Below are 72,089 nucleotides of genomic sequence, written 5' to 3'. Positions count from 1 at the left end.
GTACCATTGTACAACCTTGGACTGCCCTTGAGATCTTTGAGGCAATGACTTGCCAGTTGATTCCCCAACAATGGAGCCACTTTATAGACTCCTTAGCTAATTATGACTTTGTTCAAGATGTCTTTTTTAACTATGCTCCTAAGGAGTTTTTACAATTGCCTCTTAATGTTAATACAAGGCTACTATGGAGACTACTTGCTAACATGTCCTGTTTTGGTGGTTGATGGTTAGTATGGGTTATGAGCGAGGTAGTGATTGACCATCTTCCTATTCTTTCCTGGACACATTGGATCATTAAATAGATTATTAGTCAAAATCCCCTTGCTATTTATACAAGAGGGTTAGTTAATAATTTGATGCATTTAGTGTAGGGCCTGAGCAGCCCATCCCCTTGGTCTAGTTTTGTGCTTTAGTAGGGTTTATGTGGGGACCAAGGGTTTGTTTTTAGTAGTAGGATGCTGAGTGGTGTGCTTTAATGGTTTATTTTGTTAGACCAAGAGGGCTCTTTGTTCTTGTAGAGAGTTGTTTGATTTTGTTAGCTAAGAGGTTGTTTATTTTACAGTGAAATGGTTTATCTCGTTAGACCAAGAGGGCCATTTGTTTATTTGATGCGAGTGCAGTTAATGGTTTCTATTTTAGTATTGTACTAAACAGATTTGCGAGATGAAGCACCTGGAGAGAGCTGCTTGCTGTGCAAAAGCTTCTTGTGGCCAAGTCCAAGTGATGTCCTTCTTTTACAAGTCCTTTTTCCTGATGATTTATGTGTGTGTGTGTGTGTGTGTGTGTGTGTGTGTGTGTGTGTGTGTGTGTGTGTATGATTTTTTTTTCTTTTGTTAGGGATCAATATTCAAGGCATGAAGTCTCATGGTCTAGTTAGGTGTGCCTGGGGAGGTTGGAGTAGTTGTCTACCTCTTGTGAAGACATTGTTAGGGACTCTAAGACTCGGGGGGTTCACTATATATATATTCTCTATATAACGTGCGTTCATGGCCTATTTATAAATATCCTAAGCTGTGAATTTTTCTTGAATAAAACATAACCCTTTTCTATTCAATCTGTAAGTAATCCCTTTACATGACACCCTTCTGTATGTAAAAAAAAAGTATAAAAATGGTGTTTTAAAAACCCCTTATGTATGTGGACCTGCCCTTCCTTGCAAGAGGCCTCTAGCTTGTCATACTATGATTGCAAACTGAAAGAAATAAAGAGGATTAAACTTACAAATACAATAGATAACAGGAACCAAGTAGCAAGTACCAAAAATTTCAACCGTTATACCATTACTATAACATCCCCCCCCGTGTGCCCTGTGAGAAATGCGGGATCTAGAGCATGGCAAAACCGAAATCTATGGAGGATGGAAAAAGAAGTGTAGACTCATGATGGAAAGGACACTGTTTGTTACACAAGTGAATTAGGTTCCAAGATTGAGACTTGGACTCATAAACACAATCTTGTGTATGTGGACAATGACATTGACACTTTACTGAAATGAATAGAGTACTATCATTGCATTAAGAAAGGAAGCAAGTACAATGCTTTATAGGAAAGTAGGAAACTGCAGTAAGCACCATTGTGCATATGGGATAAGTTAGCCTGCATGTCCTTGACCCTGAGACTCCATACAAAGAGGCTGTTTGAGTGTGATTGCTGATTCTCAACACCCCTCCTCAATCACAACTAGGAAAGGCACAGAGTGTGTAGAGGCTGTAATGAGAACCACCTGCAAAGTGTGGGCATACCACAGACATGGCAAAACACCAGAGGCTGTTGCAGAAAAAGCTAAGTGTGGGTACCATAAACATGGTGGACATCCAGAGGCTGTAACAGGGGCCTCACAAAGTGTACAGGGACTATAATGCCAAGTTACATAAGGAGTTTACAAAGCTTATGGCAGGAAACATTAGGGCAAGGAAAATACAAGGCTATTAAAATAGTCTATCAGAATTATGAGAGTACAAGGACTGATGAGTCTTGTCCTTCCGATCCTGGTGGTCTTCATCTTCATCTTCTTCCTTTGCTCCATTTTCTTCTTCTTCTTTGACTGCGACTAGATAGGCCTTTTGGGATCTCTTTCTTGCGTGGCAGAACTTCTCGGTGTGTCCGGTCCTTTTGCAGAAGTCACAAAAGAGCTGATCCTTCTTGCCTTTGTACCTGTTGCCAACATATAATGCATGCTCATCTCTAGAGGTACTTGGTTCTTCTTTGGTTTTTAGCTTCTTTTCTTCTTCTAACAGTGATGCCTGGATATCAACAAGTTCAGGATTTGGCATGTTGATTAAAGTTGTTGATACATTATTATATTCAGGAGGCAAGCTCTTAAGTAGAACACCGATGCAAACATCTTCATCCATTTTAATGTTTATTCCTGCAAGTTGGGTTAGGAGTCCTTCCATGTAATTGAGATGTGTGGCAAGTGATGTGCTGGACTTCATTTCAAGCCTGAAGAACTCAATCAGGAGACCATACTTTGATGATTTAGATTGTGCACCGAACAGGGTGTCAAGTCTTTTCCATGTATCCTGTGAGGTCTCACAGTTATCCACATGATGGATATAACTGTCGTCTAGCTCCAGTTTGATAATGGCCTGAGCTCTGTCATCATTCTTTTGCCAAGTAGTTGCAAGGTCCGCGTCCCGAGGTTTCTTCTCTTTGCCATTTGTGATGGCCCAGAGACCCTTCTTCATCAGGATGAGCTTGATGCGGGTTTGCCAAGTGTGGAATTCGACTCCTTTGAATCGAGCATTTGGAGAGTCTTTGCCCATGTTAGATTTACGGGAACAGTAGCAAATCAACTTCAGACTTATTAGATTTGAGCAACAGAAGAATTGATTGAGAGACACAAGTGCTAAAAAGCACTAACTGAGTGTCAATGAATACCAAATCTGCAAAAGTCTTTTACTCCAAGTGATCTTCCCCTTCTTGATTTGATGCTGATGCCTTCAAATCTGAGTGACAGTACTTTAATGTACTTCAGAGAGTATTGCTCAGTGATTAAAATCACTGTTGATAACTTCAGTGAGAGAAACAGTGAAAAATGTCAAGATTTTGAAGCTTTGGCTATGGTGGAATTTAGGGTTTCTGAGACAGGGGCCTGGTTTTTTGTTGATTGTAGGAGCTACAGTGGATCATTTTCAAAAAATTTTATATGCCTAGGAAGCTGATTTCATGGGCTACCAAAGCCCTATCATAATCATCAAAATCGTGGACAGTATGCAGCACGCAAGCACGTCGAACAGCAGCAGGCGCATTTCTGATAGGATTCCGCAATTTTCGCAATGCTGAAGCCAGGGCGCAGTAATGTCATCGATTATCGTGCCAGGATGAAGCGCCTTGAGCAGAGGAACAACTCCCTAGAAGAAATCGTGGGCTGAAATGGCCTGGTTGAAGAGTTATGGAAGCTCCAAGCAAGGTAGGTCCTGTCTGGCTATGGCAGACACAGAGCAGAGATTGGGGATTTTCACAATGCTGAGCTCCAGATGGTCCAATGTCCTAGATTGATGTGATATAGGGAAGCTTTGTGAGTTGGAGAATACTTTTCCAGAAGGAAGCTCCAAGAGATTTGACCTGTGGAGTGAGATATAAGCAGCTCAATCTGACAGGGTGCTGCTGGCTATGGCTGCCATGGAAGCTTCAGTGAGAGTAGAGTTGGGAGATGAAGTCATGAGCTGACATTGAGCTAGACTGAGGTTGAAAGGAATCAAGAGAGGCTAGACAAGCAATGCCATGCCCAACTGGGCTCTGATACCATGTGAGAAATGCGGGATCTAGAGCATGGCAAAACCGGAAGCTATGGAGGATGGAAAAAGAAGTGTAGACTCATGATGGAAAGGACATTGTTTGTTACACAAGTGAATTAGGTTCCAAGATTGAGACTTGGACTCATAAACACAATCTTGTGTATGTGGACAATGACATTGACACTTTACTGAAATGAATAGAGTACTATCATTGCATTAAGAAAGGAAGCAAGTACAATGCTTTATAGGAAAGTAGGAAACTGCAGTAAGCACCATTGTGCATATGGGATAAGTTAGCCTGCATGTCCTTGACCCTGAGACTCCATACAAAGAGGCTGTTTGACTGTGATTGCTGATTCTCAACATGCCCCCGTGCCTTCCCCATGCGAACCACCCCCTATAAATTTTTTAAATTTTTTTGAAATTTTTTTATCCCTTTCTCTCTCGCCGCCGACAGCACGTCGGGGAGAGAGAGAGAGGGAGTGAAGTGTGTGATGGGGGGCATGCAACCCCCTAGATGGCAGGAGACGCCATCCTCCCCCACCATACCTCCCTCCCTCCTTATAAAAGGGACATCGCAGCCTTCCCCTGAGCTCGGCAGGCAACAAGCCTTCCCCCCTCCGTCTGGACACCACGCTGTTAGAAATCAAGCTCACCGTCAGTGTGTCTTCATCTATGACCGACATCTATGACAGCTAGTGTGTACAGCTGTCTACATGTGACTACATTAAATAAGTCGGGTTAGTAGTCAGTCAGTGACCTGACTAGAGTTAGTCAGTCTAGTCTACATTTACACTAGGTCACTTTATCTTGTAGTGGGTGTGTGCTTTTCAGTAAAGTGTGTGGAAATGAAGGAATGAGCTTGAGAGCCTGAAGGCTCATGGATATGGAGTCTTTTCCTTTCTTTCTCTCTCTTTACTCTTTGAACATGGTATCAGAGCTTCATCCATGAGGCTGTGGGAGAATGGGCATGACAACTTGCAATGCAAAGGAGATGGAAGTAAGGAATGAGGAAGAAGTTGGACTGCCTCCTGAAAATCAGCGTGGACTGCTGATCTGAATGGACAGCAACCTGTATCTGAAAATCTACACCTGCTGATCTGAATGGACAGCAACCTGTATCTGAAAATCTACGCCTGCTGATCTGAATGGACAGCAACCTGTATCTGAAAATCTGCGCCCTGTTGATCTGAGTGGACAGCAACCTGTGCCTAAAAATCTGCGCCCCCTGGTCTGAAAATCTGCGCCTACTAATCTGAGTGGACAGCAACCTGTCAATCTTCAGTGGGGCACCTGGACAAGGTTCATAGAGCATGTATGCTCACTATTGAAGGTATTTGAAGTGTGCAAGGAGTAAATGCTTGTGTGGGAGCTTTGTTATGAGCTGGAGTGATAGACACAGACCTATAATCATTTCTGAACTGCTGTAAACATGAATGGACAGCATGCATTCAGTCATTGCTGACACACAGGAGCCTTGTACGACACTCAGAAGGCATCTTTGGAGCACAAGAATGTGTCAAAGCATGTATACATTGGATCAAATGACTTGGAGCTGAGATCTCTTACTCAGAATACTCAGATCTCAAAACTAATGACAGGCTGAAAACTGTCATACACAGTCAATGACAGAATACTCAGATCTGAAAATCAATGACAGGCTGAAAACTGTCATACACAGTCAATGACAGAATACTCAGATCTGAAAATCAATGACAGGCTGAAAACTGTCATACACAGTCAATGACAGAATACTCAGATCCGAAAATCAATGATGGCTGAAAACTGTCATACACAGTCAATGACAAGTACTGTGCATTACTGAAGCAATACAGGTCATCTTGGGGGTTCCATCATCTATATGAACTGGCCTATACATGCTGAATGCATGGAGAATTGAAGCAAGCAATGAGCATCATTGAAAACTGAATTTTGAAGCTGAAGTAAATGCAGTTACACTGTCCTGGTTAATTACAAACAACTCATGAGGTTTATGCCATTGGTCAATGAAGACAGGTTGTCTATGCCTACTCAGATGCTCATGTATTGAACTTGCCACTACAAAGTAAATATATGACATGGTCAAAAGACATTTTGGAGCTGCTTGGAGCAAGGTATGCTGAATTCTGGTTGACTGCAACCTGAAACTGAATTTGTTGACACACTCAGTTTTGGACTTGAAATTGCTGCTGGTTACTCACAGTTTACAGTTTTCAGACTGCATGTATGTACCCTGGCAGTGAGGTTACATAAGCTTAAGCTGAAGCAAACACATAGCTTATGTATTGATAGTTATATCTACAGTTGAGACCACTTGTTTGTGGGTTGTTTTGGGGTGTCAGTGGGCTGAAATACCTTGGTTTTTTTCTGCAATTTAGTGCAGAAAACTGTCATAAACTGTTATGGACTCAGTCATACTTATTGGACTGTAGGGAGTCAGGCACTTGATAGACAGTCTATTGCATCATGGCTAATGCACATGGGACTGACAATATCACTCAGATGGTTGGAGAGAAGTTGGATAATAAGAACTTTACATTATGGAAATTCAGAATGAAAAACTTTCTGGTTGGCAGAGGTTATTGGGATTTATGTACAGGAGATGAAGTTGCTCCTGAGTTGCCTGCACACAATTCAACAAATGAACAGAAAAGAGCCTACATGATATGGAATGAAAGAGCATGCAAGGTGCTGCATTGGTTTTCCTTATGTATATCTGATGCTATGGTAATTCAAATCACTGGATATGAGACTCTGAAGGATGCTTGGGACATACTGATGAAAAATTATGGAACCATGACACATGCAAGAAAGATCCAGTTGAAACAGCAGTTCAACAACATGTCTAGGAATGGCAAGAGCATCCAGACGTATACTACGAAGATTAAGACCATAGCTGATCAACTTGCTACTATTAGCTCAAGTGTATCAGAAGATGATATGATTGCTGTTGCTTTGAATGGCTTAGGCAAAGAGTACAAAGCTTTTGACACTTCCATTTCTGTCAGAGAAGAGCCCCCTAGCTGGGAAGAGCTAGTTGCTTTGTTGCTGCATGAGGAAGTCAAACTTGGTTTGAATATAGGTTCTAGTGCATCTCAGAGTAGAGACACTGTGTTGTACTCTAGCCAGCGTGGCAAAGGATCTAGAGGTCGTGGTTCATTTCAAGGTCGTGGTGACACTCGTAATACTTATGGATAGCAGTAGCAACAGAGTAATTGGCATGGTGCAAATACACAAGGCCAGCATGGATCTGGTGGGTTTAGAGGCAGGGGGAGATCACCCCGAGGTAGAGGTGGTGGTTCTGGTTCATGGCAGTCGTCTGATCAGTCCAACAGGGACAAGGACTGCCATTATTGTGGCCGGTATGGGCATATTGCAAAGAATTGTTACAAGAAGCAAGGAGATATGAAGGCAAAGGGCAAAGAGCATGGGCACTATGCATCTTCTAGTGGTGCTCATGATGAGTCAGTTGATAGACTCTTTGCCATGCAGCATGTATCTAAAAATGCATCGAGACATGATAGAGATGACAGATGGTACATTGACTTTGGAGCGTCAAACCACATGACCCTGCATGGAGAGTGGTTTGATGAGATGGTTGCAGGTACACATGGTCATGTATGTACTGGGGATGATACCCAACATGACATAAAGCATAAAGGGATTGTTCCATTGATGATGCCTGATGGCAAGAAGAAAGGCCTGCATGATGTCTTACATGTACCGACCATAACAAATAATTTGTTGTCTGTGGGTCAAATGGCAAAACAGAATCTCCAACTGAGGTTTAACAAGGATGGATATTTCATTGAGGAGTATGGAAATGGCTGCAAGCCAATTGCCAAGGGCAGAAGGGATGGCAGGATGTTTACTTTGGAAGCGACCATTCCTGAACTTAAAGCAGCCATGTTTGCTCATGATGAGAGTGCCATCAGAGATGTAGAGATCTGGCACAAGAGAATCGGACATGTCAATGTACAAAAGCTGAACTCTATGCAGCAGAAAGAAGTAGTACTTGGATTACCTAAATTCAAGTATAATGATTTTGGTCATGTATGCCCTGCATGTCAGTTTGGGAAGCAAGCACGGTTTCCTTTCATGAGACATGTAAAAAACAGCACTAGGCCTTTACAGTTGGTGCACTCTGATGTCTGGGGTCCTTCACATAATGCTTCTTTTGGCGGTGCATGATATTATGTCTCATTTATTGATGATTTCAGCAGGTACACTTGGCTTTATATCTTGAAACATAAGGATGATGTGTTTGATGCATTCAAAGACTTCAAGAAACATGCTGAAAATGAATTGGGCTGTTACATATCATGTTTGAGATCAGATGGAGGAGGTGAATATGTCTCAAACTACTTTGACAGGTATCTTGCTAAACATGGGATCAGAAGATAGCTCACATGCAGTTATACACCGCAGCAAAACGGTGTTGCAGAGAGGAAAAATAGGGTTTTGATGGAGTCAGCTAGAGCTATGCTGAATGAAAAATGTCTACCAAATGGTTATTGGGCTGAAGCAGTGGTGACTGCTGTATATGTGCTGAATCGAACCCCTACAGCAGGGATTCATGATGTCACTCTGTATGAATGGCTGTATGGTCATAAACCTGATATTTCACACTTGAAGGTATTTGGCAGCATTGCATATGTGCATATATCGGATGAGAAGATGAAGAAACTGGATCCTAAGACAGTGAAAAGTGTGTTTATTGGATATGCACAGGAACGGAAAGCTTATAAGTGTTATGTACCTTCTACGCATGAGACACTCATAAGTAGAGATGTGGTATTTGATGAGTTAGCATCTTGGTATGGGAATCCTATTGCAGTGCCTACTGATGGCTCACCCAGGATGAGTCATGCTGAAAATACTCTTGCAGAGAGTACTTCCATGACTGGTCAGACAGGTGATGTATCATCTACAGTGAGTCCTTGGACAGGACGATTACGGAGTCGCACTACTGTATCCACTGACACGGATATGTCAGTGAGGGGGAGAACAGATAAGGGAAAAGAAAAGGTTTTCGAAGATGTAACAGGTCCACTCACTACAGGTTATGATTCATCTAGTAGTGACAGCTTAGATAGTGAATTGGGGATTCCGTCTATTATGACGCCAGGTGCTAGACAGAGCCGTTATGTGCCGCCTCATGAGAGGCAGGCTCACAGTGAGCCACAGCTCAGGAGATCAGAGAGGGTCAGACGACCTATTGACAGGTATACTTACACTGGATATTCAGCCTGTCATTATACTTATATGACGAAAGTAACAGGTTTTAGAGAACCAAGTAAGTTTGATGAGGCAGTTTCAGATGAGAATTGGCGTGCTGCTATGGATGAGGAATATTCAGCTTTGGCTGAAAATTGTACATGGGATTTGGTACAGTTGCCTGAGGGAAAAACACCTATTGGATGCAAGTGGGTGTATAAGGTAAAATGTAAATCAGATGGATCATTGGAAAGATATAAGGCCAGGATGGTTGCAAAAGGGTATGCACAGCAGTATGGTCTTGATTATGAGGAGACTTTCAGCCCTGTAGCAAAGATGGCTACAGTTAGAATTGTGATTGCTTTGGCAGCAGCTAGAGGCTGGAAACTATGGCAGATGGATGTAAAGAATGCATTTCTCAATGGAGAATTATAGGAAGAGGTTTACATGGAACAGCCTGAAGGCTATGTACATCTAGAATTTCCAGCACATGTATGTCGGCTGAAAAATGCATTATATGGGTTGAAACAGGCACCCAGAGCATGGAACGCTCACATCAGCAGTTATTTACAGAAACATGGTTTCCGATTGGGAGATGTTGATCATAGTCTGTTTGCGAAGAAGACAGATAGTGGCTATGTTTTTCTAGTTGTCTATGTTGATGACTTAATCATTACAGGAGATGATGAAAATGGGATTGCAGAAATAAAGACATGTTTACAGGCTGAGTTTAAGGTCAAGGACCTTGGAGAGTTGAAATAAATTTTGGGGATTGAGGTTGTCTCTACACCTCAAGGCATATGGCTGCTACAGAAGTAGTATGCTCATGACATGCTATAGAAATATGGTATGGCTGATTGCAAGCCTATGGATACGCCTTTGGAGCAGAATGTCAAGCTGCAGATTGATGTTGGGACAGAGATTGAGAATGTTACTATGTACAGACAGATGGTAGGCAGCTTGATCTATCTCACGATCACTAGACCTGACTTGAGTTATGCTGTGGGGCTGATCAGTCAGTTCATGCAGAAGCCTCGCAAACCACACTTGGATGCAGTTAGAAGAATTCTAAGATATGTAAAGAGTACCACAGATCATGGGCTGTTTTATGCATATGGAAAAACCCTTGACTTGATGGGGTACACTGATGCTGACTGGGCTGGTTGCACATATGACAGGAGGCCAACCAGTGGCTATGCATTTGGATTGGGTAGTAGTATGATCAGTTGGCAAAGTAAGAAACAGCCTACAGTTGCATTGTCCAGTACGGAAGCAGAGTATCGTGGTGCGGCCTTAGCGGCCTGTGAAGCTAAGTGGTTACAGAAGTTACTGAATGACTTGGGAGTACACTTGGACAGCAAAGTCAAGCTGTACTGTGACAATTTGAGCAGTGTTATGTTAGCAAGCAACCCTGTTTATCATGCAAGATCAAAACACATTGAGGTTCACTACCATTTCATCAGGGAAATGGTTTTAGCAGATCACATTGACTTGGAGCATGTGAAGACTGAAGATCAGGTAGCAGACATCTTTACCAAATCACTTGGTAAAGATAAGTTCATTCGCTTCAGACAGCTACTTGGAGTGATGCAGATGATTTGAGTTTTGTTTTTGAGCTTGAGGGGGAGTGTTAGAAATCAAGCTCACCGTCGGTGTGTCTTCATCTATGACCGACATCTATGACAGCTAGTGTGTACAACTGTCTACATGTGACTACATTAAATAAGTCGGGTTAGTAGTCAGTCAGTGACCTGACTAGAGTAAGTCAGTCTAGTCTACATTTACACTAGGCCACTTTATCTTGTAGTGGGTGTGTACTTTTCAGTAAAGTGTGTGGAAATGAAGGAATGAGCTTGAGAGCCTGAAGGCTCATGGATATGGAGTCTTTTCCTTTCTTTCTCTCTCTCTCTACTCTTTGAACACACGCCCCTTCTCTGATTGCAGCGCGCCCCCCTGCCCGTGATTACAATGCCCCCAAGCGTCCTCCTACGCCAAGTAATTTCCACGGAGAGACCTCTTGCAGCCGGTTCGGTCCACATTCGCGGCACGGATTCATAACCACCTTGGTTAGGGTTTGGCAGTTCACGGGGGGTAGCTATCCTTCCTTAATTATCCCTTTAGGAAACTTGGGTGCCAGGGGGAGCTCTGGCCATAAATCCCTTGCCTACGAGTCCTACACAAGAGGCCGACGTGACTCGGGATTGGATCTCGAGGGGGCTCACATACTAGTCTACGGGCGGAAACTTGGATTAGTAATCCCTGAGGATCGCTAGAATAGCCTTCGGGCAGATTATGGATTAGCCTTCGGACTGGATTATGTATTGCCTTCAAGCGCATTATGGATTAGCCTTTGGGCGGATTATGGAATAGCCTTCGGGCTAGATTATAGATGTATTCCAAATATAAATATGATCAATTGTTGAAAAGGAACTTGTTTGACATTGTTTTTCTATGTCAGTGCTAAGATTACGTGAAGGAATCAGTGATTAAATTGGCTAATTAAGGAAGCTGTTTTTGTGTGTTAAACTAAATCTGGTAGGTAATTAGACAACTAAAGCAACCATGAGGAAAGTGCGTGGATGTGGCCATGGGTCCGTCCTACGAATGGGTGGTCTCGGTTGGCCAGGAACTTTTCTCAAAGAAAATTGACAGCAAGGAACAATGACTTAGAATCTAGATACTAGAGTCTCGATTTATGTTATTTTAGGGGAACGGAATGGGACTATGCCTTACGGGTAGAGAGGTCGAGCTTTGCATCCCTCTCGTTTCCTATTCTCCTTGAACCAAGTGCAGCATGAATCCGTTTCGACCTTGACGCTTCTGCGTAAAGTAGTTCGCCTGGGATTCGATGCTAGCTACCATTCTAGGAATTTGACCACTAGGGAAACCCTGATTCAGGTCGGTACTAAGTGGGAACAGTTGGAATGCTTTTGCTTCGTGGCAGACTTGGGAAGACCTAGATCGCAAACCGTGTGACATTCCGTGGGAGTGCCGGGTGTCGCTTTTCGGGGACTCTCTTCCCGATGGGCTGCTAAGACGTTTCCTACAAGTGAACAGGTGGACACGTTACAGTTGGTATCAGAGAGAACCAATGAGGAACTAATATTTACAAGAAAACTTAATGAGAAGAAGTAGAGCAAGTGTTGTTGTTAAGAACATTTCCTTACTTACTTATCGATGCTGAGTTGTGAAGCATGGAACAAATTCTTGGTGTTCCAGGTTATGTTTATGATCGTGATGCGTGCTTCAAATTACCGACAGAGGCTAGGAATGATGAATATCCTAGACTGCATCTACAATCCTTCACCCCTGTACATGGAACGAAGATGGATGGGTGATTCAGGAATCTGTTACATAGCTGCCCACCAATTTGTGTACCTTTGAACCAACTTAAAGAGAATCAAGTGGTTGGAGGACTTAAAGATTGTGAAGTTGTTCATCTTTGTTGAGGCTCACGCAAATGCAACCCTACATGTTGGCGGTCGAAAGGTCAAACAGAACACATATGTGTATGAGGAAGTGACTCGAATAATTCTTGTTGATAGAATCAAGGTGTTGGGACGTTACAAGAAGAACGGGTATCAAAGGAAAAGATACCCTAATCTTCCAATGACCTATTGATTCCTGAAAATCCATGACCCCAATCCATACTATTACTCAGTTCCTGTAGCAATGTGTAACACAATCTTATTCTCCCCGAATTAATGTATCAGCTTGTTCCATTTTCCCAAGAATAATTGTACTCGAAAGGGCTATGCCCACATGAATGAAATAGACTTTTTTTAATCAATGATTGTCTTGGCTGTAAGTGTTGATAAAGGAGTAAGTGATTAGGTCACTTGGCTAAAAGCTAAATTGGGCATGTAATGTAATGTAAGAAACACTTAGCAAGTTTTTTAACGAAAAAAACTCATCCCATGCGCAACTGCAAGTGCAGACTCCTAGTTCGACCCCTATATCAAGTACAGCTGTAATTCAAGAGAAGAAGTTTCTTCTCAAGCAAATCAAGCCACTAGAATTTGATGGTAAGGGAAGGACCGTCCAAACTGATGCTGAGATCTAGATCAAATCCATGGAGGATTATTTCGAAGCAACAGGTACTACACCCGCCAACCAAGCAATGCTCGCCACCAAGCTAAAGCTTACCGACAAAGCAAGGCTTTGGTGGAAGCAATGGTGCAAAGACTAAGGGATCTCGGAAGGGTTAGTTACTTGGGAGAAGCTTAAAAGAGCTGAGCGAGGGAGATACCTACCACCTGCCTATCGCACACAGAAGATGAACGAGTTTTATGAGATGAAACAGCTTGGACTGTCTCTTGATGCATACTACTCAAAGTTAGTCTCTCTTTTGAAGTACACGCCACAAATGGATATGACACAACAGGTGTCAAAGTTTTTTGTCTGATTGAACTCACCTATAAACACCCACCTCGAATCAATGCGCCCAACAAACCTCCAAGATGGGCTCATTCGAGCTGCATCCATAATATAGGAGGTGCAGACCAGACCAAGAAATAACAAGACTTGGTCTTACAAGGATCAGAACAAAGGAGTGTATAGGTCCCAGGCCAAGAGAACACAGGGACAAAGTCAGGGACAAAGGAAGAAAGCTAGAACCAACACTGTAAATAATTTTGTTCCTACTCAAGGTAATGGCCACAATCTTCATTGCTTCCATTGCAATGAGCCTGGTCATTTCAAAAGGCAATGTCCCAAGCTTGGAGGAGGACAACGTCAAGGACCATCCCAAGGAACCGTCCGTGGCCAAGGAGCCGCCACTCGGGCCAGAGGGAGAACCGCCAGTGTTGCCGACAAGGAGTTCGGTGATGAAGAAGACCCGACCATGGAAGTTGACTTTGAGAGGGCAAAAATTCATGCTGCTCTTCACAAGAAAGGACCGAATTGCCAATTTTTGATGATTCAGACTCCATCGAATTATCAAGGTAAAGGCTTCAAAAACCTTGATTGATTGTGGCAGTCCACATTCCTTTATTTCTCCAATTTGTGCAAGAAGATTAGGAATAGCCACAAAAGATGCACCCACCTTGCTTGTGGAATTAGCAAATGGTCGTGAGGTCACTTGTACCAAGCAAACTGCTAAGGTGGAATTCCTGCTGGAAGGAGAGTCGACTTCGATCAGATTCAGGGTTATGAACCTAGGTATCCACGAGTGTTTGCTCAGAATGGATTGGCTTAAACCTAATGATACCCACATTCACTGTGGAAAGGGCCAAGTTTCCTTTCAAAATTTTGAAGGGGAATTGGTTACAACTCAAGGAGAGGCTGGGAAGCCAAAAATCCAACTAGCCAAAGCATCTTGGATAATAAAAGGTGTTAGAAAGGGGCTATCTGTCTATTTGATTAAGCTAAATAAGCTAGATCAGAATCGGGAGTCTAGGGAAGAACCTTCATGGTTAAAGGAATACGCAAGCGTATTTCTTGAGGAGCTAACAGAACTTCTGCCTCAAAGGGAAGTTGATCATGAAATCAAGCTAGTGCCAAGAGCTGCACCAATTGCAAAGAGACCATATAGAATGTCCATCCTGGAAGTAATTGAGCTAAAGGAGCAACTCAAGCATCTGCTAGACCAAGGCTACATTCATCCTAGCAGTTCACCATGGGGAGCTCTAGTGCTATTCCAAAAGAAGAAGGATGGAACGCTTTGGCTATGTATTGATTACAGAGGGTTGAATCAATCAACCATTAAGAACAAATATCCCATTCCAAGGATAGATGAACTTCTTGACCGTCTTCAAGGTGCGAAGATCTTCTCTAAGATCAATCTCAAGTCTGGATATTATCAGATAAGGATCAAGGAAGAAGATGTCCCAAAGACGGCATTCAGTATAATGTATGGGCACTTTGAGTTCCTAGTCATGTCATTCGGGCTGACAAATGCTCCTGCCACCTTCAACAAGATAATGCAAGATATCTTGAGGCCCTATCTTGATGACTTCGTACTCGTCTTCTTTGACGATACCTTAGTCTACTCCAAATAGGAAGAAGATCATGAACCCCAGTTTTGCATTGTTCTTGAAACAATGAGGGCACACAAGCTTTATACCAAGAAGAAGAAGTGTGCATTTTTCAAGCGTCAGATTGAATATCTAGGATTCATTGTATCAGCGGATGGAATTTCAGTAGATCCGGCGAAGGTTAGAGATGTTCTGGAGTGGCCAACACCAACAACTGTCAAAGAAATACACAATTTTCTTGGATTGGCAGGATGGTACAAGGTCTTTATAAAAAACTATGCCTTGATTGTAGCGCCTCTGATGAATCTACTGAAGAAGCAAACATCAATTGTATGGTCAACCGCTGAACAATCTAGCTTTGACAAACTAAAGCAAAGTTTGGTGTTAGCACCTATCCTGAAACTTCTGGACCTTGGTAAGGAGTTTGAAGTGATAACTGATGCTAGCACACTTGCCTTAGGATGTGTGCTTATGCAAGAAGGTCATCCTGTAGCATACTCTTTGAGGAAACTAAAGAGCCATGAAAGAAATTATGCTACCCACGATCTGGAGCTGTTAGTTGTCATCCATGGTCTCAAGCTTTGGAGGCACTACTTGCTGGGTAACAAGTTTACCCTAGTGACAGATCATAAAAGTCTCAAGTGGATCTTTATCCAAAATGAGCTCAACATGAGGCAACGTCGATGGATGGAAGTGCTGGAGGAATATGATTTTGAAATCAAATACTAGTCGGGAAATGAGAATGTAGTTGCCAATGCACTTAGTCGCAAGGCATTTCTGAATTCTCTGATTTTGCAAGATCCATCAACAGCTAGATCTGTAGCCACAAAGGTATCCATGCCAAACAACCCAATACTTGAGCTAGCTAGAGAAGAGGCATGCCATGATCCAACCTATCAGAAGTTGCTATGGGAGATCCCTATCAAGGATCAAGACCCGAAGCTACAGGCAAAATATCAAGAATTCTCTATCAATAGTGGACTTGTCTACTATAGAACGAGATTATGTATACCAGCAAGCTAGTCACTCAAGCAAAAGATACTTTGGGAAGCTCATGACTCCCCTTTTTCAGGACATCCTGGCTATGTCAAGACCCTCAATGCAGTAAAAAAGAGCTATTATTGGGAGAGGTTTAAAGGTGACGTTCTCAAATATGTCACTGAATGTTTGTCTTGTCAACGCATTAAGGCCGAACATGTCAAAATGCTAGGGAAGTTGCAACCACTTGACATTCCCCAAATGAAATGGGAATTCATTAGTATGGACTTTGTTGTTGGCCTGCCCCAAGTTCAGGGAGGATACAACTCCATTATGGTTGTGGTTGATATGCTCACTAAGGTTGCACATCTTATTCCTGTTAAGACAAACTATAAAGCCTCAGACATCGCAAGGTTATTTATCAAGGAGATATTCAAACTACATGGGTTACCCAGAAGAATCATTAGTGATCATGACTCTCTCTTCACATCACATTTCTGGAGGGCTATCTTCGAAGCCATTGGGACTCAACTCTGTTTCAGTACAACTTACCATCCCCAAACCGATGGTCAAACGGAGCGAGTCAACCAAGTCATTGAGGATATGCTAAGGGCACATTGTTGCCGCAAATCCAAAAAGTGGATTCAATATTTGCCACTGGTTGAGTTTGCCTACAATGCTTCTTATCAACAAAGTATTCAGATGACCCCTTTTCAAGCATTGTATGGACACGACTGTCGTAGTCCTTTAAACTTTTCGGATCCAACCTTGCGGATTGAAGCCTCAAAGCAGATGTTGGAAGATATGGATGACCAAATCAAGTCAATAAGACAGGACATCCAAGCTGCCAAGGACAGACAGGATCTTAGATGTTAGGGAGAGACATTTGAGATCTAGAACCTTGAGAGAATACCTCGTCTAGTGGAAAGATTATCCCGAAGAGGATGCCACTTGGATGGATGAAAGTACTCTCAACCAACAATACCCCCAGCTCTTCTCGAGATGAGGACATCTCGATTCCTCTAAGGGGGAGAGAATGTAATATTTCCACATGAAATATTAATGAATTTTGACCACTACACGCCTCGCGCAAGAGCAACTTAAAACAATCTCCCCGCGACTAGAAGAACCCTGGGTTAAATGCTCCACCCTCACGCATTAATAAACTCTACCCGTATGGTGCATAAGAGGCCGCGGCTTGAAGACCGCAAGGCCGCACGAGAACACCCTTTACGAGAAAGGTAAAAGGATAATGGTTAAAAATTTTGCAATTTTTATTATTCTTAACCCCTCCCCTCAGCCGATGCATGGCAGGGGGAGAGGGAGTGTGAGAGGAGTGGTGTAAGTGGTGGAGTGCATGAGGGAGGAGGAGGCATGTGAAGCCACGTGGGTGGCTATCTCCCCCCTTATCCTATAAGACCTCCCCCCTCTCAAGCATGAGCAAGGGAGGAGAGAGAGAAGGTCGTGGATCCTCTGTAGCTATCGCCCGTGGTGTGTTGGCTGCCATCGCCAAGAACGCCACCTGCTGTCGCTCTGCGCCTTCTGTACCACCCAACGGCCACCATCATCATCATACTCCTCCTCGTTGTCATCGCCCTGCCATCATCCTCTTTCCAATCATCCCCCCCTCCATGTCATTCTGTTAAGAAACAGAAGCTTCTTGGAAGCTTCTTAAAAAACAAGGCTTCCAGCCTTGTACACACGGTTTCTCCCGGGATTTTATAACCACGCCTTGTAAAGATAATTTCTGCGCAAGGGAGGGAGTAGGCATATTTTGAGACTAATTTGCCAAAGGCTGGAGGAAGTTCGTAGATTGGATAAAGGCAAGGACGAGTTTGCAGAGTCAAGAATCTATGTCATCGATAGCCCCCAAACAAAAGACGTGAGGTGCACACGCGGGAGCCTGCAACCCAAGTTTACGCGTGGGCATCGCTGCGAGTCCTCAAGCCCAGGTTCCAATTCTATTTCTTGCATAAAAGGGATGTGTTAAGCATGATGGTTTTTAGAAGAATTTAAATGCATTCATCCATTCGATTTACGATGTTTACTGCATGTCGATTAGTTGAAATTGCTTGCACTCCTGTCAACAAGGGTAGTTGCAATCCCCTTGAATGTATAATGCATAAATTAGAAGAGGGATCATGCTAAGAAGGATAGAGCTTGTCGCATGTTGCACTTATGATTTAAATCCATGGACGTGATCCGTATAAAGGTTAATCTTAGACGCCATTGAATATTGTCCAAAGAATTGCATTGCATGAAAAGGAAACCATGAACTTACCTATTGCATGTGAGGATGCTTGCATTTTTAAGTCGGATTAAGTGCTGTAGAATGGATTAAGTCAACATTAGTATTATGACATTCGTCATGCATGAACTTCTTTTATCAAAGTTGTTTTAGAAAAAGATGCATTTCATGTTAAAGCCTGAATTCAATTGCATTAAATGAAAGGTTTATAGGCATAGTTCTTAATGTAAATCTATGTAGGTTTTATGCGAGTTATCCCCCAAATTGTCAATCATTATGATTTTAGCAAGGAAAAGAAATGGTCATTGCAAACCCTATAGTTGCATAGAAGGAAAAGTCTATGATTCGCATACTTACACGGAATGTTGTACCTTGAATTTATTTATTTGCATCTCTTAGGAAAAGTATTTGCATCTCTTCTAAGCAAAGATCATTCTTGTCGCAAGATAATTAGATCGTTTTAGGTAAATCGCTTGTAATGGCATAACCCTCTAGGGATTCGTAAAAGCATAACTAGTTGGTACGATGAACACTTCAAAGTGCTAGGTAGGGTTTAGTACGTTAAAAATTCTGCCTAGTATCACACTTGGGATGCCAAGTCAAGACTTCCAATCCCAAAGATCCTACTCACATTCATAGAATGCTAGGGTTAGCTGAACGCCTATGCAAGAACGATCTAGGGTTTTTACCATAAGGATCAATTAGCCAAAGACTAGACCTCCGTATGGATTTAGAAACCCTAGGGAAAATTGGCCTATTACTAGACTTCTGATTGAGTTTAACAACCCTAGGGCCAAACGTTGTCGGCCTAATATGGTTAGGGTTGGGTTGGGTCAAGAGGACTCCCAAACCCTACATCTTGACTAAACATATTTCTTGACCAAGGAACACCATTTGATGGGAGAAATGATCCCACAAGTTAGGTGTGACACTTGTCTCGTGCAACAGGTCGCAACATCGCATGGCTTTGTGTTTAAATCACAAGATAGATTTGCCACTCCTTGGAACAAGGTTGGCAGGTTCTAAGTACAAGACTAATACAAGACTAATTTGCAAGAGGATGAGTAGACATCCTACTACATCACCCTTCTTTGGACCAATTTGCCAAGTTAGGAAAGTTATGTATTGCCTAGCAAGCAATGGACCAATCAAGTTGGGGCGACAAGGTTGCCCAAGAATTGTTGTCCCTAATGTAAGAAACCTAAGGTATTTGTTGATTGGGTTAACAGGGTATAAACCCTAACCCAAGGATAAAAGGATAAACAAGCAACAAAACCCTTGGGGATCTTGCCAAGTCGCAATCAACCCTGGATCGAATGCTGGATGCATTCAAAGAAAAGGAATATACCTTCACAGTTGGCCAAGTAAATGACCACTGGATTGATTGTGTTTGTATAAGTTAGGAAAACTGTTTGTACTTCTTTGCTCAAGGAACTAAAGATGGAAAGATAATTAATGCTTCAGGTTTAAGGCATGGAGGGAGAGGCAGCATCAGCTACCCCTGACTGTCGGCTTGACCCTATCCAAGGGGGTTGTTAGCCGCGCCCGTTATGTGGACCAAACCCACCACGAGAGGTCTCTCCATGGGCGCTACTTGGAGAAAAAGGATACTTGGGTGCTAGGGGGGCTCTTGTTGTAAATCCCTTGCCTCCGGGTCCTGCACAAGAGGCTGATGTGACTCGAGATTGGATCTCGAGGCCTGCATGCTAGTCTACGGGCAGAAACTTGGATTAGTAATCCCTGCGGATTGCTAGAATAGCCTTTGGGCGGATGATGGATTAGCCTTCGGTCTGGATTATGGATTGCCTTCGGGTGGTTTATGGATTAGCCTTCGAGCTGGATTATGGATTGCCTTTGGGCGAATTATGAATTAGCCTTCGGGTGAATTATGGAATAGCCTTCGGGCTGGATTATACGATGTATTCCAAAGATAAATATGATCAATTGTTGAAAAGGAACTTGCTTGACATTGCTTTTCTATGTCAATGCTAAGATTACGTGAAGGAATCAGTGATTAAATTGGCTAATTAAGGAAGCTATTTTTGCGTGTCAAACTAAATGTGGTAGGTAATTAGACAACTAAAGCAACCTTGAGGAAAGTGCGGTGGATGTGGCCATGGGTCCGTCCTACGGATGGGTAGTCCCAGTTGGCTGGGAACTTTTCTCAAAGGAAATTGACAGCAAGGAACAATGACTTAGAATCTAGAGTACTAGAGTCCCGATTTATGATGTTTTAGGGGAACGGAATGGGACTATGCCTTACAGGCAGAGAGATTGAGCTTTGCATCCCTCTCGGTTCCCATTCTCCTTGAACCAAGTGTAGCATGAATCCACTTCGACCCTGATGTTTTTGCGTAAAGTAGTTCGCCTGGGATTCGACACTAGCTACCATTCTAGGAATTTGACCACTAGGGAAACCCTGATTTAGGTCGGTCCCAAGTGGAAACGGCCGGAATGCTTTCGCTTTGTGGCAGACTCGGGAAGACCTAGATCGCAAACCTCGTGACATTCCGTAGCAGTGCCAGGCAGCGCTTTCTGGACTCTCTTCTCGATGGGCTGATAAGACGTGTCCTACAAGTGAACAGGTGGACACAATATAGGTGACTAATCCATAGCTAAGGATGTGATTAGAAGATTGGATTGAAAACGAATGTGAATTAGAAACAAGAAAGAAAACAAAGAAGAAACTAGTAAGGATGGAAAAGAAAGAAGAGAGTGAGAATGGAGGGAAGTAATCAAATGTAAAAAAAAATCAAATTGAATATTAGTTTTCACTTTAATGAGGATGAGTAAGATCTTCATTATGATCATCTTTGTCACCTTTATGGCGGCCTAGATTTCTAGGTCCGATGTGACCACGAGAATATCACGACAATGACTTATTAACAATTTTTGATATATTTACTTATCAAAATATAAAAAATTTTAAAAATAAAAAATGATTTTATTTCCTAAAATGTTTTCTCTCTTTAGGATCGCTTACAGGGCATTTTCGAGACCTCAAAGCTCCCCTAATGTACATAATATCCTTGTCTCTTTAAACTTGATTTTATGCCAATTTGTTTATGAAACCATTGAAATACCTCCAACAAGTTTTTTGCTTATTCTACCTTCATGTCTTATATGTCTAAAATAAATTTTTTTGCATGAAAATATGATTTTTTCATGCATTGAATCGACCAAATAGAGAGAGTTCTTTATTTCTTAACAAATATCATGCATGCTTGTATAAATTATGCTACACAATAAACCAAAAATTAGAGTTAAATGAAGATCTTGCATGAAATAGCCAACACATACACATAATAATATAAGTTTTTTGCCATAGAGGGAATGGAGTATTGACTATCTTGGGGCTTCTATCATTGCCTTTTCGAAAGGTTCTAATTGGACTTTAACGTCATTGATATCACTATCTTGCCATATTGTTTTGTCATAGAAAGAGAAAAAAAAGGTATAATGTTTTCCTGACTTTAGCTTTTTATTTTGAGCTTGTCCCATGTAATGTCCTATAGTATCAAACCATAATAATTTTTTCTATAGCTTGAATACAACTTTAAATGGCTAGAATGATCCGATCAACATCATCATTGTTAGCTATATTGATGTTATCATCATGAATGCCATTATCTCACACTACATCATTACACTTTCAGGATCATTGATGCTCATCTCTGCTTTGTACTCACAAAAAAAAAGAATCAATAAAGTTAGATTATGCAAATTAAAGGGGACATTAATTCTAATTAGCTTGATGAAAAAGCATGATATGAACTGAAAACATGGATGTGGAGGTAGAAAAGGGCATTGAAAGGGATATTGTTGATTGAATAGAGCCAAAGGATTTATAAGCCTTTAGCTATTAAGCTTAAGGCTCTCTCTTGTTTTGAACATTGCACTGCTAGCCACACACACACACACACACACACACACACACACACACACACACACACACACACACACACACACACACACACACACACACACACACACACACACACACACACACACACACACACACACACACACACACACACACACACACACACACACACACACACACACACACACACACACACACACACACACACACACACACACACACACGCACGCACCGAGGTGAGGTTGTAGAAGAGAGATAGAAAGCAAGGTTTAGAGTAGAGAGAGAGAGACTATTCTTGTTCGAGAAGCTCTATCACATTCTCCTTTGACAAAACCCCCTTTATCACAACTTGTTTCAACCACTCTAGAATCATATCCCATACCCATCATATTTCCTTCCTACCTTGCTAGTAATCCTACTCTCATAAGCCAAAATTTCTCTCTTCTCAACCCAATTATTATCCTCCTAACCAAAATCTATTATATTTACTTTCATCTACCAAATCGTTACCCCTTAGGACTTCTTTATCTAGCCCAATCCACATACCCTTCAAGATTACTAATCCATTTTGATGAGCCTTGGTATCCAACAAAGACTAACAAAGAAGGAAGTGAGAAATGTATCAACAAGGATGGCCCCAAAGTGAAGAAACATTGGATTTTTGTGAGGTGCCTCCTCCAATAGACCCAGAGGAGTCCCCTTACTAGTCAACTGAAATTCATATCCATGTACATCACCATTCGGTCTCCCCATGGAAAACATTGGACTCACTTGAACATGGGATTTTCAGTTCTACTTCACATGGAAATCATGGACAAGTCACCCCCAATAGCAATCTAATGCCCACCTAAGAAAGACCACTTTGAAATTAATCAAAGGTAGGAGTGAGGTTGATACCGCACTTGGTGTAACATGTTCGCTTGTTCGCATGTGGGACACGTCTTAGCAGCCCATCGAGAAAAGAGTCTAGAAAGCGCCGCCTGGCACTTGCAAGGAATGCCACAGGGTTTGCAATCTAGGTCTTCCTGAGTCTACCCCGAGCGGAAGTATCTGGCCATCCCCACTTAGGACCAACCTGAAGTCAGGGTTTCTTTCCTATCAGAAAAGTCTTTAGGAAGTAGCTAGCGTCGAGCTCCAGATGAACCACTTTGCGTAGGAACAACAAAGTCAAAGTGGATTTATGCTACACTTGGTTCATGGAGAATGGGAAATGAGAGGGATATGAAGCTCAATCTCCCTGCCCATAAGGCATAGTCCCATTCCGTTCCCCTAAAATAGCATAAATCGGGATTCTAACTCTACTGACGCTAGGTCTTCACAGTCTCGTTATCACATCTTTTGAGAAAAGTTCCCAGCTAACCGGGACCACCCTTCTGTAGGACGGACCCAAGTCACATCCACTGCACTTTCCTCGGTTTGGTTAGTTATCTACTTAGCTACCACATTATGTTTGACATGCAAAAGTAGCTTCCTTAATTAATCAATTTTAACACAGGTTCCTTCACGTAACTTAGGCACTGACACCAAGACAATGTCAAGCAATTTCCTTTTTCAAATATCTGATATTTATTTATCATAGTCCCGAAATACATCAAGTATCATGCCCGAAGGATATCCCAGCAATCAACAGGATTGCTGCTCCAAGTTCCGCTCGTAGACTAGTACACAGGCCTCAAGATCCCATCTCGAGTCACGTTGGACTCTTGTGTGGGATCCGGAGGCAAGGAATTTACAACCAGAGCCTCCCATGGCACCCAAGCGTCCTCCTGCTCCAAGCAGCACCCATGAGGAGACCTCTTACGGTAGGTTCGGTCCATATACTCGGCGTGGCTAACAACCCCCTTAGATAGGGCCAGGCAGGTAGTCGAAGGTAACTGAACCTGCCTCTCCCTCGAGGCTTTTAACTTGAAGCATTAAGTGTTTTTGCCTTGAATTAGTTCCTTGAGCAAAGAAGTTCAAATAGTGTACCTAAGTGTACAATCACGATCATTACGGTGGTCGTTCGTACGACCAACTGCTAAGGTGTGATTCCTTCTTCCTGAATGCTCCTAGCATTTGATCCTGGATCGTTCGCAACTTGGCGAGATTCCAAGGGCTTGGCAAGCTAAGTTGCTTGTTTCCACTTTTCCTTTGGGTTAGGGTTTGTACCCTACCGACCCTAATTGTCCTTACCTTAGGTCTCCTTGTAAAGTAGATCATGGACAACCTTGTTGTCCTTGGTTGGTCAACTTACTAGTTATCTCCTAGATCCCTTGAAGTACCTATGTACCTTTATCTTTGATCTTAATTGATCAAGATTGTCTATCCCTTTGACCATGGTTGGTCAAGATGGTTCTGTTTAGCACAGTTCCTACTCTATCTTAAGTATAATATTCTTAAGCCCTCTTAATAATGCTCATAGGCGCTTAAGCTTTTACCTATCCCTCTTGAAGTCACCAAGGACTTTGACATGGGATTCATGGATCTCAGTTCCATTTGGTAAATTACAAACAACGTTGAATTTTCCCAACAACTTTAATGCATGCGACGTAATGCCATGGCTTCATTTCAATGCTTACAATTTTGATATAATCCATACGTTATTTTAAGCCACACATGCGAAGGTACTTTCTAGGCATGCAATCTTAACATTATCCTCTATGTAATTATTTACACGATCTATAACCTTCTTGAATGATCTAACTTTATGTAATCATTGTATGAGTCTAGCTGCACTTTAATCTTTTCTGCAGATTATTACATGTATCTTAGAATCCATCTTGCGATATGGAGATACACTTTGTTTCTTTTAATGTCCTTTGAAGTGCATTTTAAGCAAGAACTTGTGCAAGGAACAATGCACTTTATGCAGGAATTCTTGCAAGACATTTTTGGTAATTTACGATACAACTATCTAATCAAATTCACCTATTATGATGTCATCTTACAACTGAAATTATCTTGCTCATTACATACATCACAACCATGTTCATACCTAGGAAATTATCAAACAAGCAATTAATGTGATGCATGTGAATATGATTTTTTCATCGTGATGATTATAACCTACAATTTAATAATAGAGCAACCTGGGTTTGGAGTGATGCCATGATTCCCGTGGTATTGATGCCTGATGAACCGTTCGCAGTTGCGGTGCCACCTTGATTTGAACCTCCATCCACACTTGCAAGGTTTCTGGCCATCTTTGTGGAACTACGCTTCGGGGCCATACTCGAAGACACGTGTACAAGTGAGAGATTTCTCACACTCTCCTATGCAAAGTTCTCGCCGCCTCTCCTTGAGTGGAGAAAAGATAATGAAGGGGAGTGTATTTTTCAGAAATTCTTCTTCTTCTTCTTCTTCTTCTCCTCTCTCCCTCTCTTCTTCTTCTTCTTCTTCTTCTTCTTCTTCTTCTTCTTCTTCTTCTTCTTCTTCTTCTTCTTCTTCTCTCTCTCCCTCTTCTTCTCCTTCTTCTTCTTCTTCTTCTTCTCTCTTCTTCTTCCTCTTCTTCTTCTTCTCTTCTTCTCCTCTCTCTCTCTCTTCTTCTTCTTCTTCTTCTTCTTCTTCTTCTTCTACTTCTTCTTCTTCTTCTTCTTCTTCTTCTTCTTCTTCTTCTCTCTCTCCCTCTTCTTCTTCTTCTTCTTCTTCTTCTTCTTCTTCTTCTTCTTCTTCTTCTTCTTCTTCTTCTTCTTCTTCTTCTTCTTCTTCTTGTCTCTCTCTCCCTCTTCTTCTTCTTCTTCTTCTTCTTCCCTTCTTCTCCTTCACTCTCTCTCCCTCTTCTTCTTCTTCTTCTCTCTCTCTCTCTCTCTCATCATGGGGGGGTTCACTGCAGACGATGAGGGGGGGCTGCTATCCGTTGATGAGGGAGAGGGGGCGCTGTTCACGAGGGAGGGGAGGGCTGCGTGCTAACTACAGAGGAGGGGGGGTGATGCTACCTTATATGGTGGAGAGGAGGCTTCATGAGGGGAGGGGAGACGACCGTTAACGGTCGCCACCCTCCACCTGGGGAGCTGCATACCCCCCCTTTCACTCTCTTCACTCCCTCTCCCTCTCTCTCTCTCTCTCTCTCTCTCTCTCTCTCTCTCCCCGACGTGCTATCGACGGGGAGAGAGAGGGAGTAAAAAAAATTGTTTTAAAATTAAATTTTTTTAAGGGGGGCGTATATTACACTTGGTTCAAACAGAGTGAGAGAGGGGGAGAGTGTAACTCGATCCCCCTACCCGTAAGGTAAAATCCCAGCTCCTGTCAAGATTGTGGGAGAGAAGGAAGGAGTCTCACTTGTAGCTTTCTCACTTATACAATGGGGGAATACACACACAGGTGGAGGCTGAAAACAATTTTTCTTTTCTTAGTTGTGTAAGCCAAAAAGAACTCTAGTATAAAGAAATAGAAGAACCCTATATATGGGTCTCAACCCAAACTCAACTAACTAAGGTGGCATACTAACTAAGCCACGAACTAGAGTAGATAAGGATAGCTGTCATCTAGCTATTATTCATGGGCGGTGTACCAACCGCATCTGCAGCTAACAAGTCGGTGATATAAATGCACAACGGTCACCCTGGCATATCACGAGTGGAGCTCGATATCTCAACACTCCCCCTCGAGCTCAATCCCAATTCCTACACACCAAGCAGGTATCTGAACTTGTGTAGCTTCTCTATGCCCAATGCCTTCGTAAATATGTCAGCTACTTGATCCTCTGTGATGACATAAACTAGATCAATAAGACCTAGTAAAACCCTCTCCTGCACATAGTGATAACGCACCTCAATGTACTTTGTTCTAGCATGATAGACTGGGTTATTTGCCAAGTGTATACTACTCATGTTGTCACAATAAATGACAACTGGCCCATCTGTAGGCTGATGCATATCATAAAGTAGCTTATGCAACCAAGCTACCTCACATGCAACCATTGCTGCGCCCTTGTACTCAGCTTCTGTGCTCGACAAGGCAACTGTAGGCTATTTCTTGCTACTCCAAGTGACTGCAGTACTCCCAAAAGAGAACACATATCCAATGGTAGATCGTCTATCAGAAATACTACCAGCCCAATCAGCATTAGTGTATCCATGCAACTGTATCTGAACCCTAGTCTCATAAAGTAGTCCATACTACAATGTGGACTTCACGTACCTGAGTATGCGTCTAGCCGCATCCAAATGCGGTTTCCTTGGAGCCTGCATAAACTGACTTACCAATCCAACAGCATAGCTCAAATCTGGCATGGTAATAGTCATATAAATCAAACTTCTTACTATGCGTCTGTACATAGTAGGGTCTTCCAAAAGCTCACTTGCATCTACACTCAGCTTCACATTCTGCTCCAAAGGAACTGAAATAGGCTTACAGCCTGTCATCCCATATTTGGACAGCATGTCCAATCCGTACTGCCTTTGCAAGAGTCGTATCCCACTTGGTGATCTAATCACCTCAATGCCCAAGAAATAACACAGCTCTCCCAAATCCTTCATCTCAAACTTCTGCTTCAATAGCATTTTCACATGAAGGATATCTTCATCACTGTCACCTGTCATAATCAAATCATCAACATAAATGACAAGTAGCATAATACATTTCTTTGTTTTTCTCACATAAAGTGAGAAATCTGCCTTGGAAATCTGAAAGCCAATAGTGACAAGATACTGTCCTATCTTGTCAAACCATGCTCTAGGTGCTTGCTTCAAGCCATACAAGGCTTTCTTCAATCTGCAAAAAAACTCAAGATGAACAGCATGCACATAACCTGGTGGCTGCTCCATATAGACCTCTTCTTGCAAATCACCATGCAAGAAGTCATTCTTTACATCCATCTGATGTAAAGGCCATCCCTTTGATGCAGCCATAGTAATGACTGCTCTTACGGTTGCCATCCTTGCAATCGGACTGAATGTTTCTTCATAATCAATGCCATATGTTTGTGCATACCCCTTGACTACTAATCTTGCCTTGTATCTATTCATAGAACCATCTGCATTGTGTTTCACCTTATAAACCCACTTACAACCAATTTCATTCTTATCTTTAGGCAAAGGTACCAATTCCCATATAGCATTTGCTTCCAAGGCACCCATTTCTTTATCCATGGCTTTCTCCCATTTTTCTTTTCCCATGGCTTGCTCAAAAGAAGTGAGTTCTGGTTCTTGTATCACTTTGACCATATAGGCATAGTGAATGGCTGTAAATCCATCAAATTTAGCCTATCCACAGGATACCTAGCTTTGGTAGACCTACTCAAAGTAGGTTCACTCCTATGTGCTCTCAAAACATCCCTGGTCTTCCTTACTCCAGGTGTAATAATAGAAGGAATACCCAACTCATCATCAATGCTCTATTCTAAGCCACTCGATTCACCATCCACATAAGAGTGACCTGCATTCACATCAAACATGGGCTGATCTACCTTCTCTTTTCCTTTTCGTGATACCTGCATACCAGTATCTGCATTGCTTTGAGAAGATTCTACTGATCTCAATCTGCCTATCCATGGCGAAGAATGTGAACCACTGCTAGAGGACACTCCAAGTCCACTAATATCTTGTGACTGCTGCTGTGAATTCTGTGCTGCATTACCATTTTTTGCATCTACATTATCAATCACATTTACTGGTTTATACTAGCTACTCATCTCATCAAAAACAACATCTCTGCTCACTGTAAACTTACGAGTAGAAGGGTTATAGCATCTATACCCTTTTTGCTGCAGAGAGTAACCAATAAAGATGCACTTCTCAGCTTTTGGATCCAACTAGGATCTCAACTCATCTGGCACATGAATATAGGCAATGCAACCAAAAATATTCAAATGAGAAATATCTAGTTTCCTATCAGTATACCTCTCCTCTGGAGTCATGCCATGTATTGCTGCAATGGGAGTCCTGTTCATTATGTAGACTATTGTAGCAACTGTTCAAAGAGTAGAGAGAGAGAAAGGGAAAGACTCCATATCCATGAGCCTTCAGGCTCTCAAGCTCATTCCTTCATTTCCACACACTCTCAACTGAAAAGCACACACTCACTACAAGATAAAGTGACCTAGTGTAAATGTAGACTAGACTGACTAACTCTAGTCAGGTCACTGACTGACTACTAACTCGACTTATTTAATGTAGTCACATGTAGACAGCTGTACACACTAGCTGTCATAGATGTCGGTCATAGATGAAGACACATTGACGGTGAGCTTGATTTCTAACACTCCCCCTCAAGCTCAAAAACAAAACTCAAATCATCTGCATCACTCCAAGTAGCTGTCTAAAGTGAATGAACTTATCTTTACCAAGTGATTTGGTAAAGATGTCTGCTACTTGGTCTTCAGTATTCACATGCTCCAAATCAATCTGATATGCTAAAACCATTTCCCTGATGAAATGATAGTGAACCTCAATGTGTTTTGATCTTGCATGATAAACAGGATTGCTTGCTAACATAACATTGCTCAAATTTTCACAGTACAGCTTGACTTTTTTGTCCAAGTGTACTCCCAAGTCATTTAGTAACTTCTGTAACCACTTAGCTTCACAGGCCGCTAAGGCCGCACCACGATACTCTGCTTCTGTACTGGACAATGCAACTATAGACTGTTTCTTACTTTGCCAACTGATCATGCTACTACCCAATCCAAATGCATAGCCACTGGTTGACCTCCTGTCATACGTGCAACCAGCCCAGTCAGCATCAGTGTACCCCATCAAGTCAAGGGTTTTCCCATATGCATAAAACAGCCCATGATCTGTGGTACCCTTTACATATCTCAGAATTCTTCTGACTGCATCCAAGTGTGGTTTGCGAGGCTTTTGCATGAACTGACTGATCAGCCCCACAGCATAACTCAAGTCAGGTCTAGTGATCGTGAGATAGATCAAGCTGCCTACCATCTATCTGTACATAGTAACATTCTCAATCTCTGTCCCAACATCAATCTGCAGCTTGACATTCTGCTCCAAAGGCGTATCCATAGGCTTGCAATCAGCCATACCATATTTCTGTAACATGTCATGAGCATACTGCTTCTGTAGCAGCCATATGCCTCGAGGTGTAGAGACAGCCTCAATCCCCAAAAAATATTTCAGCTCTCCAAGATCCTTAACCTTAAACTCAGCCTGTAAACATGTCTTTATTTCTGCAATCCCATTTTCATCATCTCTTGTAATGATTAAGTCATCAACATAGATAACTAGAAAAACATAGCCACTATCTATCTTCTTCGCAAACAGACTATGATCAGCATCTCCCAATCGGAAACCATATTGCTGTAAATAACTGCAGATGCGAGCATTCCATGCTCTGGGTGCCTGTTTCAGTCCATATAATGCCTTTTTCAGCCGACATACATGTGCTGGAAATTCTGGATGTACATAGCCTTCAGGCTGTTCCATGTAAACCTCTTCCTGTAATTCTCCATTGAGAAATGCATTCTTTATATCCATCTGCCATATTTTCTAGCCTCTAGCTGCTGCCAAAGCAATCACAATTCTAACTGTAGCCATCTTTGCTACAGGGCTAAAAGTCTCCTCATAATCAAGACCATACTGCTGCGCATACCCTTTTGCAACCAGCCTGGCCTTATATCTTTCCAATGATCCATCTGATTTACATTTTACCTTATACACCCACTTGCATCCAATAGGTGTTTTGCCCTCATGCAACTGTACCAAATCCCATTACAATTTTCAGCCAAAGCTGAATATTCCTCATCCATAGCAGCACGCCAATTCTCATCTCAAACTGCCTCATCAAACTTACTTGGTTCTCTAAAACCTGTTACTTTTGTCATATAAGCATAATGATGGGCTGAATATTCAGTGTAAGTATACCTGTCAACAGGTCGTTTGACCCTCTTTGATCTCCTGAGCTGTGGCTCACTGTGAGCTTGCCTCTCATGAGGCAGCACATAATGGCTCTGCCTAGTACCTGGCGTCATAACAGATGGAATCCCCAATTCACTATCTAAGCTGTCACTGCTAGATGAATCATAACCTGCAATGAGTGGACCTGTTATATCTTCAAAAACCTTTTCTTTTCCATTATCTGTTCTCCCCCTCACTGACATATCCGTGTCAGTGGATGCAGTAGTGCGACTCCGCAATCGTCCTGTCCAAGGATTCACTGTAGATGATACATCACCTGTCTGACCAGTCATGGAAGTACTCTCTGCAAGAGTATTTTCAGCATGACTCATACTGGGTGAGCCATCAGTAGGCACTGCAACAGGATTCCCATACCAAGATGCTAACTCATCAAATACCACATCTCTGCTTATGAGTGTCTCATGCGTAGTAGGTACATAACACTTATAAGCTTTCCGTTCCTGTGCATATCCAATAAACACACTTTTCACTGCCTTAGGATCCAATTTCTTCCTCTTCTCATCCGGTATATGCACATATGCAATGCTGCCAAATACCTTCAAGTGTGAAATACAGGTTTATGACCATACACCCGTTCATACGGAGTGACATCATGAATCCCTGCTGTAGGGGTTCGATTCAGCACATATACAGCAGTCACCACTGCTTCAGCCCAATAACCATTTGGTAGACATTTTTCATTCAGCATAGCTCTAGCTGACTCCATCAAAACCCTGCTTTTCCTCTCTGCAACACCGTTTTGCTGCGGTGTATAGTTGCATGTGAGCTGTCTTCTGATCCCATGTTTAGCAAGATACCTGTCAAAGTAGTTTGAGACATATTCACCTCCTCCATCTGATCTCAAACATGATATGTAACTGCCCACTTCATTTTCAGCATGTTTCTTGAAGTCTTTGAATGCATCAAACACATCATCCTTATGCTTCAAGATATAAAGCCAAGTGTACCTACTGAAATCTTCAATAAATGAGACATAATATCGTGCACCGCCAAAAGAAGCATTATGTGAAGGACCCCAGACATCAGAGTGTACCAACTGTAAAGGCCTAGTGCTATTTTTTACATGTCTCATGAAAGGAAACCGTGCCTGCTTCCCAAACTGACATGCAGGGCATACATGACTAAAATCATTATACTTGAATTTAGGAGTATAATGATTTAGGTGATCCAATACTACTTCTTTCTGCTGCATAGATTTCAGCTTTTGTACATTGACATGTCCAATTCTCTTGTGCCAGATCTCTACATCTCTGATGGCACTCTCATCATGAGCAAACATAGCTGCTTTAAGTTCAGGAATTGTCGCTTCCAAAGTAAACATCCTGCCATCCCTTCTGCCCTTGGCAATTAGCTTGCAGCCATTTCCATACTCCTCAATGAAACATCCATCCTTGTTAAACCTCACTTGCAGATTTTGTTCTGCCATTTGACCCACAGACAACAAATTCTTTGTTATGGTCGGTACATGTAAGACATCATGCAGGCCTTTCTTCTTGCCATCAGGCATCATCGATGGAACAATCCCTTTATGCTTTATGTCATGTTGGGTATCATCCCCAGTACATACATGACCATGTGTACCTGCAACCATCTCATCAAACCACTCTCCATGCGGGGTCATGTGGTTTGACACTCTAGAGTCAATGTACCATCTGTCATCTCTATCATGTCTCGATGCATTTTTAGATACATGCTGCATGGCAAAAAGTCTATCAACTGACTCATCATGAGCAACACGGGAAGATGCATAGTGCCCATACTGTCTGCCCTTTGCCTTCATATCTCCTTGCTTCTTGTAACAATCCTTTGCAATATGCCCATATCGGCCACAATAATGGCAGTCCTTGTCCCTGTTGGACTGATCAGATGACTGCCATGAACCAGAACCACCACCTCTACCTCAGGGTGATCTCCCCCTACCTCTAAACCCACCAGATCCACGCTGGCCTTGTGTATTTGCACCATGCCAATTACTCTGCTGCTACTGCTGTCCATAAGTATTACAAGTGTCACCACGACCTCAAAACGAACCATGACCTCTAGATCCTCTGCCACGCTGGCTAGAGTACAACACAGTATCTCTACTTTGAGATGCACTAGAACCTGTCAAGAATCGCGTGGTGGAGGGGGTTGCTCAAGATGCTGCGCCGAACACACACAGAATGCACAAGGAGAAGCTCACTCAAGAGACAAGAAGAGAGATGGAGGCCAAAACGTTTTCTTGCTGATTTCTTCTTCTTCTTCCACACACTTTTACAATGTACACAAAGTATAGATAAGATACAACATAAAAGGAAAGTGGCCTACTAAGTCAAACAATGCATAACTGACTACACTAGTCAAATGGCGCTATAACTATGCCAGCTGTAAATAGGTGTAACAACCTGAATATAATAAGTAATGAGTCAGTGGCCATGTGAGATGCATAATGACCACCGACATGCTAAGTGTAGATGTGTGGACCCATCTAACGAGGCGGTCCATCATCAATGTCCGCATATGTTGAGCTTGTCATCTCAACACTCCCCCTCAAGCTCAATTGCATCTCTGCAACTCCAAGTAAGCTTCGAAACTTTTGAAGCTTCTTTGTACCCAATGCCTTCGTGAAGATGTCAGCTATCTGATCCTGTGTGCTGACATACACCAAGTCAATCTCACTTGCTAGTACCTTCTCTCTCACAAAGTGGTAGTGTACCTCAATATGTTTTGTCCTGACATGGAACACAGGGTTCCTAGCCAACTGTATACTACTCATGTTGTCACAATAAATGACAACTGGACCTTCCACCTGGACATCCAAATCAGCCAATATCTTTTGCAGCCATACTACCTCACATGCTGCAACAGCAGCACCTCTATACTCAGCCTCTGTACTCGACAAAGCAACTGTAGATTGCTTTTTGCTGCTCCATGCAACTGCTGCACTACCAAGAGAGAACATGTATCCGCTGGTAGATCTTCTATCAGACATACTACCAGCCCAATCTGCATCTGTGTATCCAAATACCTGTACATCTGTACTTGCCTCATAGAAAAGTCCATAATGTAATGTGGACTTCACATATCTCAATATGCGTCTGAATGCATCCAAATGTGGCTTTCTAGGTACTTGCATAAACTGACTCACAAGACCAACAGTGTAGCTCAAGTCTGGCCTTGTAATGGTCATGTAGATCAAACTCCCCACTATCCTCCTGAACATAGTAGGGTCTTCTATCTCATCCCCAACATCAGCACTTAGCTTTACATTCTGCTCCAACGGGACTGAAAGTGGTTTGCATGCAGTCATACCATACTTGGACAACATATCCAAGCCATACTGTCTTTGGGACAGCCATATACCATCATCACATCTGATCACCTCAATGTCAAGGAAGTACCTTAGCTCACCTAAATCCTTCATCTCAAACTTCATCTTCAAACAGCCCTTGACTTCAACAATCCCACTATCACTATCACCTGTAATAATCAAGTCATCCACATAGATGACTATGATGACCAAACTTGCATCTCCCTTTCTCACATAAAGTGAGTGATCAGCATCAGAAACATAAAAGCCAATATTGACAAGATACTCTCTAATCTTGTCAGACCATGCTCTAGGTGCTTGCTTGAGCCCATAGAGTGCCTTCTTCAACCTGCACACATATGTGGGATACTCTAAATATTCATAACCTGCTGGCTGATCCATATACACTTCTTCCTGCAAATCACCATGCAAGAAGGCATTCTTTACATCCATTTGCTGCAACCTCCAACCTTTGGCTGCTGCCAAAGCAATCACACATCTGATAGTTGCCATCCTAGCAACTGGACTGAAGGTTTTATCATAATCTATGCCATATGTCTGGGCATAGCCTTTTGCAACCAGCCTAGCTTTGTAGCTGCTAATAGAACCATCTACATTGTGCTTAATCTTATAAACCCACTTACATCCAATAGCTTTCTTTCCCTTCGGCAATGATACTAGATCCCAAGTCTTATTGGCCTCTAATGCAGCCATCTCCTCATCCATTGCTGCATCCCAATGAGCATGACCAACAGCCTCCTGAAAACATGTGGGCTCAACATCCTGAACTAGTTTCACCATATAAGCATAATGGTGAGCTGCATAACCTTCAAAACCAAATCTTTTAACAGGGTATCTCACCCTGCTAGACCTGCATACCACTGTATCACTCAATGGAGTCTTTGCATTAACGGGTGCTCTCTGCACACCTGGAGTCCTCACTGAAGGAATGCCAAGCTCATCATCCAAGCTCTCTGAGCCACTGGAGTCTCCATCAAGAACTGCATCAATGCCTTCTGACAATTTATTCTTTCCTTTGTCTTTACCTGTAGTGCTACTAGATGCACCCGAAGATGTAGAGATACTCCTTAGTCTCCCAGACCAAGGACTACCAGATGATGTCTCTGGTCCGCTAAGAATTCATGATTCTTGCTTTTCAGCCTGCACATGAGTGTCATGATCATCATCATCATCCAATGCATCACCACTAGATGCATACCAACTGCTCATTTCATCAAAGATGACATCCCTGCTTACTCTGAACTTACATGTGACAGGGTTGTAACAACGATACCCTTTCTGCTCTAAAGAGTATCCAATAAAGACACACTTTTCAGCCTTTGGATCCAGTTTCTTCTGCAACTCATCTGGCACATGAACATACGCAATGCAGCCAAATACTTTCAAGTGTGAAACATCAGGCTTCTTACTCGTAAAACATTCTTCGGGGGTCATACCATGAACTGCAGCTGTGGGAGTTCTATTCATAATATAAACAGCAGTATGAACAGCCTTTGACCAAAAATGCTTAGGCATATTCTTTTCAGCCATCAAGGCGCGTGCAACTTCTGCAATATGCCTGTTTTTCCTTTCTGCAACCCCATTTTGCTGTGGGATATACCTGCATGTGAACTGTCTCTTTATCCCATGAGACCTCAGAAAATCACTGAACTCATTGGAGAGGTACTCTTCCCCTCCATCTGACCTCAAGCACTTTACTTTCAAGCCTATTTCTCTTTCAACTGCAGCCTTGAAAGTTCTAAAGTGCTCAAAAGCTTCACTCTTTTCCTTCATAAAATATACCCACAGCTTTCTAGAACAATCATCAATGAATGTGACGAAGTATGAACTACCTCCAAGAGATACATTTGTGTAGGCCCCCAAATGTCTGTATGCACAACATCAAGGATATTTCTGCTTACATCTCTGTCATGTGAAAAGGGTTGTCTTGCCTGCTTACCAAACTGACATGCTTCACATACCTTCTGAAATTCTGCAACTTTAAATGTAGGCAAACCTGTAACTAACCCTTTGGACTGCATTAATTTCAGCCTTTGTACATTTGCATGTCCAATGCGTTTGTGCCAAATTTCAATGTCTGCAACAACACCTTTTCCTTTGGCATACATAGCAGCATTCATAGTAGGAATTCCAGCATCTACAGTGAACATACGTCTAACTCTACTTCCCTTTGCTACCAATCTGCACTTGTCATTGAAATCTTCTACAAAGCAGCCCTTTGCATTAAATCTGACTTGCAGCCCTTGCTCTACCATTTGACCGACTGACACCAAGTTCTTTGTAATAGATGGCACATGTAATACATCTGAAAGACTCTTTGTCTTACCATCATGCAAGGACAAGGGAACTTTTCCAATGTGTGAAATTGGGTGGTATGAATCATCACCCGTCTGCACATAACCTACATTCTGCAAATCCTGCCTCTCTCCAAACCATTCTACATGGCTGGTCATATGATTGGATGCACTTGAATCAACATACCAAACATCTTCATGTGTTCCCTTTCCTGTAACAGCATTCAACATATGCTGCATAACGAACAAACGTTCATTTTTTTTTTCATTCTCTCGTGAAGACGATGCATAGTTTCCTTGCTGCAACTTACCACTGTGGATATCATCTTTCTTAGCATAACATTGGGCTGCAATATGACCTGTTTTGCCACAGTAGTGGCACACAATACCAGAGTTGTTAGAACCTCTGTTCTGCCATCCACCTCTTCCTCTAAAGCTCCCCGTGCCTCTAAAGTTACCACGACCTCCTGAAACTTGCATATCGCCAAATTGCTGATTCAATCTGTTTTGTTGGTTGTCACTACCACGTCCTGTACCGCTGCCTCTTGAAGAGAACCTGCCACGTCCCCTTCCAGAACTGGAGTAGAAAGCTTGGACCTGTTCACCACTTCTTTCAGATGTCTCACTCTGCATGTTGATCTCTTCAGTGATCATAAGGGAGACCAATTCATCGAAATTTGGAAATGTCTTTCTGACATATACGGAAGTTACAAAAGACTTCCAAGCCTTTTCATTGTTAAGTCCACCCAAGGTAGACGACACCAAATCATCATCATCGGGCATTGCATCAATCGCTGTCAATGCATCTGCAATGCTTCTTACCTTCAGTGCATACTCATTGATAGACATCTTCCCTTTCTTTAATGTATTCAACTCTTGCTTGAGTTGAATCTTTCGTGCCTTTGTATTTACAGAAAACATACTTTCAAGTATGGTCCAAGCTACATATGAATTCTCTACATTTCTAATATGTCCCAGCATATTATTGTCAATTACTACAGACAACCAATACATGACCTTTTTATCCTTTGCATTCCATTCTTTCCGTGCCTTTGTCTCTTCTGCAGTTGGAGGATCACTCATCTCCGGCTCCTTTTCTTCACCTGAAACAAACTCGTAGAGGCCTTTTCCAAAAAGGAAGTTCGTGACACGGAACTTCCATGAAGGGTAGTTGTTCTTGTCGAGCTTCTCAATGATGGGGCTTCCACTGTTCTCTACCATTATCACAAAATTAATACCAACAGCAAGCAAATCTTCTGCAACCCTGGACCTGTAGTGCACAGCAATACACCAGACAGCCTTTTTCACTGTCTGCTCAACAATACATGCAATCTGCAACCTGTTTGCAGATAAACCTTGTGTTTACTCACTGGTAAACACCTTTGAACTTACAGATCTGAAATCTGTAACTTGCGCACCCACTTTCGGTCAATACAGTCAAAGTCACAGCGTACCCTGAAACTGTTGTCCGCAACCTTGCGGCTCTAAAACGGGCCCTGAAACGGCCTCAGATGCCCAAAATAACTACGGGAAAGCCCTAAAGGACCTATTTGCACAATACACAGCGCTCTTCGCGCACACCAAATCTCACTGCAATCTGAGATTTTTGCTCTGCCCTGCTTCCGGTGCCTCCACAAGCACTATCCAAGAGAAAGAGTTGAAGGATGGGAGAGCTTCTTACCCGTGGCTTGCTTGCTCGAACCTTGCTTCTTCTCCTTTGCTTCAACCTTCGAAAACAGCCTCTCTCAATGGCGCGGCTCTGATACCATGTCAAGAATTGCGTGGTGGAGGGGGTTACTCAAGATGCTGCGCCGAACACACACAGAATGCATAAGGAGAAGCTCACTCAAGAGACAAGAAGAGAGATGGAGGCCAAAACGTTTTCTTGCTGATTTCTTCTTCTTCTTCTACACACTTTTACAATGTACACAAAGTATAGATAAGATACAACATAAAAGGAAAGTGGCCTACTAAGTCAAACAATGCATAACCGACTACACTAGTCGACTGGCGCTATAACTATGCCAGCTGTAAATAGGTGTAATAACCTGAATATAATAAGTAATGAGTCAGTGGCCATGTGAGATGCATAATGACCACCGACGTGCTAAGTATAGACGTGTGGACCCATCTAACCAGGTGGTCCATCAATGTCCGCATGTGTTGAGCTTGTCATCTCAACAGAACTTGTATTCAAACCAAGTTTGACTTTCTCATGCAGCAACAAAGCAACTAGCTCTTCCCAGCTAGGGGGCTCTTCTCTGACAGAAATGGAAGTGTCAAAAGCTTTGTACTCTTTGCCTAAGCCATTCAAAGCAACATCAATCATATCATCTTCTGATACACTTGAGCCAATAGTAGCAAGTTGATCAGCTATGGTCTTAATCTCCGTGATATACGTCTGGATGCTCTTGCCATTTCTAGACATGTTGTTGAACTACTGTTTCAACTGGATCTTTCTTGCATGTGTCATGGTTCCATAATTTTTCATCAGTATGTCCCAAGCATCCTTCGGAGTCTCACATCCAGTGATTTGAATTACCATAGCATCAGATATACATAAGGAAAACCAATGCAGCACCTTGCATGCTCTTTCATTCCATAGCTTGTAGGCTCTTTTCTGTTCATTATGTGCAGGCAACTCAGGAGCAACTTCATCTCCTGTACATAAATCCCAATAACCTCTGCCAACCAGAAAGTTTTTCATTCTGAATTTTCATAATGTAAAGTTCTTATTATCCAACTTCTCTCCAACTATCTGAGTGATATTAGCCATGATGCACAACTCCCTGCAGTCCATGCAGTCATGATGCAATAGACTGTCTATCAAGTGCCTAACTCCCTGCAGTCCAATAAGTATGACTGACTAAGTTTAGTCCGTAATAGTTTATGACAATATTCTGCACTAAATTGCAGAAAAAAACCAGGGTATTTCAGTCCACTGACACCCCAAAACAACCCTCAAACAAGTGGTCTCAACAGTAGATATAACTGTGAATACATAAGCTATGTGTTTGCTTCAGCTTAAGCTTATGTAACCTCACTGCCAGGGTACATACATGCAGTCTGAAAACTGTAAACTGTGAGTAACCAGCAGCAATTTCAAGTCCAAAACTGAGTGTGTCAACAAATTCAGTTTCAGGTTGCAGTCAACCAAAATTCAGCATACCAAGCTCCAAGCAACTCCAAAATGTATTTTGACCATGTCATACATTTACTTTGTAGTGGCACATTCAATACATGAGCATCTGAGTAGGCATAGACAACCTGTCTTCATTGACCAATGGCATAAACCTCATGAGCTGTTTGCAATTAACCAGGACAGTGTAAGTGCATTTATTTCAGCTTCAAAATTCAGTTTTCAATGATGCTCATTGCTTGCTTCAATTCTCCATGCATTCAGCATGTATAGGCCAGTTCATATAGATGATGGAACCCCCAAGATGACCTGTATTGCTTCAGTAATGCACAGTACTTGTCATTGACTGTGTATGACAGTTTTCAGCCTGTCATTGATTTTCAGATCTGAGTATTCTGTCATTGACTGTGTATGACAGTTTTCAGCCTGTCATTGATTTTCAAATCTGAGTATTCTGACATTGACTGTGTATGACAGTTTTCAGCCTGTCGTTGATTTTCAGATCTGAGTATTCTGAGCAAGAGATCTCGGCTCCAAGACATTTGATCCAATGTATACATGCTTTGACACATTCTTGTGCTCTAAAAATGCTTTCTGAGTGTAGTACAAGGATCATGTGTGTCAGTAATGACTGAATGCATGCTGTCCATTCATGTTTACAGCAGTTCAAAAATGATTACAGGTCTGTGTCTGTCACTTCAGCTCATAACAGAGCTCCCACATAAGCATTTACTCCTTGCACACTTCAAATACCTTCAATAGTGAGCATACATGCTCTATGAACCTTGTCCAGGTGCCCCACTGAAGATTGATAGGTTGCTGTCCACTCAGATCAGCAGGCGCAAATTTTCAGATACAGGTTGCTGTCCATTCAGATCAGCAGGCGCAGATTTTCAGATGCAGGTTGCTATTTTTCAGGAGGCAGTCCACGATTTTCAGACACAGTTTGCAGTCCACGATTTCAGGACACAGGTTTCAGGAGGCAGTCCACGATTTTCAGACACAGGTTTCAGGAGGCAATCCACGATTTTCAGACTCAGGAGGCAGTCCACGATTTTCAAAATGCAATCCACGCTGATTTCTTCCTTTGACTATGGCTTCATTTGCAAGTGTCCAGCTTCTTCCTCATTCCTTACTTCCATCTCCTTTGCACTGCAAGTTGTCATGCCCATTCTCCCACAGCCTCATGGATAAAGCTCTGATACCATGTTCAAAGAGTAGAGAGAGAGAAAGGGAAAGACTCCATATCCATGAGCCTTCAAGCTCTCAAGCTCATTCCTTCATTTCCACACACTCTCAAGTGAAAAGCACACACTCACTACAAGATAAAGTGACCTAGTGTAAATGTAGACTAGACTGACTAACTCTAGTCAGGTCACTGACTGACTACTAACCTGACTTATTTAATGTAGTCACATGTAGACAACTGTACACACTAGCTGTCATAGATGTCGGTCATAGATGAAGACACACTGACGGTGAGCTTGATTTCTAACAGCAACTGCCTCAGCCCAGTAAAAATCTGGCAGGTCTTTTTCATTGAGCATGGCATGAGATACCTCTCCAATATGCCTGTTTTTTCTTTCTACAATTCCATTTTGCTGTGGGGTATGACTACATGAATATTGCTGCTTTATGCCATGCTCCTGCAAGAACCTTGCAAACTCATTTGAGAGGTACTCTCCCCCTCCATCTGACCTTAGGAATTTTATTTGTAGGCCTGTTTCTTTTTCAACCATAGCTTTAAGAGTTTTGAAATGCCAAAAAACTTCACTTTTCTTTTTCATAAAGTACACCCAAACTTTTCTGCTATAGTCATCAATAAAAGTGACAAAATAATGACAGCCTCCAATAGATGTAGCTTTAGTAGTCCACACATCAGAGTGGATTAATTCCAATGGCTTCTTACTCTCTTGAACATGTCTAGGAAATGGTTTCCTTGATGTTTTCCAAATTGACAGGCTTCACATACCTTATGCATTTCTGCAACCTTGAATTTAGGCAATCCTGCAACAATATTTTGGGCTTGCATTGATTTAAGTCGTTGTACATTAACATGACCAATGCGTTTATGCCAGATATCAATATTTGCAACTACACCGGTCCCATGTGCAAACATTGCTGCACTCAATTCACGCATGTCTGCATCCAACGTAAACATTCTGCCCTTCTTCTTTCCTTTTTCTATCAAGCGACCTTTATTTTTCATATCCTCAACAAAGCATCCATGAGAATTAAATCTGACCTGCAAGCCCTACTCAACCATTTGACCAACAGAAACCAGGTTCTTGGTGATATTCGGGACATGAAATACATCGGACAGGTATTTCTTTTTCCCATCCTGCATAGACAAAGGATTTTTTCCAATCTGCACAATAGGATGTGCAATATCATCACCAGTCTCCAAAATCCTGGTTTTTCCATTTTCCTTGCATCCTGCATCCATTCTGCATGACCTGTCATGTGGTTTGATGCACCTGAGTCAACATACCACACATCGTTTCTTTCTTCTGCACTTGTCACAGAATTGGTCATGTGCTGCACCATAAACAAATGCTCATTTCTGTCATCACCCTATCTACTAGAAGATGCATAATTCCCTCGTTGCAATTTTCCATTCATGATGTCATTTTGCTTTTTATAGCAGTCTTTAGCCATATGACCCATTTTACCACAGTAGTAGCATTCAACATTGATGTTTGCGTTTTGGCCTCTTTGCCATCCACCACGACCTCTTTGGCTCCCCCTGCCTCTAGAGTTACCACATCCTCCTCCATAGGACTGGTTTTCTTGAGTTTGCTGCATATTCTGATTTCTACCACGGCCTCCAGATCGGCCTCCTCGACCTCTGCCTCTACCTCTCACAGCATTTGAGTAGAAGACAGCTTCTTTTGAAGTTCCTCCTGAAGAAAATGCACCATCATTTCTCTATTCCTCAGAAATTAGAAGAGCAATCAACTCCTCAAAATCAGGAAATATTTTACGGACAGAAATCGATGTTCGAAACTGTGCATAATCCTTTCCTAGACCATTCAAGGTCACAGAAACTAAATCATCATCTTCCACTGGCGACCCAATGGAAGCAAGTGCATCTGCAATCTTCTTCACCTTCATGTGGTAGTCATTGATGCTTATACTTTCTCTTTGCACATTATGCAACTCTTGCTTGAGCTGCATTTTCATGGCTTGCGTATTTGTGCTATACATTTTTGACAAAGTATCCCATGCCTCCTTTGGCGTACTTGCATCCTAAATATGCACAATCATAGAGTCTGAAATGCTGATAGATAGCCAATACATAACTTTCCTGGCTCTCTCATGCCATCCTTTAAATGCCTGCATTTGCTATTGATTGGGAACATCAGGAAAAACTGGTTCTTCTTCATTTCCTGCAATGAATTTCCAATATCCTTTTCCCATAAGGAAATTCGTCATTCTAAACTTCCATACTTGGAAGTTGTTCTTGTCAAGCTTTTTAGTGACAATCTGTGAAAGAGAATCAGACGCCATTACAGAACACTGCAAAAAATTTTGTCACTGTAAAAAACACAGGTTCAGCCTCACAAGGGCAAATCTGCAAAACTGACGAAAGTGGTATTTGACCACACAGTCACTTTCTAGTGACGATTTTACATCAACAGGCAACAAGGATGATTTTGTAACTCCCAATGTCTCTGCGCACAGGCATACGATGCAATTTCTACAATAACTTTTCACTGACCTGTAGAACAATGGTCGCACAGCAAAAAACAGGGCCTTTTCCTGAGTGCGTGCGGAAAACTTTCGCCTCCAAAACAGGCACCGAAATGGCCTCGAATAAAAAAAACAGGGCAACCGAGGGCTAAAGCCAGCTCCCGCAGCATATACTGCCCTCTTCCTACACCGCGAAGGGTCTCTCAATCTGAGACAATGCACTCTTGCACGTTCCGACTGTGCTACCTTTGCAGAGACTTGCTCCCAAACTCAAAAATTGAAAGCAACACTGGTCCTTTTACCAGAATACCGCAAATTTGGTTTGCTTTCTTGAGCTCCTTACCACAAACCAGGCTCTGATACCATGTCAAGATTGTGGGAGAGAAGGAAGGAGTCTCACTTGTAGCTTTCTCACTTACACAATGGGGGAATACACACACAGGTGGAGGCTGAAAACAATTTTCCTCTTCTTAGTTGTGCAAGCCAAAAAGAACTCTAGTACAAAGAAATAGAAGAACCCTATATATGGGTCTCAAACCAAACTCAACTAACTAAGGTGGCATACTAACTGAGCCACGAACTAGAGTAGATAAGGATAGCTGTCATCTAGCTATTATTCATGGACGGTGTACCAACCGCATCTGCAGCTAACAAGTCGGTGACATAAATGCACAACGGTCACCCTGGCATATCACGAGTGGAGCTCGATATCTCAACAGCTCCAGCCCCCTAAAATGATGTTAAACTTGGTAACTAATCCTACCTGTATTGCCCAAGCTTTTGTATCTTGCTCCACCTTGGGTCCTTCATTGCTAAACCTAGGTGTTGGTGTCTGCTTCAGAAGAAACTTCTTCTCTTGGAGTTCCTTGTATGTTTCATCAATTTGCACTAGTTGGCAATTTTGATTATCTCTATAACTTCTTTGTTACAAAACGAGGTGATTTGGCCTTCATCTCTGGGAATCAATAATAATTTGGGAGACTAGGATACTCTAGAAGCTCATAATTTTTTTGACTTTACACTCCCGTAAGGGCGATACTATCGGGAGAATTAACCTTTGTATATTGGTCATACACCCAATGATGTAGAGTCATTGTCTCCCCATTAATGGTCATAGTATCATTAACCTTCTATCCTTCAAATGAAAAAATCAAACTAGCTTTAGTTCTTCAGGCCATTTCAATAACTTAAGATGGACTTTCACATCTTCGTACATAGAGTTGAGTCTAAGTATAGGTAAGGGTCATCCCGTCCCCAGATTTGGGCTCTAGTTGTAGACCCTTTGTAAGCTTAAACAACTACATAGATGAGTCTTAGATAGCCATTACACTCTCTCTTAATTCCAATATATTTGACTGGCAAGCAGTGGAGCACATGATCTCAAAAATCATTCACATAAGGTGTACTTCCTCATTAACTTGTCAAAGCAGCTCAACTATAATCATAAGCTTATAAATCAAACTCTTTAGAAGTAATAATGAGACTTTATATTTATGAAAACTATTTACAAAGATGTATTGATCATACTATGATCTACCAATACATCATCTCCTGGATCCTTTCCTCACGAAAAGTATCAGGGTCTATATTCTCATATCTTGGTGGATTCTCATGTACATGGCAAACAACATAATATGGTGGTTCTTGGGGATAACCAAAACATCCCGTGAAAAAATAAGGCCTTCTTGGTACTACAACAACTCTCTCGGGTGGTACTATTTGTAGCACCTTCCGATATACCCACAAGGTTTTAGATATAGGTTCATCCCCAATGTTTAGTAACCATTCAACAAAGGTAGTGAACAAAAGATATATCTTAACTATCCTTAGTTGTTGAGCCCATAAAACCCTCCATAGTTTGTAATAAAGAAGGATGTTATGCCCATAATATATCCCCATATGTGACTTATTCCTTGGCCATAAATCTCTCATGTACCATGAGTTAGGATGAGGTTGCAAATCAATTGGAGGAATAAAGATAATTTCCATTATCTCAAATATAGCCTTGTGATATGAGAAATTATTTGACCCTAAGGCTACTTGATACATGATGGGAAAAATATCCTGTAAATGTGTAGCTTTCTCATCACTAAGTTCCTAATGAGCACAATGTGTATGCTAGTGTTAGTGCAAGATAATCAACAATATTTTTCTTCAAACAAGTGTGGTTATTTTATTAATTCCTTAACCTTACACTAAAATCTCTTTTGAAACCCGACTCTGATACCACGTGTAAGGTGCCTCCTCCAACAAACCCAGAGGAGTCCTCTTAGTAGTTGACTGAAATTCATATCCATGCACATCACCATCCCATCTCCCCATGGCAAACCTTGGACTTAGTCGAACATGGGAATCTCAGTTCTACTTCATAGGGGAAGTGTGGATAAGTCACCTCTAACATCAATCTAATGCCCACCTAAGAAAGACCACTTTGTAATCAATCAAAGGTACGAGTGAGGTTAACACCGCACTTGGTTCAAAGAGAGTGAGAGACCGGGAGAGTGTCATGATTTAATCAACTCTATCTAGTGTTGGAAAGTTACCCAACTTATTGGGTCCAACCAGCCATAGGCATCCAATCATCGGGATCGAAGCCTCCCACTTTTATCAATGGGGTTTGCTTAGTTGTCTGGTTAGCAAAGCATATTACCACATTGTTTGGAAATATAAAATCAGCTTCCTTTTATTACACTATTAAACTAGGTTCATTAAAGTCAACCTTTAACACATAACAAACAATTTGAAAATTAGATACTTTATTTCACCATCACTCCACATAGTGGTACAAAACTGTCTTTTGATAGAAAGTGTTGAGATATCGAGCTCCACTCGTGATACGCCAGGGTGACCGTTGTGCATTTATGTCACCGACTTGTCAGTTGCAGACGCGGTTGGTACACCGCCCATGAATAATAGCTACATGATAGCTATCCTTATCTATTCTAGTTCGTGGCTCAGTTAGTATGCCACCTTAGTTAGTTGAGTTTGGTTTGAGACCCATATATAGGGTTCTTCTATTTCTTTGTACTTGAGTTCTTTTGGCTTACACAACTAAGAAGAGGAAAACTGTTTTCAGCCTCCACCCTTGTGTGTCTTCCCCCATTGTGCAAGCAAGAAAGCTTCAAGCGAGACTCCTTCCTTCTCTCCCACAATCTTGACATGGTATCAGAGCCTTGTTTGTGGTAAGGAGCTCAAGAAAGCAAGCCAAGCTCGCGGTGGTCTGGTAAGAGGAGCAGTGTTGCTTTCATTTCCTGTTTTGGGAGCAGATCTCTGCAGGTAGCACAGCCGGAAATTGCAGGAGTGCATTGTCTCAGGTTGAGACGCCCTTCGCGGTGAAGCAAGAGGGCATTTCGGGGCCTGTTTTGCAGACGGAAGTTTTCTGCACGCACTCAAGAAAAGGCTCAGTTTTATGCTGTGCGACCACTGTTCTACAGGTCGGTGAAAAGTTACTGTAGAAATTGCATCGTATGCTTGTGCGCAGAGACATTGGGAGTTTCAGAATCATCCTTGGTTCCTGTTTATGCAAAATCGTCACTAGGAAGTGACTGTGTGGTCAAATACCACTTTCGCCAGTTTTGCAGATTTGCCCTTGTGAGGGTGAAGCTGTGTTTTTTGCAGTGACAGAATTTCTTGCAGTATTCTGTAATGGCGTCTGATTCTCTTTCACAGATTGTCACTGAAAAGCTTGACAAGAACAACTTCCAGGCATGGAAGTTTAGAATGACGAATTTCCTTATGGGAAAAGGATATTGGGAATTTGTTGCAGGAAATGAAGAAGAACCAGTTCTTCCTGATGTTCCCAATCAACAACAAATGCAGGCATTTAAAACATGGCATGAGAGAGCCAGGAAAGTTATGTATTGGCTGTCTATCAGTATTTCAGACTCTATGATTGTGCATATTCAGGATGCAAGTACGCCAAAGGAGGCATGGGATACTTTGTCAAAAATGTATAGCACAAATACGCAAGCCAGGAAAATGCAGCTCAAGCAAGAGTTGCATAATGTGCAAAGAGAAAGTATGAGCATCAACGACTACCACATGAAGGTGAAGAAGATTGCAGATGCACTTGCTTCCATTGGGTCGCCAGTGGAAGATGATGATTTAGTTTCCGTGACCTTGAATGGTCTAGGAAAGGATTATGCACAGTTTCGGACATCCATTTCAGTTCGTGAAAGATTTCCTGATTTTGAGGAGTTGATTGCTCTTCTAATTTCTGAGGAACAGAGAAATGGTGGTGCATCTTCTTCAGGAGGAACTTCAAAAGAAGCTGTCTTCTACTCAAATGCTGGAAGAGGTAGAGGCAGAGGTAGAGGAGGCCGATTTGGAGGCCGTGGCAGAAATCAGAATATGCAGCAAACTCAAGAAAACCAGTCCTATGGAGGAGGACGTGGTAACTCTAGAGGCAGGGGGAGCCAAAGAGGTCGTGGTGGATGGCAAAGAGGCCAAAATGCAAACAGTAATGTTGAATGCTACTACTGTGGTAAAATGGGTCATATGGCTAAAGACTGCTATAAAAAGCAGAATGACATCATGAATGGAAAACTGCAACAAGGGAATTATGCATCTTCTAGTAGACAGGGTGATGACAGAAATGAGCATTTGTTCATGGTGCAGCACATGAACAATTCTATGACAAGTGCAGAAGAAAGCAATGATGTATGGTATGTTGACTCAGGTGCATCAAACCACATGACAGGTCATGCAGAATGGATGGAGGATGCAAAGAAAATGGAAAAACCAGGATTTGTGGAGACTAGTGATGATACTACACATCCTATTGTGCAGATTGGAAAAATTCCCTTGTCTATGCAGGGTGGGAAAAAGAAATACCTGTCCGATGTATTTCATGTCCCGAATATCACCAAGAATCTGGTTTCAGTTGGTCAAATGGTTGAACAGGGCTTGCAGGTCAGATTTAATCCTCATGGATGCTTTGTTGAGGATATGAAAAATAAAGGTCGCTTGATAGCAAAAGGAAAGAAGAAGGGCAGAATGTTTACATTGGATGCAGACATGTCTGAATTGAGTGCAGCAATGTTTGCACATGGGACCGGTGTAGTTGCAGATATTGATATCTGGCATAAACGCATTGGTCATGTTAATGTACAGCGACTTAAATCAATGCAGGCCCAAAATATTGTTGCAGGATTGCCCAAATTCAAGGTTGCAGAAATGCATAAGGTATGTGAAGCCTGTCAGTTTGGAAAACATGCAAGGAAACCATTTCCTAGACATGTTCAAGAGAGTGAGAAGCCATTGGAATTAATCCACTCTGATGTGTGGACTACTAAAGCTGCATCTCTTGGAGGCTGTCATTATTTTGTCACTTTTATTGATGACTATAGCAGAAAAGTTTGGGTGTATTTTATGAAAAAGAAAAGTGAAGTTTTTGGGTATTTCAAAACCCTTAAAGCTATGGCTGAAAAAGAAACAGGTCTGCAAATAAAATGCCTGAGGTCAGATGGAGGGGGAGAGTACCTCTCAAATGAGTTTGCAAAGTTCTTGCGGGAGCATGGCATAAAGCAGCAATATTCATGCAGTTATACCCCACAACAAAATGGAATTGCAGAAAGGAAAAACAGGCATATTGGAGAGGTATCTCGTGCCATGCTCAATGAAAAAGACTTGCCAGATTTTTATTGGGCTGAAGCAGTTGCTACAGCAGTCTACATAATGAACAGGACTCCCACTGCAGCAATACATGGAATGACTCCAGAGGAGAGGTATATTGGTAGGAAACCAGATATTTCTCATTTGAAATTTTTTGGTTGCATTGCCTATGTACATGTGCCAGATGAGCTGAGATCCAAGTTGGATCCAAAAGCTGAGAAGTGCATCTTTATTGGTTACTCTCTGCAGCAAAAAGTGTATAGATGCTATAACCCTTCTACTCGTAAGTTTACAGTGAGCAGAGATGTTGTTTTTGATGAGATGAGTAGCTGGTATAAACCAGTAAATGTGATTGATGATGTAGATGCACAAAATGGTAATGCTGCACAAAATTCACAGCAGCAGTCACAAAATATTAGTGGACCTGGAGCGTCCTCTAGCAGTGGTTCACATTCTTCTCCATGGACAGGCAGATTGAGATCAGGAGATTCTTCTCAAAGCAATGCAGATAGTGGTATGCAGGTATCACGAAAAGGAAAAGAGAAAGTTGATCAGCCCATGTTTGATGTGAATGCAGGTCACTCTTATGTGGATGGTGAATCCAGTGGCTCAGAGCAGAGCATTGATGATGAGTTGGGTATTCCTTCTATTGTTACACCTGGAGTAAGGAAGACCAGGGATGTTTTGAGAGCACCTAGGAGTGAACCTACTTTGGGCAGGACTACGAGAGCTAGGTATCCTATGGATAGGCTGAAATATGATGGATTTACAGCCATTCACTATGCATATATGGTCAAGGTGATACAGGAACCAGAACCCACTTCTTTTGAGCAAGCCATGGGAAAAGAAAAATGGGAGAAAGCCATGGATGAAGAAATGGATGCCTTGGAAGCAAATGCTACATGGGAATTGGTACCTTTGCCTAAAGGTAAGAATGCAATTGGCTGTAAGTGGGTTTATAAGGTGAAGCACAATGCAGATGGTTCTGTGAACAGATACAAGGCAAGATTAGTAGTCAAGGGGTATGCACAAACATATGGCATTGACTATGAAGAAACATTCAGTCCGGTTGCAAGGATGGCAACCGTAAGAGCAGTCATTGCTATGGCTGCATCAAAGGAATGGTCTTTACATCAGATGGATGTAAAGAATGCCTTCTTGCATGGTGACTTGCAAGAAGAGGTCTATATGGAGCAGCCACCAGGTTATGTGCATGATGTTCATCCTGAGTTTGTTTGCAGGTTGAAGAAAGCCTTGTATGGCTTGAAGCAAGCACCTAGAGCATGGTCTGACAAGATAGGACAGTATCTTGTCACTATTGGCTTTCAGATTTCCAAGGCAGATTTCTCACTTTATGTGAGAAAAACAGAGAAAGGTATTATGCTACTTGTCATTTATGTTGATGATTTGATTATGACAGGTGACAGTGATGAAGATATCCTTCATGTGAAAATGCTATTGAAGCAGAAGTTTGAGATGAAGGGTTTGGGAGAGCTGCGTTATTTCTTGGGCATTGAGGTGATTAGATCACCAAGTGGGATACAGCTCTTGCAGAGGCAGTATGGATTGGACATGCTGTCCAAATATGGGATGACAGGCTGTAAGCCTATTTCAGTTCATTTGGAGCAGAATGTGAAGCTGAGCGCAGATGCAGGTGAGCTTCTAGAAGACCCTACTATGTACAGACGCATAGTAGGAAGTTTGATTTATATGACTATTACCAGGCCAGATTTGAGCTATGCTGTTGGATTGGTAAGTCAGTTTATGCAGGCTCCAAGGAAACCGCATTTGGATGCGGCTAGACTCATACTCAGGTATGTGAAGTCCACATTGCAGTATGGACTATTTTATGAGACTGGGGTTCAAATACAGTTGCATGGATACACTGATGCTGATTGGGCTGGTAGCATTTCTGATAGACGATCTACCAGTGGATATGTGTTCTCTTTTGGGAGTGCTGCAGTCACTTGGAGCAGCAAGAAACAGCCTACAGTTGCCTTGTCGAGCACAGAGGCTGAGTACAGGGGTGCAGCAATGGCTGCATGTGAGGTAGCTTGGTTACATAAGCTACTTTATGATATGCATCAGTCTACAAATGGGCCAGTTGTCATTTATTGTGACAATATGAGTAGTATACACTTGGCAAATAACCCAGTCTATCATGCTAGAACAAAGCACATTGAGGTGCATTATCACTATGTGCGAGAGAGGGTTTTACTAGGTCTTATTGATCTAGTTTATGTCAGCACAGAGGATCAGGTTGCTGACATATTCACGAAGGCATTGGGCGCAGAGAAGTTGCGCAAGTTCAGAGACCTGCTTGGTGTGCAGGAATTGGGATTGAGCTCGAGGGGGAGTGTTGAGATATCGAGCTCCACTCGTGATACGCCAGGGTGACCGTTGTGCATTTATGTCACCGACTTGTCAGTTGCAGACGCGGTTGGTACACCGCCCATGAATAATAGCTACATGATAGCTATCCTTATCTATTCTAGTTCGTGGCTCAGTTAGTATGCCACCTTAGTTAGTTGAGTTTGGTTTGAGACCCATATATAGGGTTCTTCTATTTCTTTGTACTTGAGTTCTTTTGGCTTACACAACTAAGAAGAGGAAAACTGTTTTCAGCCTCCACCCTTATGTGTCTTCCCCCATTGTGCAAGCAAGAAAGCTTCAAGCGAGACTCCTTCCTTCTCTCCCACAATCTTGACAAAAGGCACCATCCAGCCTAGGATAGGACCTTCCAATCCCTTGGGATTGGGCTATATGCGATCGCACTCCATCCATATTCAATAGGGAATTTACTAGCTCAGAGCCGCTCTAAGCTTCCCTCAGCCTCTGAAGCCATCCTACATAACAGGGGCACTTATCACTCGGCCATCTGCCCTCTCAGGTGCTCGAGTGATCAAATATCAAAAACACCTATCTCCCTCAGGAGCATAGGACCCCCACCCGTAGGTGAGTTTTTTCAAAAACATCTACTTTCCTCGGGAGCATAGGACCCCCACCCTCAAGTGAGTTTTCCACACTCCGCAGAGAGTGTAGGGAGTATTGGGTTGGGGACCCCAATATCCCAAACCACCACAATCCCGATTGTGCAAGACCGAAATCATAAGAGCCATAAATCATCATTCACAAATCTAAAATCAGTCATAACCATAAAACATTTTCAACACAGTTGTCAATGTATACGATGCATAGAATATATCCCCTTCATCAATTTCAGTGTTCCTTTCTAAAAAGCATTTGATAATACTAACATGCTTTTGCAAGTTTAAGTTTGTTCTAACTAATAGTAATCCTTTTCTTATGTACTAACCTGATTATCCCCATTTGGCTATCCATCATGATTAATGGTTTACAACCGCAACCTCGGTGTGTTGTGGAAAAACCGGTCCTTCGAGTTAAATGGATTCGGGGTTAACTTCTGCTTGCGCTTCAACAACGACTACTTCTTCACATTGGGGAGTTCTCTGAGCATGACCTCGCTCAGCATCTCAACATCTCTTGGGAGCCATGGAAGAAGCCTAATGGATTTAGGTAGCGCTTCTGCGTAGGGGGAGAGAGAGAGAGAGAGAGAGAGAGAGAGACTAATTACAGTAGAGCTTGGTCACATCAACAACAATAGAGAGACTTTTGCAATGATCATTGTATGTCTGTGCATGTCGTGTGTATCCTAAGGTGACGCTCTACCCTTGTTTATATAGTAACTAGGGGGTAAAAGGGACTTGTTTTTTTAGCGTTTTTTTAAAATGAAGTCATGAACGACAAAGAGAAAACACTTTCTTTTAGTGTTTTTGACGACATCATTGATGAAATTAGGGAGAGGGTGGGTAAAAGAGAGGACACTTGTTATTTTAGCGTTTTTTAAATGATGTCATTGATGACAAAGAGAGAAGCTTTCTTTTAGCATTTTTGATGACATCAAGGAGGGGGGCTCTTTTTTTGCAGTGCGAAGATAAAAATTGATGAATATATGGGTAAGGATGCACCGGGCATTGCGTCGTCAGGCCAGTGTCACTCCAAGGCATGGCTACTAAGGCGGCATCAACCAAGGCATAGACCTTGGCATCTTGCTCTTCGCATACTTGGCAACATGCTACAAAGGATTTGTTGGAGCTGTTGAGATTCCATTAGTGCAAACAATGTATCCAAAATATTCAATCCTGTCAATGAGAAATACACATTTACTCATCTTGGCATAGCGCTGATTTTCAGGGAGTGTTACTAGGGTGATCTTTAAGTGATCTTCATGTTCCTCTATTGATTTGGAGTATACTAGTATATCATCAAAGAATACTAGCACAAAATCATCTAGATATAGTCGAAAGATGTCTTGCATTAGACGATTGAATGTAGCTAGGGCATTAGTCAATCCGAATGGCATGACTAAAAATTCATAATGACCATACCTAGTGCTAAAGGCAGTCTTTGGGATATCTTGTTCCTTGATTCGGATTTGATAGTATCTAGACCTTAGATCAATCTTGGAAAAAACCTTGGCTTCGTGTAGGCGATCTAAAAGTTTATCTATCGTGGGTATGGGGTACTTGTTTTTTACCATTACCTCATTTAGTCCTCTGAAGTCAATGCAAAGTATTAAGTGTTCTATCCTTCTTCTTTTGGAAGATGACAAGCACTCCCTAAGGTGAATTTCTTGGGTGGATAAACCCTTGCTCTATCAATTGCCTCAGTTTTTACTTAAGCTCAATACCTTCAAGAATATACATTTTGTACGGTCGTTTTGACACTGGTTGGCTTCAAGAATTAATCTTATTTTATGATCAGCCTCATGATTTGGAGGCAGTTGAGTCATTTCTTCTAGAAAGACATCCTTGAAGTCGTTGATCCAGGAAGGTAGAGTGCCTTCATTAGTCTTTTCAACCTTATTCAACCAAATGATGTAGATTGGTTGACCTTTCTTCAATCCCTTCATGAGTCGACTTGCCTTGGCTAGTTGGACTCTAGTTCTTCCAGCTTTCTCATATTCCTTTATAGTTTCTCCTTCCAAGTCTTGAAATATTATTTCCTCTTCAGCACATAGAATCTAGGCTTTGTTCTTCTCGAGCCAATTGATTCTCAGGATGCAATCCTAGCATCCTAGTGGTAGGATTCGGAATTCTGCTTCAGTTATATGGCTGTCTAACTCAAATTGAAATTTCCCTATAGTTTCAATTGAGGCAATTTCTTTCCCACGAGCCAATTCTACTATCATTTTCCTTGTCCCCCTAGATTCTAGATATAATCTTTTAACTATCTTGGGTGTAAGAAGGAATGTGTGCTACCACAATCAATTACGATTATAAACAACGTACCCTTGTAAGTAGCTAGAGATTGAATTACTGAACATTACTGGTCCACTCCTTTCCTTTCCCCATGGCAGCATGAATGGATCCTCTTTCAATTTCTTCACCTAATGTGTATTTCTCATATTGTCCAATCATGGTATTTACCCGCGTACCAGCTATTCTCCCGCATCCATGGCCTGGGTTGTTGTTGCCGTTCCTTCGGCCTCTTCCACCAATCAGGTTTGGCAAGGGTTTTTAGGATAGTTAGGACAATTTTCCTTGAGGTGTCCAATCCTTCCACACTGGTAGCAGTGTCTGATTCCTATCCCATTTGGTCCTTGGGTGATTGCATTAGCTCTACCATTCCCATTCGCATTGGCCATGTCAACGCCACGGTTTGGTTAGCCCCTTCCATAGTTATTTATTGGATGGTTCCTTTGGGCATTTCAAGCGATTGCCTTGGCCATAGGTCTTTGCTCGCATAAGAGCATCTTTGAGAGTCGTTGGTCTCATTGATTCAAGGTGAGTGCCCAAATGTGGATTTAGTACTTGGAAAAACCTTGCAATTTGTTGAGATGTTGTCATTGGGGGTGCATATTTGCACAGACTTACAAACTTAGAATATTATCCTTCCAAGGTGAGGCTTAATTGTCGTAAGTTGTAGAATTTATTCATCTTGATTGATTCAAAAGATGGGGGAAGATAACGTCCTTTCACATATTCTTTGATCTCCTCCCAAGTTTGGGAAGCTTCTATTGCCCCTTTATCTCAGCAAAACTATTTCCACCAAAGCTTAGCTTCGCCAATAAGATGAAGATGAGGATTCATGGACTGATTTGTAGCAGTAGTTTTAGCAGTGGCTAGGAAACAGTCATCTAAAGCCTCAATCCAAGCTTCTGTATCTTGATCCACCTTGGGTCCTTCATTGCTAAACCTAAGTGTTGGGGTCTGCTTGATAAGAAACTTCCTCTCTTGGAGTTCCTTGTATGTTTCATCAATTTGCACCAGTTGCAATTTTGATTATCTCTATCACTTCTTTGTTACAAAACGAGGTGGTTTGGCCTTTATCTCTAGGAATCTATAAGACTTTGGGAGACTAGGATTCTCTGGAAGCTCATAATTTTTTTGACTCTACACTCTCGTAAGGGTGATCCTATCGGAAAATTTAACTTTTGTATATTTGTCATACACCCAATGATGTAGGGTCATTGTCTTCCCATTAATTGTCACAATATCATCAACCTTCTATCCTTCAAATGAGAATATCAAACTAGTTTTAGTTCTTCAAGCCATTTCATTAACAACTTAAGATAGACTTTCAAATCTTCGTACATAGAGTTGAGTCTAAGTATAGGTAAGGGTCATCCCATCCCCAGATTTGGGCTCCAATTGTAGCCCCTTCATAAGCTTTAACAACTCCATAGACTAGTCTTAGATAGCCATTACACACTCTCTTAATTCCAATATATTTGATTGGCAAGCAGTGGAGTACATGATCTCAAAAATCACTCGCATAAAGCGTACTTCATCATTAACTTGTCAAAGCAGCTCAACTATCATCATAAGCTCATAACTCATACTCTTTAGAAATAATAACTATTGAAATGCATGGATCTAGAGAATGGCTATGGCGGATGGAACACAAAGAGAATGTTCATGTTGACATAGACTGAAGAGACCAACTATTACTCAAGTGAATTAGGCTCCAAGATAGAATCTTGGACTCATAAACACAATCTTGAGTATGACACTGACTATGACTGAAAGGACAAAGTACAATTGTATTCCATCATTTAATGATAAGAAGGTACATCACTTTATAGGCTCATGATGGTTCCCTTTTTCTCCACTGTGCTTATGGGATTTAGGCATCCTCTCTAGTAAGCTATTTGAGTCTTGCCCTGCTACTCCATACAAAGAGGCTGTCACATGGGTGTGATTGCATATTTCTCAACACCCCTCCTCAATCACAACTTTAAAGAAAGTACTAAGTGTATAGAGGCCATCATGAGTAGAACCTTACTAAGTGTGGGTATGCCACAAACATGGTAAACACTAGAGGCTATCACAAAAAGGCTAAGTGTGGGTATCAAAAAACATGGCTAACATCCAAGGGCTGTTACAAGGCCTCACTAAGTGTGTAGAGGCTATTTATGAGTTGTTTATGTATAGGCTACATGAGGAGTTTTACATGGCGTATGTGAGGAGCATTAATGGCAACAAGGACATACAATAAAAAGCTCTAATGAAAAATGGAGATAAGGACCGACAAACCCTTGTGGTTTTCTTCATCAAATATGTCATGGTAGGCATAATAGATCTTCTTTTCTTTGTCTTCTTCTTTGGCGTAGTCCACTTTTCTTTCTTTGATGATTTTTTCGTCTTCATGGTCTTTTTCTTGGTCTTTCTCTTTTTGGTATGTCTAGTCTTCTTCTCCATTATGGTCTTTTTGTTCTTCTTCTTTATTGACTTTGCTTGCATTAGTCTTCATGTCCATGTCCCCCTCAAGCAAAGAGGTCACAATTTTTATTTTTTGCATAATGACCAAGGTAGCTAGAATGCTTACAAAATCTTCAAATAAGATCATTGTTTGCACTTTAGAACAAGTAATTCTATCCATTCCTACAAGTGGAACAAACAATTCTTCCATGTAGTATAGATGAGCAGCATGAGTCATGTTACTCTTCATGAGAAGCATCCATTTAAAATTATTCATGCTTAGCATTTTGTGATAGGAAATTAGCTTCAATTGACTAAGAATAACCAGCAACCCAGATGATCTTGAATGTCCTAGAAAGCATAAGTGCCAAGAAGCACTAGATTAGTATCAAGAGATACTAGTTTTGATGTCAGGCTTGATGATGAGCTTGAATCCTTCAAATCTTCATAGATCTTCCCTCCTTGCTGATTTGAGAGGAAAATCTTGTTATAAACTTACTAAATCAATTGATCATAGTGGCAAGAACTTGGTTTAAGTGGCAGGAGTGAGGTAATGTAGAGTTTTATGAGCTTTAGTGAAAATGAGCTATGGCTGCCCTTTAGGGTTTGTAGGAGGCAATTGGTTTTTTCTCGATTGCAATAGCTACAATGAAGCATATGGGCTCAAAAGTTTTCAAGAGGAAGCTCACATGGTAGGCTTCAAATGCCCTATAGGTGCAGGGTAAATCGTATCATGTAGGCGTAGATTGAGTCATATGACTGTTAGCAGGTGCACTTCAGACAGCGACACGAATTCCATGCAATGCTAGGCTTTGTGATGAGTAATGTCGAGGTGTGTGTCGAGGTGTGATGGGCCAAGGAGGAGCACCTTGAGGTCAATAAGAGATCCCTAGCAGGAAGCTCATGTAGATATGCCTTGTATAGAGAGATCTAGGAGCTCAAAGGAGGCAGGATGCAGGGTGGCTATGGCTGCCACAAGCTTGATTGAAGATACAAGTGAAAATGGAGTTGGAAGTGATGTCATGAGCTGACCAAAAGTGAAGAGGAGCTGAGAGAGAAGTGAGATGAGCTAGGCCATGCCCCATTAGGCTTTGATACCATGTTGAAATTGTTCAAAGAAGAGAGAGAGAGATAGGGAAAAACTCCATCTCCATGAGCCTTCAGGCTCTCAATATCTTTTCTTCATTATTCAACTTCACACTAAAACCACGCAATACAATGTATAGTAAACTAGACTGACTAGACTGGCTAACTCTAGTCAAGTCATTGACTAACTACTAACCCGAGTTATTTAATGTAGTCACATGGAGACAGCTGTACACTAACTATCATAGATGTCGGTTACACACTAAGACAAACTGACGGGTGGAGCTTGATTTCTAACACTCCCCCTCAAGCTCAAACCAAAAGCTCAAATTATCTGCATCACTCCAAGTAGTTGTCTAAAGTGAATGAACTTATCTTTACCAAGTGATTTGGTAAAGATATCTACTACCTGGTCTTCAATCTTCACATGCTCCAGGTCAATCTGATCTGCTAAATGTTAGATATGATCAATGCCCCACCCTCACTAGGTGCTACCAATGATCCATGGTGCTCAAAGTTGTAAGGCCCCCATTATGAGGAGAAGCCAAGTGTGAGCCCGGACAGCCCGATGGTAAAGGGAATATTCCCTGGAATATTCCTTGGCCGACTAGTGGAGGCTCATATGGTAGGTCGACCTAACGACCTTCGCAGGCTATAAAATCTAAACCCCTTCGTAGCCATCACACACTCATCTTTCACCCAGTCAGAGTTGTTGTTCCAGCTAGCCTTAAGCTCTTCACCTATCTTCTGTCTAGATCGCCATCTAAGCTTCACACAGTGGAAGTGCACGGGTGGACAGAGCCATCTTTGTATCAGTTGTTTGAAGTTAAAGAATTTATTGATTCTCCTCTTATCTGTTGTGTACTCTCTATCTCTTTCTCAGATTATGTTCGCTGCGCCGTGTAATATTTTACACTAAAACCATTTCCCTGATGAAATGGTAGTGAACCTCAATGTGTTTTGATCTTGCATGATAAACAGGATTGCTTGCTAACATGACACTGCTTAAATTGTCACAGTATAGCCTTACTTTGCTGTCCAAGTGTATTCCCAAGTCATTCAGCAACTTCTGTAACCACATAGCTTCACAGGCCGCTAAGACTGCACCACGATACTCTGCTTCCATACTGGACAGTGCAACTGTAGGCTGTTTCTTACTCTGCCAACAACTGATCATACTACTACCCAATCCAAATGCATAGCCACTGGTTGATCTCCTGTCATAAGTGCAACCAACCCAGTCAGCATCAGTATACCCCATCAAGTCAAGGGGTTTCCCATATGCATAAAATAGCCCATGATCTGTGGTACTCTTTACATATCTCAGAATTCTCCTGACTGCATCCAAGTGTGCTTTGCGAGGCTTCTGCATGAACTGACTGATCAGCCCCATAGCATAACTCAAGTCAGGTCTAGTGATCGTGAGATAGATCAAGCAGTCTACCATGTGTTTGTACATGGTAACATTCTCAATCTCTGTCCCAACATCAATCTGCAACTTGACATTCTGCTCTAAAGGCGTATCCATAGGCTTGCAATTAGCCATACCATATTTCTGTAACATGTCTTGAGTATACTGCTTCTGTAGCAGCCATATGCCTTGAGGTGTAGAGACAACCTCAATTCCCAAAAAATATTGCAGCTCTCCTAGGTCCTTGACTTTGAACTCAGCCTGTAATCATGTCTTTACTTCAGCAATCCCGCTTTCATCATCTCCTGTAATGATCAAGTTATCAACATAGACAACTAGGAATACATAGCCATGATCTGTCTTCTTCACAAACAAACTATGATCAGCATCACCCAATCGGAAACCATGTTGCTGCAAATAACTATTGATGCGAGCATTCCATGCTCTGGGGTGCCTGTTTCAGCCCATATAATGCCTTTTTCAGCCGGCATAGATGTGCTAGAAATTCTGGATGCACATAACCTTCAGGCTGTTCCATGTGAACTTCTTCCTATAACTCTCCATTCAGAAAGGCATTCTTTATGTCCATCTGCCATAGTTTCCAGCCTCTAGCTGCTGCTGCCAAAACAATCACAGTTCTAACTGTAGCCATCTTTGCTACAGGGCTGAAAGTCTCCTCATAATCAAGACCATACTGCTACGCATACCCTTTTGCAACTAGCCTGGCCTTGTATCTTTCCAATGATCTATCTGATTCACATTTTACCTGATACACCCACATGCAGCCAATAGGTGTTTTGCCCTCAGGCAACTGTACTAAATCCCATGTGCCATTTTCAGCCAAAGCTGAATATTCCTCATCCATACAGCACGCCAATCCTCATCTGCAAACTGCCTCATCAAACTTACTTGGTTCTCTAAAACCTATTACTTTCGTCATATAAGCAAAATGACGGGCTGAATATCCAATGTAAGTGTATCTATCAACAAGTCATCTGACCCTCTCTGATCTCCTGAGTTGTGGCTCACTATGAGCTTGCCTCTCATGAGGTGGCACATAACGACTCTACCTAGCACCTGGCGTCATAACAAATGGAATCCCCAATTCACTGTCTAAGCTGTCAATGCTAGATGACTCATAACCTGCAGTGAGTGGACCTGTTACATATTCAAAAACATTTTATTTTCCCTTATCTGTTCTCCCCCTCACTGACATATCCGTGTCAGTGGATGCAGTAGTGTGACTACGCAATCATCCTGTCCAAGGACTCACTGTAGATGATACATCACCTATTTGACCACTCATGGAAGTACTCTCTGCAGGAGTATTCTCAGCATGACTCATACTGGGTGAGCCATCAGTAGGCACTGCAACAGGATTCCCATACCAGGATGCTAACTCATCAAATACCACATCTCTGCTTATGAGTGTCTCATGTGTAGAAGGTACATAACACTTATAAGCTTTCTGTTCCTGTGCATATCCCAGAAACACACTCTTCACTGCCTTAGGATCCAATTTCTTTCTCTTTTCATCTGGTATATGCACATATGCAACGCTACCAAATACCTTCAAGTGTGAAATATCAGGTTTATGACCATACAGCCTCTCATATGGAGTGACATCATGAATCCCTACTGTAGGGATTCGATTCAGCACATAGACAGCAGTCATCATTGCTTCAGCCCAATAACCATTTGGCAGACATTTCTCATTCAACATAGCTCTAGCTGATTCCATCAGGACCCTGTTTTTCCTCTCTGCAACACCGTTTTGCTGCGGTGTATAGCTGCAAGTAAGCTGTCTTCTGATCCCATATTTAGCAAGATACCTATCAAAGTAATTAGAGACATATTCACCTCCTCCATCTGATCTCAAACATGATATGTAGCAGCCCAACTCATTCTCTGCATGCTTCTTGAAATCTTTGAATGCATCAAACACATCATCTTTATGCTTCAAAATATAAAGCCAAGTGTACTTGCTGAAATCATCAATAAATGAGACATAATACCGTGCACCTCCAAATGAAGCATTATGTGAAGGACCCTAGACATCAGATTACACCAACTGTAAAGGCCTAGTGCTGTTTTTTACATGTCTCATGAATGGAAACCGTGCCTGCTTCCCAAGCTGGCATGCGGAGCATACATGACCAAAGTCATTATACTTGAATTTAGGTAATCCAAGTACTACTTCCTTTTGCTACATAGATTTCAGCTTTTGTACATTGACATGTCCAATCCACTTGTGCCAAATCTCTACATCCCGAATGGCACTCTCATCATGAGCAAACATGGCTGCCTTAAGTCCTGGAATGGTCGCATCCAAAGTAAACATCCTGCCATCTCTTTTGCCCTTGGCAATTAGCTTGCAGCCATTTCCATACTCCTCAATGAAACATCCATCTTTGTTAAATCTCACTTGCAGATTCTGTTCTGCCATTTGACCCACAGACAAAAGATTCTTTGCTATGGTCGGTACATGTAATACATCATGCAGGCCTTTCTTCTTGCCATCAGGCATCATGAGAGAAACAATTCCTTTATGCTTTATGTCATGTTGGGTGTCATCCCCAATACATACATGACCATGTGTACCTGCAACCATCTCATCAAACCACTCTCCATGCGGTGTCATGTGGTTTGATGCTCCAGAGTCAATGTACCATCTATCATCTCTATTATGTCTCAATGCATTTTTGGATACATGCTGCATGGCAAATAGTCTATCAACTTGCTCATCATGAACACCACTGGAAGATGCATAGTGCCCATGTTGTCTGCCCTTTGCTTTCATATCTCCCTGCTTCTTGTAGCAATCCTTTGCAATGTGCCCATACTTGCCGCAATAATGGCAATCCTTGTCCCTGTTGGACTGATCAGATGACTGCCATGAACCAGATCCACCACCTCTATCTCGGGGTGATCTCCCCCTGCCTCTAAACTGGCACGCTGGCCTTGTGTATTTGCACCATGCCAATTACCCTACTGCTGCTGCTATCCATAAGCATTACGAGTGTCACCACGACCTCTAAATCCTCTGCATGCTGGCTAGAGTATAACATAGTGTCTCTACTCTGAGAGACACTGGAACCTGTATTTAAACCAAGCTTGACCTCCTCATGTAGCAACAAGGCAACTAGCTCTTCCTAGGTAGGGGACTCTTCTCTAACAGAAATGGATGTGTCAAAAGCTTTGTACTCTTTCCCTAATCCATTCAAGGCAACAGCAATCATATCATCTTTTGATACACTTGAGCCAATGGTAGCAAGTTGATCAGCTATGGTCTTAATATCCATGGTATACACCTGGATACTCCTGCCATTCCTAGACATGTTGTTGAACTACTGTTTCAACTGGATCTTTCGTACATGTGTCATGGTTCCATAATTTTTCATCAGTATGTTCCAAGCATCCTTCGGAGTCTCACATCTAGTGATTTGAATTACCATAGCATCAGATATACATAGAGAAAACCAATGCAGCACCTTGCATGCTCTCTCATTCCATAGCCTATGAGCTCTTTTTTGTTCATTAGTTGGATTCATTGCAGGCAATTCAGGAGCAGCCTCATCTCCTGTACATAAATCCTAATAACCCCTGCCAACTAGAAAGTTCTTCATTCTGAATTTCCATAATGGAAAGTTCTTGTTGTCTAACTTCTCTCCAACTATCTGAGTGATATTATCAGTCCCATGTGCATTAGCCATGATGCAATAGACTGTCTGTCAGATGTTTAACTACCTGCAAACCAATAAGTATGACTGACCAAGTTCAGTCCACAACAGTTTATGACAGTTTTCTGCAACTAATTGCAGTAAAAAACCAGGGTATTTCAGCCCACTGATAACCCAAAAAAGTCCCAAAACAGATGGTCTAACCTGTAGGTAAAACAATCAATACACATGCTATGTATTTGCTTCAGTTTAAACTCCTACAACCTCATTGCCAGGGACCAAAGATGCAGTCTAAAAACTATAGACTGTGTATAACCAGCAACAAATTCAAGTCTAAAAACAACATGCATACATATCATACATGTCCCAGAACTTCCCAAATGGCTGCTAGTACATGTGTCAAGTCATACATAGGCATAGAAGCACAAAGCAGTGCATAACCAGCAAGTACAAATGTCAACTAGTTTGGTTGCAGGTTGTAGTCAACCAAAAAACAGCATAACAAGCTTTAAGAAGCTCAAAAAGTCTTCAAATCATGTCATACATTCACTTTGAAGTGATGGGTTCAATACATGAGCATTTGGGTGGGCATAGACAACCTGTCTTCATTAATCACTATCAAGGAATACATGACTGTTCATAACCAGCCCAAGCACTGTTAAGGCAATTATTTCAGGTCCATATCTGAGTATTTAGCAGCATCCAATGCTTTCCACAATCCTCCATACATTCAGCATGCATATGTCAGTTCATATAGGTGATAAAAGCTCCAAAGTGACATGTATTGCTTCAGCAATATACAATGCTTGCTATTCACTGTGTATGATAGTTTCTAGCCTGTCAATGGCTTTCAAATCTGATTGTTCTGAGCAAGAAATCTCAGCTCCAAGACATTTGATCCAATGTATACATGCTTTGACACATTCTTGTGCTTTAAAGATGCCTTCTCAGTGTAGTACAAGGCTCCTGTATGTCAATAATGACTGAATGCATGCTGTCCATTCATTTTCACAGCAATTCAGAACTGATTACAGATCTGTGTCTATTACTCCAGCTTAGAACAGAGCTCCCACACAAGCATTTGCCTCTTGTACTCTTCAGATACCTTCAAGAGTGATCATACATGCCTTATGAGTCTTGTCCAAGTGCCCCATTTGATGTTTGATAGGTTGCAGTCCACCCAGCTCTATAGGCGCAGTTCATGCTGATTCAGCAGGGGTTGTTGCTGTACACAATGGATGATCTGAGCCTATACAAGGCTTGCATAGGCTCAATAGGGCCTTTTAGATGCTCTAGCAGGGTCACCAACAGCCTCTTGACCGATGGCTACTCTCCTTCAACAATGCATACCTCTGTGTGACCAAAATAGTGAAAATGACAGTCAGTCCTCTTCTTTTTCCAGCCCTTCAGGTCAATCTTGAAGTCTTCTTCTGCAATGCTCTACTCCACAAAGCCCAGTCTTGTGGATGCTCTGATATCATGTTCAAAGAAGAGAGAGAGAGATAGGGAAAAACTCCATCTCCATGAGCCTTCAAGCTCTCAATATCTTTTCTTCATTATTCAACTTCACACTAAAACCACCCAATACAATGTATAGTAAACTAGACTGACTAGACTGGCTAACTCTAGTCAAGTCACTGAGACTAACTACTAACCTGACTTATTTAATGTAGTCACATGGAGACAGCTGTACACTAGCTGTCACAGATGTCGGTTACATGCCAAGACAAACTGACGGGTGGAGCTTGATTTCTAATAGAAATGCATGGATCTAGAGCATGGCTATGGCAGATGGAACACAAAGAGAATGTTTATGTTGACATAGACTGAAGCGACCAACTATTACTCAAGTGAATTAGGTTCCAAGATGGAAGCTTGGACTCATAAACAAAATCTTGAGTATGACACTGACTATGACTGAAAGGACAAAGTACAGTTGTATTCCATCATTGAATGATAAGAAGGTACATCACTTTATAGACTCATGATGGTCTCCTTTTTCTCCACTGTGCTTATGGGATTCAGGCATCCTATATTTCAAGCATCCTCTCTAGTAAGCTATTTGAGTCTTGCCCTGTTGCTCTATATAAAGAGGCTGCCACATGGGTGTGATTGCATATTTCTCGACAATAACAAGAATTTATATTTATGAAAAGTTTTTACAAAGATGTATTGACCATACTATGATCTACCAATACATCATCTCATGGATCCTTTCCTCATGAAAAGTATCAGGGTCTATATTCTCATATCTTGGTGGATTCTCATGTACATGGCAAAAAACATAATATGTTGGTTCTTGGGGATACCCAAAACATCCCAATCCAAAATAAGGCCTTCTTGGTACTACAACAACTCTCTCGAGTGGTACTATTTGTAGCACCTTCCGATATACCCACAAGGTTTCAGATATAGGTTCATCCCCAATGTTTAGTAACCATTCAACAAAGGTAATGAATAAAATATATATCTTAACTATCCTTAGTTGTTGAGCCCATCGAACCCTCCATAGTTTGTAATAAAGAAAGATGTTACGCCCATAATATATCCCCATATGTGACCTATTCCTTGGCCATAAATCTCTCATGTACCATGAGTTAGGATGAGGTTGCAAATCAATTAGAGGAATAAATATCATTTCTATTATCTCAAATATAGCCTCGCGATATGAGAAATTATTCAACCCTAAGGCTACTTGATACATGATGGAAAAAATATTCCGTAAACGTGCAACTTCCTTATCGCTAAGTTCCTGATGAGCACAATGTGTATGCTAGTGTTAGTGCAAGATAATCAATAATATTTTTCTTCAAACAAGTGTGGTTGTTTATTCATTCCTTAACCTTACACTAAAATCTCTTTTGAAACCTGGCTTTGATACCACGTGTGAGGTGCCTCCTCCAACAAACCCAGAGAAGTCCTCTTAATAGTCGACTGAAATTCATATCCATGCACATCGCCATCCTGTCTCTCCATGGCAAACCTTGGACTTAGTTGAACATGGGAATCTCAGTTCTACTTCACAAGGGAAGCGTGGACAAGTTATCCCTAATAGCAATTAGACGCCCACCTAAGAAAGACCACTTTGTAATCAATCAAAGGTAGGAGTGAGGTTAACACCACACTTGGTTCAAAGAGAGTGAGAGATGGGGGAGAGTGTAACTGGATCCCCCTACCCATAAGGTAAAATCTTAGCTTCGGGCCCCTAAAACGGTGTTAAACCTGGTAACTAATACTACCCGTATTGGGAGGGTAACAATTTAATCAGCTCTATCTAGTGTTAGAAAGTTGTGCGACTTATCGGGTCCACCCAGCTGTAGGTGTCCAATCATCACAATTGAAGCCTCCCACTTTCCTCGATGGGGTTTGCTTAGTTTTCTAATTAGCAAAGCATACTACCATACTGTTTGGACATATAAAATCATCTTTCTTTTATTACTCCATTAAATTGGGTTCGTTAAACTCAATCTTTAGCACATAACAAACAATTTAAAAATCAATTTTTTATTTAACCATTTCTCTGCAAAGGGGTACAAAACCATCTTTCGATAGAAAGACACTATCCAACCTAGGATAGGACCTTCCAATCCCTCAGGATTGGGCCGTATGTGATCGCACTCCATCCGCAGCCAATAGGGAATTTACTGGCTCTCAGAGCCCCTCTAAGCTTCCTTGAGCTTTCGAAGCCGTCCTACATATTAGGGGCACTGATCACTTCACCCTTTGCCCTCTCAGGTGCTCAAGTGATAAAATATTGCATGCCGTGTGTATCCTGAGGTGACACTCTACCCTTGTTTATATAGTAACTGAGAGGATAAAAGAGAGAATACTTGTTTTTTTAGTGTTTTTTTAAAATGAAGTCATCAAGGACAAAGAGAGAACAATTTCTTTTAGCATTTTTGATGACATAATTGATGATGCCAGGGAGGGGGCGAGTAAAAGAGAGGACACTTGTTCTTTTAGTTTTTTTTAATGATGGCATCGATGACAAAGAGAAAACACTTTCTTTTAGCATTTTTGATGACATTAGAGAGGGGGGCTCTGTTTTTTTGCAGCATGAAGATAAAATTTGACGAATATATGGGTGAGGACGCATCAAGTGTCGCATCGTCGGGCGAGCATCACTCCAAGGAAGCTACTAAGGCGTCGGCGACGAAGGCATAGACCTTGGCATCTTGGTCTTGGCATACTTGGCAATGGGCTACAAAGGCTTGATCGGCACCATTGGCTCTGTGTAAGAAGCTCCCACTAGCTTGTTGGAAAATCTTCCCGAGAGGTCACCCATCCCAGTAGTGTCATCACCCAAGTGCACTTAACTACCAACTGACTATCCACTAGCCTAGCTCTTTTTGTTGTTCTATACTACAAACATAGTTTTAATGAGCTAGTCTTAGGAGGGTTTTCGAAGTCTTTCTTCCATGAACTGACATATAATACACCATTAATAATAACAATTATCTTCATAAGTAGAGCCAGTTTCATAATTAGAGCTAGTTTTTTAAAAATGTGCAGCATAAATCAATTTTCTTTGAAATGTATATGCACATTGTTTATTAAAATAAACTAAGGAATGGGGACATTACAAGTTGGATAAGAGATAGCATATGCGAGCAATGCCTCGGTCTGCATTTCCAAGTCTAGCTTGTTTCTTCATATTTTAAAGTGAACTTCCTTAAAGAATGGTAGAAAAAATTAGGTAAATAACACTAATGATCTAAAAATGGCAACTACTAGACAGTTTGGGATCCTTGTGGATACCCAAGATGTCAACTAGAAAGAAAAAATACTATAGATGCTTAGGAGAAAGTTCGCGATAAGAATCAACCTCCTGTGATGGCACCTAGTCCTTGTATAGGAATCCTTAAACAAATTGAATGTTTTACACTACCATGAATGATGGGTTTAGAGAGTTCATTGTCAAAGTCTAAGTCTATAAGCTAGCTATCCGATAAAGGAAATTAAGAAAGATATTATCCAAATTCACAAGGGTGGATGTTAACAAGTATCTTGCTAAAGTTAAAACATAAGGATAATGTAGTTGATCTTCTATGGATAAACCAATGATGCCCAAATGGGTGTATCATTATTGCCTAAAGCAATTTAGCCTAGCACGAGACCCAAAATCATGACTTAAAACTATGAAACCTATGCTTATAAACTCAGGGTCTAAATGGGCACTTATGTGTTAAAGCATTTTTCATAATGCTCATTGTGTAAAAAGGAATGTTTGAAATGCTTGTGGTTCTTGAAAAGAAGACCTAAACATAGATTGAACTTATGGTTGAGCATTGAGAGGTGAATGTTGGGACTTGTTTTTGAAGCACTGAAGCCCGTTCTTGGAGAAAAAAAGTTTCCAGGAGGCGTCAAAGATCAAATTTTCATGAAAAACTAAATGGTGGCAGATGGTCGATGAGCTGGAGTTTTCCTAAGTGGATTTCGACACCAGGAATCCAACGCAAGTCTTGATTCATCAATCAGAGGCCGTTTGACCCCCCCATTTAATCCACGCAAGGTTTAGCGCTCTAAATTAGCTATGTGATTCGAGGGCCGAAAAGTGCACGATGGGGCCCAGGTTTATAGATTTTGACATCACAAAGCTAGTCGTCCAATCGGATCGCAATTCTGAGTCTATTTGCCCCACTAAACGTGCCGAAACCACTTGGTGTGCTGTGTGAACATGGAGATTTTGAGCTAGATAATTTATAAATGAAATGAAACTCAAATGAAACTTTGAAAAAACATGGAAAATTCATATTGAGTAGGTAGGGGGGGCATTTTTTAATTTGTGCCCCAAAATTTGGGAATTTTTGTGCCTTTTCATGCCTCAACAATCATGAGAGATGATGATGGATCTTTGATCTATGGGGGAGAAGAGCAACATTTTGGCTCAATCTTATGAAATATGATGAAGGGAATGAAATTCTAAAAATCTAGTGTTTCTCTCTCCTCTCTCCTCTCTCTCCTTGTTGTTCCTTCATATGGATCAATTCATGAGAGAATGGGGTGCGGTGTGATGAAGGATGTTGATCAAATGAAAATGTTGGAGCGGTAGAGATTGTAGATAGGGCTCAAAGAGTGCATCAACGGCCAAGAAAGAGCATCAACAGCCTCCCAACCATAAGATACGAGCCTCAAAATTGTGCTTTTTATGTGCAAGTAATCTTTTATTTTATTTTATAATAGATGGATGAAGAAATTGCTTGAGAATTATTGGTTTTGGTTCTCCATGCTATATTTCCTTAGAAATATTAAAGAAAATCAGAAAATTCAGTAGTATAATAATTTTTCCCTAAACACGCAAAACCCGCAAGTTACACTTTTAATGAAAATAATGAAATTTTGGGGTTTTGTTGGGTTTTTTGGGTTAATGAATATGGAAACAATGCTGAGCATTATTGATCAAGAAAAATCAATAATTTTAAAATATCATAATTTTTGGGAAATAAATATGGAAAAATAGTGAAAAAAAGAAAAATTTAGGGTTTTTGCATCTAAAAATTAAGGAAAAATATGTTTTATGTGCGTGAATGTATAGCAAGGCTAGATCATGAGGGATAAGCCTTAGTTTAGCCTTGTTTTTATGTTAGAGTATGGTTTTACCACTTTTTTACATGAAAAAACTACACAAAAACGAACCCTACACCTATCCAATGAATGCAAAACCTAAACAAGAAGAGGAAAGAGGGGTTGTCAAAATGAGTGGTTTTTGAAAATATTTTAAATTATGATTTATTTGATTATGCATAGCATACATGCTTATCATTATTTAAATTTAAGAGAGAGACTAGTGGCATGAGGGAACTTGATGCTAGTCTCTAGCAATGCTGTAATTACGAGTAGCTTGGAAATCGTTAAAGGATTGTCTTTTCACCTCACATTGTTGGTTTTTAATCATAAAATTCTTGAGCACGAGGTTTATCATCCACAATTGCATTATACATATCACATGGTAACTCCTGAATGCATTGCAATTGGTTTCTGATATACATGACCCACACTGAGTTGTAAAGCACCTAAGCTATAGGTTTAGGCATTTGGGCTCCTTGGGAGATTGTCAAGTGAGGAAACTTTTATCTCTTGGATCATTTAAAATAAGAGTGGAGTTTGTTACGTCTGTTTTATTTGTGTTAACAGCACATCGAGGGAGCCAATCCTCTCGATGTAGGAGAGCTACATTGGGGCCACGACATTCAGCTGGAGGGGTGCCTCCTTTATGTTTGTATCACATTGGTGTACTACACCAAGATGTGTGGGATCTCCCTTTGAGGAGTAAGGAAGAGCAATAATTGGACTACGTTTCACTACAAATGCAATATCTACATTAGCAATTAGGGTAGTGTGTCCCTTGGTGAACCCTCCTGGCCGCGAGTCTGTGTGGGGTTGTCTTTGTGAGTGTTAGAGGCCCAGCTAGTGCATATAGCCAGTGTCGAGACAATTTTAGGTCTTCATAGGTGGTGCATTTTTCGAGAGTTTCCTACAAGTGGCGGATTCTGAATCTTGGTCGTATAAGAGACATATTAGCCTTATTCTATAATCAAGAGTCACCTTGAAGTGGTAGATGTTAAAATTGGCCGATTACAATTATGGTAATTGGCATGACGACCAATCCAAGGAATCCTCATAACTCAAAATATACTTTGTCCAATCTAAATGGTTTAGTGGGATTTTTAGTTAGGCATGTGACCGATTACTTTATTCATTGCCCCAAAAGCGACACGATGCTCGAGTTTGGGTTGCTATGGGGAAGCACCCATGGAGTGACCTTGAGTAATAATCCATGGGACCTAGAGGAAAGATTATGGAGAAAAAGTGAGGCTAGGAAGGCACAGTCATCTATGATCCTCAATAATGGTAAGTTTTTAGAGGAAAAGATTGTGATGCCATTGGTTGGAGTAATACATGTCGATGAGCGAGATATACATTTGATCCTAGGGCCTGATGCAATTGGGTACCGAAGTGCAATTTTGCAAATCCATAAAGAATTGGATGATATATATATATATATATATGCGGGAAACCCTTGTTAGAGAGGAAGGTTCTATTGGGGCCTATCTCCGATTTTAGGGAAATGGTAGCAAATGAGGATAGAATTATTAAAACATCATCAATAGGTGATGGGGTAGACTCCCTATTGCATAACATGGGCCTCCCCAAACCACTTTATGAGTTGGTAGAAAGGGACAATAAGGATACCATTAACCTTCCTACACCAAAAAAGGTGGAAATGGAAGAGGCTAGATACCCTAAAAGGGTGGAACTAGGTCATGACGAATATGAAGATTTTAATGACCTAGTGTTGATCCTAAAGGAGAGGACTAAATGCCCTCCTCCTTATAAGGATCTCCCAGTGTTTCATGGGCTGGTAAAGGAGGATCCAATATTGCACTTAAAAGAATACGGCCTAATTTGCCTTGCAAGTGGGTTTAATGATATACATCAAATGCTCGTATTCTCAAGCACCCTAAAGGAAGAGGCTAGAAAATAGTACCTGAGCCTCCCAAAAGGGCTAATTCAAACCTTTGAGGAACTTTGTGATACATTCCTAGATGAGTATCAGAAGAAGGTTCCCATGACTCAGGTCTTGGGGAAACTTATGCAGATTTGACAAGAATCATATACCTCCGTTAAAGAGTATACAAGAGCCTTTGATGAAGTTCTAAAGCTTTGGCCAATAAGAGCCATTATGTTACCAGATGATTTGCTATGTGAGCTCTTTATGAGTTATCTAGTGCTTGATACGCAAATCCAAGTGAGAATGCGAGATCCTAAGTCATTAAATGAGGCCAAGATGCATGTAGTTGACTATGAGTAGTATATTCGAATATGCTGGGAAAACTTTTGGAGTTTTCCCCATTTAGTGCAAGTGCATCCAAATATCCAGCCAATTTTGCAGGGAGAAAATTCATTTGCTAATACCAAGACAACCTTAGCATAATATCTTGGTAACCAAAATATCCAAGTAGGAAGTGGCAATCCTATGAGCAGGGATAAGATGTCTCTTGGTGGTAAAAAGATTTCAAGCCAAGCAAGTCCCATTGAGGCTTGCAACAATTCCATGAGAGGTAGCTATGGAGGCACTAGTGACGAAACCATCAGGTCTACAAGCATGGATGAGCATCTTATGAGTGGTTCTTATATTGCTCCTAGTCAGGCTCATAAGACACCTATACTGCCTATTAGTGAATCATGATTTTGAGTAGATGCTATTCCTTTTAGTAAAAGCATAGTTCCTATGGCTAAGTAGGG

This window comes from Lygodium microphyllum, chromosome 22 (assembly GCF_053477565.2).
Source record: "Lygodium microphyllum isolate KBCC chromosome 22, Lygodium_microphyllum_v1.1.10, whole genome shotgun sequence".
NCBI classification, from domain to species: domain Eukaryota; kingdom Viridiplantae; phylum Streptophyta; class Polypodiopsida; order Schizaeales; family Lygodiaceae; genus Lygodium; species Lygodium microphyllum.
This window is presented reverse-complemented; position numbering follows the sequence as displayed.